This window comes from Convolutriloba macropyga, chromosome 7 (assembly GCF_964194025.1).
Source record: "Convolutriloba macropyga chromosome 7, txConMacr16.3, whole genome shotgun sequence".
In the NCBI taxonomy this organism is placed as follows: Eukaryota; Metazoa; Xenacoelomorpha; order Acoela; family Convolutidae; genus Convolutriloba; species Convolutriloba macropyga.
The window spans coordinates 30,681,892-30,753,980 of NC_134474.1; the positions used below are offsets into that span (position 1 = coordinate 30,681,892).

Consider the following 72,089-nt stretch of genomic DNA (forward strand, 5'->3'; position numbering starts at 1 on the left):
TCAGTTATTTTATCAGTGAAACTGGTTTGCAGACCCTTAGTTATATCCTTATCTATATCCTTATCTATATCCTTATCTTTACCATCGGTTAAACCACTTCGCGGATTAACATTATCCAGATGCATCTTTGTTTTTAAATGTTGATCCACACTGTATTGACTCAGAGTAGTCTTACATATTACACAATCAAACTTACTCCCATTCTTTATTATTTCCCCATTAACTAGTCTTACATTGCTCCTATGTTTTAATGTTGTTACATGTTTATTATAAGCAATATTATTACCAAGATACATATCACAACTATCACAAAACTTTATTCCATCTAGTTCAAGATTAGTGTAACCACTTCGTGTATACTGCTCATTCAACTTTTGTTCTATATCTTCAGTAGTAACTTTTATTCCATCCTCATTAGCACTCTCAATAATTTTATTTCTATTATATAATCGCTCATTCTTTTTATGTTTAAGTGATTGAATGTGTCTGTTATAATTCTTTCGAGTTATCTCTTCATCACTTTCTTCACATTTAATCTTATTTGTTTTAGGCTTTTGGACATAGACAAAATCATCAGATGAAGATGATTCTCTATCTGAGTCTACATCTGAATCTTTAGATTGATCTAAGTCTTTAGATTGATCTAAGTCTTTAGATTGATCAGTGAACGAGCTTTGCTTGTGGTTTACCAAACTGCTTCGCAGATCTAAATCTGGAAAGTATTTTGCTTCTGCCTTTCGCAATGACTCACGCATATCTTCTTCTCTTTGTTTTAATTTTGCATCCTGTTTATCATACCATTCTTTTATTTCTTCATTTACACGATTAAACCTTCTGATTGATTCTAAAGATTTTTCTAATTCTATCTCTTGTCTTTCCTTATCTACTGGTTTGATTTCCTCCCTTAATTTGTTTTTATTTTTTAACATTTGGACCGCCATGCTAGTAGAACTAGATTGAGTTTTCTCACTTCCAGATTGGACTTGTCCACTTCCAAATTGGACTTGTCCATGAGATTGAGCTCGCTCACTTCCAGATTGGACTTGTCGATGAGATTGGACTTGTCCACTTCCAAATTGTACTTGTCCATGAGATTGAACTTGTTCACTCGTGGAATGAATGTAACCGGTATAATCTTGTTGATTCATTTTTATATACCAAAAAAATTCTGAAATAATATTATTTATATAGCTTTTCAATACTATAAAAATGATTAGTACCAAATGTGATAAATGTAAAAATAAGGCTTGGTGTTGGAGTTGTGATGAGTGTCAAAGTAAACCATTCCAATGTTTGTATGTAATAAGATTATAACATATAGAGACAGACATAATCATTTGCAGTTAATCCCAATCAATATTTAGTATACAGAATGTGTAAAGTAAATATACACATCTCTCAGTATAGATTTAAACATTTCTATTGTAGGTTATGCATATATCTCCATAGATATAGTTTTCATCATACAAAAGAAAGATTCTTAGAACATGCAAAGAAATATAATATCCACGAAGTGGTTTCACCAATCAGCGAAGCTGGTTCCCAGATTGAAGTAAAGCTATAAATAATTATAATAAGTTTATTAAAGAATTAACAATTAATGATGATAGAAAGTTTATTGAAGCGGCTGTTAGATTATATAATACATTGTGATAATTATTTTTATAAAATGACTAAACTAGAAACACTTATAGAATTAAATAATCTAGAAAAACAAAACAGAAGAAATAGATTAGAAGATAAATTAAAACAACAGGAATATTATGGTGAAATAGAAGAGTTATTTGATCCTTTAACAAAAACATTTTAAATGCGAACAGTGAACACAATCTAGCATTAAGAGAACAAACATTAAGAGCAATAGATTGGCAAAATCAAGAGTTAGATAAACAAGCTAAGATGATAGAGCAAACTAGAAACAGGGCATTAATGAAGCCACATTTGTCCAATGAAACAGTGGAGGAAACCCAAGATATAGCACCAGTTTATGTTGATACAAAAACAGCCAAACCTCTTCATGACATGGGGGCTCAAACTAATCCTCAATCAAAATTAAATCTTGTAGATTTGCCAACTAGAAGATATAAAAAGAATGATGTTGATATAACCCTAGAACAGGGTGCATTTTTAGTTAAAGATAAAATATATGAATTTTCAGATGAATTTATTAACTTTCTTACTAAATCAAATGTAACATATGATGATAATATTGAGGAAGATGAAAACAAAATTAAAAAGTTTTTAAAGGATATTAGATATGATTTAGGAAAAGGGGATAAGAAAAGCGCTAGATAAAGAACAATAAAACGTATAATAGGGATAAAAGATGATGTATATGGTAGGGAATTAAATACCAACTGAGACCCAAATAGTTTAATAGAAAGACTAGAATTATTAATACTAGAAACAAAAGCTGGTCATGATGGATTATATGATGAAATGCTAGATATATCTAAGCAACTATTATCTATGAATTTTATTAATTAAGAGCAACTAAATAATTTTGTTTTTAACTATAATAAAAAGGTGAAACCATGACAACGTCCATAAAAAATGTGGAAATAAAGAAGTATTCAGTCCTCAAATAACAAAGTTTAGAAGACAAAGAATAATACCATTATATAGAGATGAAACATGGTCAGCTGATTTAATTGATAAGTCATCTCTAAGTAAATACAATAATAATTAAAAGTTTATTTTAACTGTTATAGATATATTCACAAAATATGCATGGGCTATTCCATTGAAGAATAAATGTGGTTTATCTATAACTAATGGGTTTAAAATAGTATTAAGTGAACATCCATAGGGTGGCTCTGAAAGTCCACTAGGTGGCTCTGAACCCAGAAAACCAGAAAAGTTATGGGTAGATAGAGGTAGTTTTACAATAAAACATGTAAATCTTTACTTAAAGAATATGGAACCGGCAAAGCCGCTTCAGGGATAGAGCTATATTCTACTTATAGTGATTTAAAGGCTGTATTCATAGAGAGATTTAATAGAACATTATAACATATAATAAATAAACCTATGTTCATCAATGGCGATGGTAATTGGGTAAATATATTAAATGATGCTGTTGTAACATATAACAATAACATTCACTCAACAATTAATATGACACCAGTTGATGCTTTTAATAATCCTGATAAAGTTAAATACTATGTTAAATCTACCAAAGCAACACTAAAATCAAAAGTTGGTGATTAAGTTAGAAATGCAGATAAACATTATATCTTCTCTAAGGGATACACTTCTAATTGGAATAGAGAATTGTTTAAAGGTAATGAAGTTCTAAAAACACAACCACGAACATATAAAACAGAAGATATTAATGGTGAGATAATAGAAGGTAAATATTACGAACAGGAATTATTTAAATCCGAGTTTGATTTTGAATCTAATAGTAAGGTTTCAGAATCCTTAAATATCAGGGAACCTGCTTCGCAGATTGAGCTGCGGTCCTAAGTCTAATTATAATTCTAAGTCTAAGTCTAATTGTAAGACTAATTATAAGTCTAATTACAAGACTAATTATTATTCTAAATATATGTAAACAAATACAAAGATGACAAGAAATAGATTTAACCAAGCGAAACATCCATCGGGGAACCCACTTCTCGGATCAAAATCAACAAACAACCTAACACTAAGTAAGGCTCGTGGGTTATTCTTAGAAGATAATGATAATATTGATATGAAGGATACCTATCAAATTACAAATGTACATCCTCCGATAGATGAAAAAGATGTTGTTAATAAAGAGTATTGTGACAATAAATTATTATCCTCTTCTAATAAAATAGACATTTTATGTAGAAACATAACTGAAATAAGAAAGGGTGACTTTGATAAAGTTACAACTAAAACATTACAACTAAATGAAACACAAGTTAATGAAGAACTAAATATTGAGTTTATTAAATCAACAAATGAAGTAAGAAATACTGTTAAGTTTTGTAATAAAGTTGCTGCAGATACTATCTCTAAATATAGTCAATTGAAACAAGAATTTGATAATAATAAGTTTAATCAGAATATCACTAACATACAACTAGATGAAATGTTTGCTACTGGGCTAAAAGAATTTAAAGAAATTAATAAAAAGACTAATTCTTTTATAGATGAAGCCCTTTTAAAGATTAAAAGGACAATAGTACAATATATAATTGCTATACTTTTACGAAGTACGTTAGTTGATAATAAAGAGCAAGCAAGACTTGAGATGCATTATGGTTTTAAACAAGAAGATATAACGAAAGAAATGGAAAGAATTTTTACTAATTAAATTAACCGAAACTATGACTAACCCAACAGCACCGAGTGAGAGGTTACTATATCCAGATTTGTCATCAGTAGCAGAAAGATTGATAAACGAAAAGATTCAAGCTAATAATAAATTTAACAACAATATTAACACTATAAAAGATATTAGAAATTATTATGAAACTGAAACCAATAACTATAATAAGAAGTTAAGTAGATATAAAAATTATTTTAACGTAGCTGAGATAACAGAAATAGTATTATCATCTATAGCAACAACTGCAACATCAACATCAGTTGCATTAACAGGTATAGGATTACCTTATTCTATACTAACAGCTTTTGCTACAGCAACTATTTGTGGTTCATTATCAAAAACATTTGATACTAAAATTAGAAAAAAGAATTATAAAGTATTCACAAATGTATATTTTAAGTAAACAGTTTAGCGACAAGTTTAATAGACTATATACTAAATCAATGAATGATAATAAAATAGATAATGATGAGCATAATGAATTTGTTAAGGTATATGAGGATTATAAGAAGAACAAGAAAAACAAGCTGAGTGTTTTTTTAAACTAAAGTTGTTAGTGTTTAGTTATAATAATGTATTTAGTAATAATAATATTAGTATTAATATTTATCGATAATCATAAACATAATATAAATATAATCATAATCATAAACATAAATATAAACATAATCATAATCATAATCATAAACATAAATATAAACATAATCTAATCATAATCATAATCAAATAATTATCTGTTCTTAGTACCTAAGTATAACCCTCTTCCTTTTTGTACTACCTTTATGGCTTCACCAGTAGTTGCAAATTTAATTAAATCAGGTGTAGCCGCTAGAGCTGCTTTAGGGTTTCTACTTGCAGCTGCACTTCCTATTTTACTTGCTATTTCTAATGCTCGTACAGGATTATTAGCAACTCTCTTTCCAAAGTTAACCGTAGCCCTACCAACACTTTTAAAGAAATCTTTCAATCCCTCTGCTTCTATTGTTGCATCAGATACTGTCATTGATTTATTCCTTCTACACTTAACACAATTACCCTTTAACATCTTTAGCTGAGATAAACCCATGAATATTATTAGTACCACTATAATGTCTACCTCCAACACAATATGAATTAGTTTTGAAACTATTTAAAAGACTCATTTCTATATATAAAAAATAATGGAAGTTAAAAAGTATAATCCTTTTGTTGTTATTAAGCCTACGGGTTCCACCCGCGAGCGAACCTCGAAGCCCAAGCCTAAGGTTAGGCCAAAGGCTAAGATTAAGCCTGAAGCTAAGGGTCTATCTCTAGAGAATAAAAAGAAATTAGATATTATTTATGCTAAGGGTTTTGTTAAGACTAGTAAGAAATATTGACAAGGACTATAGTTATAATTGTAACTATGAATCAATTATAAATATGACTTAATTATAACTAAGACTATGTCTATGATATAATATCAACCATCTTATTACCAACACTATTAACACTAATAACCTTTCTAGTTAATACTAATGCGTGACATATAACATCTGCAACTGCAGCACTAAATTTAAAATTAATTTGTATTGGTTGTGGTCCTATATGATCCCTTTAATATCTAGTATCGAATACATATATTCTATAACTGCTTTTGAATGTTCTATGATTCACATATGGTTTTATATTATGTGGTAGCCCATTTTAATCTTTATTAAAGCTAACAATCTCTTTAAAAGCCTCATTATAATTATTGGTACCATAATTAATATTCATTCTATCCTCGGGATAAAACTCACCACCAATCTTACAATAACATTCAGTAACATTCATATATATCAAATGTACTTGCATCATGAGTTTGTTCATTAACATTATTATTTTTAAAACCAACTATTATATATTGTGGTCTTTCAATACCACTTTCCATACCAAGATCAAACAAGAAGTTTGTAGCATTGGGCACATTCATATAAAATGTCTTTCTTTCATAATAACTAAAGTAATAATACATTATTCTTTTTATTTAAACCCTTTTGCACAAAAATTCTTTTATCAGCACTAGGATCAATACTGGGCACACACCATGATATATCTCTAATTTCTATATTTCCATCATTAGCAACAGCACCAGCACCAGCATTAACTCTATATAGAGCTCTATCATTATGGTTTCTTTTTAATATTAGTTTAAATCCTAAACCATATATAATTGTTTCTAAATCATTTACAAAACCAAATAGATCACTCATCTTAATCATCATACACATATGACCTCGTTCTGCAGCAAAATGGTCACCTTTAAGTTGACTATCTCTATTGCCTTGATTTCTAACAAAACCAATCTCATATTCATCATCAGTACTAGTTAATAACTTATACATCAATAGATTAGGATGACAATGATCTACATATTCAATGGTCCTACCACCACTAGTTTCAAGCTTAACTGAACTGAATAATGCAATCACAATCAAACTATAATTAACTAATCTGATATTAGCATCATTAGCAAATACACCGCCAGCATCATCTAATACAACAAACTCTATCTCTAGATAGTAATCAGGCAAATTTAAATGATTTTCTTCTCTATTGAGAATGATATTAATATTGGTATTAACCGTATTCATTGTGGCTAGATTATTTGGTTTATACTTTATAATCTTACTTTTGTGTATGTCATTATTGTAACCATAAGTTGTGTCCAATTTAAAATCCATTTTTATTAGATAAAAAATGACAGACAATTTAATCACCGGAGGTGCAACTTCGTTGATCTTAAGGGAACTACAAAATATACATGAAGCTTTAACTAAAACTAAAGAAGAGCAGAAGAGCATACACTTAACTTTAGAATGATAAAACCAATCGAAAAGTTTAACTTTAGTGAACCCATACTTGACTCATCAAAATTAGGTTTAATTAGATTATCTGTTTATAATTCGGTGTTTAATGTGAATAGAAGGAACAATCAATTCATATATGATATCAAGGGTGAAACATGGTCATATACCCGTTTTTTAGCTATTATATCAGGAGCATATGAATTATTCGAAATAGCAGAATTAATAAAAGACGAAACTAATGGTAATGTTGTAATAGAATCTGACAAGAATACAATGAAAAGTTTAATGGAAGCAAAACATGGTGCAATTAACTTTGACATAAAAAATTCAATAGCCCCATTACTGGGCTTTAGAAAAATAGTATATGAACAAGGTAAATATACATCGCAGAAAATTGTTGATATTATGGGTTTTAGTACTATTATCATTCATTGTAATGTGATATCTGGTGTTAAAGATAATGGGAATAACACAGACATACTATATACTTTTACTCTAACAGAACCACCTGGCTATCTAATAAATATTATACCAACTAATATCTTATATCAAAATATAACTAAAGATAGAATAGAATATATAGAGTTTCATATTTAAGATGAGCATGGAAGACCTATAGACTTTAATGGTGATGTATTAAGTTTTACTTTGCATCTAGTCTAGATATAAACTTAAACTTAAACTACAAAACTCTCCGATCCCAATTAATTCTTAGTTTTAATTAATTTAAAACTAAGAATTAATTGGGTTTAATTAAACATTCCGATCCCATTAATAGTTTTATTTTTAGTTATATCAATGACAATATAATTATAAGCTTATTACATATATTAGCAAAATCATTATAAATAAGTTCAACATTATTAAAGAAATCTTGATATATAGATAAGAGGACTTTACCTCTTTGTTCAAATAAAATAAATAGATTACAATTCTCTCTAACACTCTGCCTATCCAGAGAGAACAGGTTTTGATTAAGATATATCATATTGCAATTATTATGTCTACCTCTACAAAAAAATTCATTAATAACTGGTTCTTTGGCTCTAACATCATCGAATATCATTAGTTTCTTTAGGTCTTTGGGTAGTTTATCAGGAGATGGTAACTCGTTTATATCTTTAATAAATTCTATAATTGCTTTTGGGTTTATTCTTTCTAATCCATTGTATTGACCACCAGTAGGTCCAATGATGTATAGCTTATCAAAATATATACTAGCTAGAATTAGTTTTTTTAATAAGAATGTCTTACCACATTCACTAGGACCAGATATTATACATCTAAAGTTATCTGGGAATGTTGCTTCAATAATTATATCATCATCATTTAGCCATGATTGTAGATCTTCATTTATATTTACAGAGATCGGTGAATTTGCAAACGAGCTTCGCTCGTGGTTAACCAAACAACTCTGTTGAACCGCTTCACGGATAGTGTTAGTAGGACTATCGTTATTAGTCTTACCCTTTTGATAGTATTTCGTCCATCCGGGAACCGGTTCCACCGATGTTTCACTATCAATGTCATTATCATTATCATTATCATTATCATTATCATTATCATTATCATTATCATTATCATTATCATTATCATTAACATTATCATTATCATTATCATAATCATTATCATTATCATTATCATTATCATTATCATTATCATTATCATTATCATTATCATTAACATTAACATTACAACCTAAACAAGAACACTCATTATACATTCCTGGATATTTACATTGATTATCTAGAATATTCAAAGCACTTTTAATTCTAAATCCTCTATCAATAAGATAGATCATATATAAACAATAAGCCCCACAATAAGATTGATCATTTTGTTGTATTCTCTCATTAGAGCCTAGATCAACATATTCTTCTAAATATAATGGTGGGGTTTCTACACCAAAACTATCAAAGTAATACACAGGACCACCTTCTCTTCTTATAACTAAAACCCAATGTGTACCTTCAGTTGGGTGTAGATTGACAATAATGTTGAAGTTAGCTTCACGGATACTATCTGGAGTCTCATCTCTCATTACTATTTCAATTGGTGTTAATTATTACTTTATTATGACTTAATTCTTTTCCTATATCTTTTATTCTAATATCACTCATAGCACTATTATCAATATTAAATTTTTTAATGAATTCCTCAAAAGTTAGGATAAGCATTTTTATATAATAAATTTCATATATAAAAATGGATAAAGGTGGTAAACTTTTTTTTCTTATTGTTATAATTGGAATTTGTTATTTATTATATGATTCAATACCAAGTAAATATACAAAACTAGAAGAAAGCTTTGGTGGAATTATGAATAGGAATCTAGTTAGATTTGAATATGAAAAGTCACCATTACATACTATTGCTTATGGTGGAAGTGGTACAGGGAAAACATATTTTATTAGACAATACTTAAAGTTATACTCAGTCCAAGACCAAGACGAAATCCAAAACCAAAACCAAGACCAAAACCAAAACCAAGACCAAGCTAAAAATGTAGTTATAGTGTGTAAAGATGACAGAGACTGGATAGATCCCGAGTCTAATAAATTTTATACTGGGCTTAATAAATGTGATATAATTATGATCACAAAAAATAATATGCAAAATTTTCAAAATTGTGTAATAGTGCTTGATGATATGGGTGATAGGTTAAATAAGGATATAGCTTATTATTTTACTGAAGGTAGATATTATAATATTCAAAATATTGTAATGTGTCATAAACCAGCTCAAATAATTAATACGGCAAGAATGAGTTGTGATACTATCTATTTAACAACTTATAATGGACCTGATCTATTTAAAAACTTTAATGAGATATAAAAATGTGAACATGACTTTAGTAAAAATAATTAGTGAGTTAAATAGTAACCAATATAATCGTACAAATGGAATGTCAGATGAACTTCGTTATGGTATAATTAAATATAATAAGAAGAGAAATACTTTTATTATTATTAATAGTAATAGAACAATGATATATGATTCAAGAGCTGGTTTCCTTGATTTAAATGCTCTGAGTTTAAAAGATGAATTAGAAAGAGGAGATATAAATAAATTTATAGCATATATGAAACCACTCATGATAAATGCAACAGATAGAAATGTTATTAATCACGATAACTATATATTCTATTTTAATAAACTTCTTAAATTAAATAATATTAAAATTCAGAATGATGTTCTAACTAAAGAAATGATTATGGGAAAGGGTATAAAAACTTTATATTGGTGGAATTATAAGCTCAAGTTTAATTATATTTAGTTATATTTATCCTGATATAATATCAAGAAATGCTGGGAGTGTAGCAATGGGAGCAAGCACAATGTTGAGTGGAGTACATACATTAGTTAACGTTGGATATGGAGAAGATTTGGATAATGATCTGCGAACGGACGAAGTCCGTGGCAAGCCAAGCAGTTTGATAAACCACGAACAAAGTTCGTTGAAGAACCACAAGCAAAGCTCGTTGGAGAACCACGAACAAAGTTCTTTCACTAATCTACGAAATGCAATACAAGAAGAATATATAAACGACGAGGATGGGACTCTAAATAGAAAGGGAGGAAAGTTTTTAACCAGACTATATGAAAAAAATGAAGAATTTAGAGAAGAGATTATAAATTTTGTTAGAGATAAAAAAGAATTAGACCTTGAATTGATTTTAGATAAGAGATGTAAAACTAATACACTCAATACGTTAGGAAATAAATATTTAGCAGAGTGTATCACATCTAAAGATAATAATAAAGATTTAATTGAAACCATGGTTAAATATTACCCCGCGAAGCGGTTCCACTGATGGACAAAGTCCTATGATTAGGTAAATATTAAAGTTTACCCTACTATAAATGCTTTTAAAATGTTTAAAGTGTAACTATAAATACGGAAACATTGCTGTTTTAAAATATCATTACGAATCATGTCATAAAGATAAAACTGATAAATGTATGTGTGGTAATATAATACTAAGTGCTATTTGTGCTAATACTTTTTCTCCATGGGGTTGTTCTTTAAAAAATGAATCTAGTGCTAGTTCTAGTTCTAGCTCTAGCTCTAGCTCTAGTTCTGGTTCTAGTTCCAGCTCTAGTTCTGGTTCTAGTTCTCGCTCTAGTTCTGGTTCTGGTTCTAGTTCTGGTTCTATCTATGGCTCTAACTCTAACTCAGATCCTAACCTTAACCCTAACCTTAACCCTAACCTTAACCCTAACATTAACCCTAACCTTAGCCCAGAAGTCTTAATTAGAAGTTGTATTAAATGTCATTATGTAAAACCACTAACTGATTTTGATGAGAGTAAGTATACATGTAGAAATTTTACTTCAGCTAAAGTTAATTGTCCCTATTGTACTTCTAACCTTAACCCTAACCTTAACCCTAACCTTAACCCTAACATTAACCCTAACCTTAGCCCAGAAGTCTTAATTAGAAGTTGTATTAAATGTCATTATGTAAAACCACTAACTGATTTTGATGAGAGTAAGTATACATGTAGAAATTTTACTTCAGCTAAAGTTAATTGTCCCTATTGTACTTCTGTTGTGAGATATGATGGGATACGGGCTCATGTAAAGAAACAACATCCAGATGTAGAATTAACTAGAGAATTTAGTAATTAGAAGCTTATTAGATAAAAGACAAAGTCCTAGAGCTGTAAGTCCTTTAGTTATTGTCCAAACAGAGGTTCTGCGAAGCAGTTTCACTGATAGTTGTTCATGTAAATACTATAATTTTGTATCATTTCTTATTAATAATGGAATAAATATAGAAAAAGTGACAGAAAATACAAATTTATTGAAGAGTTTAGATAATTTGAAATAAAAAGTATACAAAAAATAAAAACCATATCAAAAAAGAGGCAATCACTCTTTAAGAGCGAAAAAGAGCGATCTTTCTACTGGGGGATCGCTCCGAATAAGAGTGAATCGCTCTTAAAGAGTGATTCGCAAATTATTAGCAAATTTAGTAAATTTAGTAAAAAAAATGACAGATTTTTATTTGTGCGGAAAAATGGAAATATAGTGGAAAAAACAAAGGGAAATAGAGTAATGTGTATATGGTGACTATAGCTCGGCTCTAAGGTGCAGAGGTCACCATATACACATTACTTGTCTTCTGCAAGTAATGTGTAGAATAGTCCCGAAGTCTGATCATTGTTCCGACCCCACTTGTGGGGGGGACAATATAATCAAATGGTTTTTTCGTTCAGACAATTTTGGCCGATCGATATACTCATCGCAGAGAAATGTGGGCGGTATAATTAAAAAACTGGCCCAGCGTAGAATTCAAAATTAAAAAGATTTTTTGTTTTTCGTTTTTTTCGAGGATTTATCGAGGATCGAAGTTTTGCGGATTGAAGAATTCAAAATTAAAAAGATTTTTTGATTTTCATTTTTTCCGAGGAGTTATCGAGGATTGAAGTTTTGTGTGAACCCTGGATATTTGTTCACTTTTAGTGTAATTTTTCTTCAAATTAAGATATTTTCTATAAATATAGTATTTCAAAATTGAATTTCGCGCCAAAGAATGAAGCATTTTTGTGTTCCTAAGAGACTAAAGGCGATAAAAAGAATAGTTCTGGTCTCATAGGGAAATTCACTATCAAAAAAATTGAATTCTATTGGAGAGCTCTTTTTTATAAAACTTTTATACTTTTTTTGCTTTCATAAGTCACCTGGAGACAACTCACATTTCCTATCGAAATTTCGTTAATGACAAACCCCCTTTACAGTCAAATGAAGCATAATGAACAAAAATTGTTTTCAAGGAATTGTTCACTTTTGTTTGGTTTCGACTCTGAGTTTTCGTAATTTTAAATGAAATTTTGAATTTCTTTTTGAGGTTTTACTAAATTTTTGGAATCCTATGGCATGAACTCATTAACTAACAGTATAATATAATACGTAATGAGCATTAAGTGAACGTATCTAGTGCTTTGAGGGGACAGTTAAGGGCTTTTAAGACTTCAAAAAAAATTTTTTTGAATACTAACCAATAATAAACTTATTATCGTGAACTGGAAGTCGGTCTCAGTGATGATAGCATCCTTTTTCTTCCTAATGCGACAAAAATAATTTGGCTAGTGGTTTTATTACCGAACTTTTGGTTATATGACTTCAATGACACAAAATTTTATATTTTTTTTAAAAAAATTCGGAAATTTTCTTACTGTTGGTTACTTTTGAAATCTTATCAGATTCACCAAATATTGATAGCTCCCATTGCCTTAAAGAACACGTTCAGTAGATCATAGATAAACTTTTCAGAGAAAATCTTATGATTTAAATGGCTTCGACATTTTCTTCTCGCACTTTTCTACTGAATTTTTGGTTTTGGACTTTTTTTGTTGTTTTTTTCATAGTCATAAGACTTATCGTGATGTCTTATTGAATAACTATGCATGAAAAACATTTTTGCCTCCCATCGGGTTATCTCTGAGCGTAGTTATTGACCTCCGTTGAAAGCTTTTGAGTTTAATGGCTGTAAAGACGTAAAAAAGATTTTTTTGAAATTTTTTTGGAACATTAACTAGTCCTAAACTATGTTTTCTTAAACTGTTAGAGAAGGTGCAGTACTGACATGATTTTTTTCTTTCTACTGCAGCCAAAGTTAATATGGTTAGCGGTTTTATCTTCTACCGATTAGTTTTTAAACTTTATTGCCACGAGTTTTCTTAATTTTTTTTCATTTTCGGCTTTTGTTCTTATGTTTGGATCCTTTTGAAATCTTTTGACATTAATTCACAAGATTTCAAAATTTTTAAAAAACTGAATGCTTTTGTTATATTGGTGCCTCGAAATCTTATTAAATAATCTTGATGATGATATCTTACATTGGCTTAGAGGTGATGATCACTGGATGACGGATAAAGCTTTCAGATAAAAGCTTATGATTTAATTGGCTTCGACACTTTCTTCGAGTACTTTTCCACTGAATTTTTGGGCTTTGCCTGCATTTGTTGTTGTTTTTTCTATAGTCAAAAGATTTATTGTAATGTTTTTTTGCTAACCTTTGCATGAGAAAAATCGTGTTCCTCCAATCGGGCCAACTGAGCATATTTATTGAATTTCGTTGAAAGCTATTGAATTCAACATTAACAAATCATGAACTTATTTTCATGAACTGTAAGTCAGTCTCAGTATCGACCGGACCCCTTCCTTTCTACTGAAATCAAAATGATTATGGTTAGCTGTTTTATCTTCTAACCTTTGGTCATATGGCTTCAATGTCACAAGATTTTTCAATTTTTTTTTGTATATTTTCGTATTATTGGTTCCTTTTGAAATCATATCAAATTTTCTCAAACTGATAGCTTCCATTGGCTTAGAGAAGACGTTCAATGGATCACAGATTAAAATTTCACAGAAAAACTTGAGTTTTAAATTGCTTCGACACTTTCTTCTGGCACTTTTCTATTGAGTTTTTGGTTTTGGCCTGTCTTTGTTGTTGTTTTCATAGTTAATAACTTGTTGTCAGGTGTAATTGGTAAGATATGAATAGATAACAAACTTGTTGTCCCATCGAGGCATATCTTAAGCGTATTTACTGGCTTGCGTTGAAAGCTAATGAATTTATTAGCGTTGATACTACGAGTTATCTCAAAACTTGTCTGGTCTAATGTATTTGTTCATATTTGTTGATTTTTTGAAGTTATATTGATAAAAAGAGAAACTTAATTGCTGTAAAAATTTAATTGAAAAAAAGTTTTTTGTGAGAAATTTTTTAATGCCTTCGAAACTTTCTCGCTCATTTTTTTCCTTGAATTTGCGGTTTCTGTTCTTTAGGTTGCCGTTAATTGCTGAGAGGTCTCATAAGCTTGTTATTGAGGATTGAATGAATGATGTTACCCAAAGCAGTCAATTTATAGCGAATAGTCTTAATGTTTATGATATACATTTTGAAATATTTTCCATCTTTTCAGTTTGTGTGGTTCTTTTTGTCAAATTGTAACTTATTTTCATCAATGAGAGGACCATCTAATTTCATGTATTTCAAAAAATTAAATATCTATTGACATTAATTGTTTGTTGGACAATATGCGTTATTGAAACGTTTTTTGAGTGGTCAATTTATGTGTTTCTTTTTCTCTTCTTTCAGAACAATCGCGATAACAGATCCCAAAGGTTTTTGAGATAGGGCCCAAGTAAACTAATTTAACCTCTCAGTAAAAATCCTTCAGCTGAATTAGTAGAAATAACAATTCAATGAAAAATACATAATGTTCAGATAATAGCTAATGATTTTAATGGTAGCAGTAGTTTGTGTTTTAGCAAAACGTTTGTAACTTTTTGAGTTTTTCTTTGTTTCGTTTCTATGGCTTAGTCTAATCAAAGAGAGGTCCTTTTGGTTTTGTAAGGATTTTTTAGAGGTAATTTACTAAGGACTATTTGGTTAAAAGCTATTGATTTCTAAGACTTGAAATTTCTTGGTTTAAAAAAGGTTTGTTAATTTTTGAATTTCGCCTCATTGTTCGTTCTCTTTGTCGACTTGCTACCTAGTCTCACTAAGAAAACTTTCCATCCGCTGTATACTTAGGTGAAGACAAAGTTGAGTAGTTTAAGTTTTATCTGGCTGCATTTTGACGTTGTAACTAGTTGCTTTTAAGTTTAGATATTCAGTTTTTGCCATGAAGTTTTTGTTTTTGATATTTTTGTTGTTTGTTTTTTTTGTCTCGTAGTCTCTTTAATGTCAATTCTGGTTGGTGCTGTAATGAGGCATGGCATTATGTAATTCAATTAGTAGATGGGTTTTGTAACGGTGGTTTTAAACTCAAACATCTAGTTTTGTTATTTCTTCATTTGGTTGACAATTAAGTCGAAAATGTAGATGAGCTCGGGTCGGAACAGCATGTGCGAACGCACATTAATGAGCCTCCTTGTTCAATTGGAGAAGCAGTTGCAATTTGAAAAAAGCTGTTTATGTATGATACAAATACAGTCGGTCTTGTGTCAGTTTGTAAAACTTGTGATGTTAATCTATTTGGAGTATACCATGAGTATACCAACATAGCCAAAAAGGTACGCAGTTTTGTTGGTAACTAGTTGTCAATTCAACCAGCTTTCAAACATCGCTGATATAATTTGCTTATCTTCAAAAACCCTCAAGCCTCCGGGACGAATAGCATCTTGTAGTACTGCTAATGGTTCTAAAAATGCTGCAAAATCACATGAAAATCAGGTTCACTCTCGTTTGCAGAAGATTTTAATCACTGAAACCTAATTTCATTCCGACTTGATCTACCTTAAGTTGGTTAAACAGATAATATTTGGTTGAGATGGCGCAAGAATTCTTTTTCATCAAAATTGTTATTTTTTACATTAAAATTCAACTTTTGCAATTTTACTTCACTTGCATTCTTCTTGAAGTACGGTGGGAGCATTCGAGGAGTATAACTATCATTAGCCTGAAATCACCTCTGATAACATTTTTGTGCGTCTAAAAGTTGCCTCAGATCATGCCTCAAGAATTTTCTGCGTTCAAAAATCACTTCAGATCAGATTTTCTTAAGCTCAAAAGCAACATTTCAACATCATGTTTTTGTGCGTATGAAATTCTTGTTTGGTCTTTTGTAATGTCAGAGGGCCCATACAGCATAACATGATCAGAGAGTTGTTTCTGTGAATGAGGGTACAATCAGAGAACAAAGTGCGACCACAGATCAAAGCCTGGTTGAGTGGTCTGATCAAAGAAAATACTCAGCCTACGTACACTGTTTAGTCGGCTCTTGGAAAAAATCCAGTATGTCTCAGTTCGACAATGGAACTACAACTTGACAATACATCAGGTTGTTCTCGGTACGACCATTTTGGACAGCGTTCCCGAATGAAATTATAGCTTTTTGGGGATGTACAACCCGGTTGATCTCTCGTGATGCTTCACAAAATCTTCTATCTTCGCTCCAGGATCGGATCTAACAGCTGATCATTGATTTTGGACATCTTATGCCAATGTAATTCTACTAAGGTTATTATAGAAAAGCTGAAAAAGCTTTTTACTGCCGTACAAACAACAATAAAAGCCAGCGCCCGCAACAAAAGAAAACAAACCACTGTCCATTTTGTTTTTTAAGCTGTTTTTATGGAATTTAAGTCCACTCATTGACCGCCCTGTTATACAAAATTGCTTTTAGACTGCGTGTGGAATGTCATTTTTATGGAATCCGGCGATCAAAGACAAGTCAAGCGACAAAGCATTTTTTTGTCATAATATCCACACTGTAAGTTTCTTTTATGAACCAAAGGGTGCACTTCGATTGTTAAGGACCTTGGCTTGTAAAGCAATTTCTGGCTTCAGATAGAACTACCTTCATGCAAATTAAACATGAAAACAATTTTTTTATCGGCGTTCATCTTCGCTCAAACCCGATTTTTGAAAACTATTTATCAACAAGGAGGCTCGTTAATGTGCGTTCGCACACGATGCTCCGACTCGAACTCATATACATTTTAGACTTCACTGTCAACCAAATGAAGAGATAATCAAAAACAGATCTTTGAGTTTTAAAAAATTGTTCCACAAACGACAAAAAGAATTACATAATGCCATGCCTCAGTACAGAACTCACGAGATCTGCCATTAATAAGACTACGGTAGAAAAAAATAAAAAACAACAAAATAAACAAAAACAAAAAACGATTTTTACTGCAAAAACTCAACATGTAAACTTAAAAGCACCTATTAACAACATCAAAACACAATCAGATAAAATCTTAACTGCGCAAATTTACGTTTTTATTATTAACAAGCAGATGGGACTTTATCTTAATGAGACTAGGCAACAATTCGAAACTAAGAAGTAATGAGGTAGAGAATTCAAAACTCCACCAACATTTTTCAAAACAAATATTTTCAAACGTATTAAAAACCATTATCTTTTAACAAAAAAACTTTTTCAAACTAATAAAAAGTCATTAAGAAACGAATAGGATCTGCCTTCGATAAGGCTCAGCCATGGCAAAAGACTAAAGAAGAAAAAAGAAAAAAACAAACAATTTGAGAAAATACAAAAAATTGAAGCTATTAAATTAAAATCAATCGCTGTTATCTGAATATGGTTTTTTTGAATTATTTTAAAACTAATTAAAATGAAAATATACTGAACGATTAAAAATGTTCGTTTGGGCCTCATTTGAAAAACATTGGCATCTGTTATTACACGAATATGCTTAAAGAAGAGAAAACGAAACACAAATATTGACAACTCACAAATTTTTTTACGAAAACGCAAATTGTACAACAAACAAAACATCAATTACTACTTAATATCAATAGACACGTTAAGTTCTGAGTTACAAGGAAATGGATGGGTGGTTCTTTTATGAACCAAAGGGTGCACTTCGATTGTTAAGGACCTTGGCTTGTAAAGCAATTTCTGGCTTCAGATAGAACTACCTTCATGCAAATTAAACATGAAAACAATTTTTTTATCGGCGTTCATCTTCGCTCAAACCCGATTTTTGAAAACTATTTATCAACAAGGAGGCTCGTTAATGTGCGTTCGCACACGATGCTCCGACTCGAACTCATATACATTTTAGACTTCACTGTCAACCAAATGAAGAGATAATCAAAAACAGATCTTTGAGTTTTAAAAAATTGTTCCACAAACGACAAAAAGAATTACATAATGCCATGCCTCAGTACAGAACTCACGAGATCTGCCATTAATAAGACTACGGTAGAAAAAAATAAAAAACAACAAAATAAACAAAAACAAAAAACGATTTTTACTGCAAAAACTCAACATGTAAACTTAAAAGCACCTATTAACAACATCAAAACACAATCAGATAAAATCTTAACTGCGCAAATTTACGTTTTTATTATTAACAAGCAGATGGGACTTTATCTTAATGAGACTAGGCAACAATTCGAAACTAAGAAGTAATGAGGTAGAGAATTCAAAACTCCACCAACATTTTTCAAAACAAATATTTTCAAACGTATTAAAAACCATTATCTTTTAACAAAAAAACTTTTTCAAACTAATAAAAAGTCATTAAGAAACGAATAGGATCTGCCTTCGATAAGGCTCAGCCATGGCAAAAGACTAAAGAAGAAAAAAGAAAAAAACAAACAATTTGAGAAAATACAAAAAATTGAAGCTATTAAATTAAAATCAATCGCTGTTATCTGAATATGGTTTTTTTGAATTATTTTAAAACTAATTAAAATGAAAATATACTGAACGATTAAAAATGTTCGTTTGGGCCTCATTTGAAAAACATTGGCATCTGTTATTACACGAATATGCTTAAAGAAGAGAAAACGAAACACAAATATTGACAACTCACAAATTTTTTACGAAAACGCAAATTGTACAACAAACAAAACATCAATTACTACTTAATATCAATAGACACGTTAAGTTCTGAGTTACAAGGAAATGGATGGGTGGTTCTTTTATGAACCAAAGGGTGCACTTCGATTGTTAAGGACCTTGGCTTGTAAAGCAATTTCTGGCTTCAGATAGAACTACCTTCATGCAAATTAAACATGAAAACAATTTTTTTATCGGCGTTCATCTTCGCTCAAACCCGATTTTTGAAAACTATTTATCAACAAGGAGGCTCGTTAATGTGCGTTCGCACACGATGCTCCGACTCGAACTCATATACATTTTAGACTTCACTGTCAACCAAATGAAGAGATAATCAAAAACAGATCTTTGAGTTTTAAAAAATTGTTCCACAAACGACAAAAAGAATTACATAATGCCATGCCTCAGTACAGAACTCACGAGATCTGCCATTAATAAGACTACGGTAGAAAAAAATAAAAAACAACAAAATAAACAAAAACAAAAAACGATTTTTACTGCAAAAACTCAACATGTAAACTTAAAAGCACCTATTAACAACATCAAAACACAATCAGATAAAATCTTAACTGCGCAAATTTACGTTTTTATTATTAACAAGCAGATGGGACTTTATCTTAATGAGACTAGGCAACAATTCGAAACTAAGAAGTAATGAGGTAGAGAATTCAAAACTCCACCAACATTTTTCAAAACAAATATTTTCAAACGTATTAAAAACCATTATCTTTTAACAAAAAAACTTTTTCAAACTAATAAAAAGTCATTAAGAAACGAATAGGATCTGCCTTCGATAAGGCTCAGCCATGGAAAAAGACTAAAGAAGAAAAAAGAAAAAAACAAACAATTTGAGAAAATACAAAAAATTGAAGCCATTAAATTAAAATCAATCGCTGTTATCTGAATATGGTTTTTTTGAATTATTTTAAAACTAATTAAAATGAAAATATACTGAACGATTAAAAATGTTCGTTTGGGCCTCATTTGAAAAACATTGGCATCTGTTATTACACGAATATGCTTAAAGAAGAGAAAACGAAACACAAATATTGACAACTCACAAATTTTTTACGAAAACGCAAATTGTACAACAAACAAAACATCAATTACTACTTAATATCAATAGACACGTTAAGTTCTGAGTTACAAGGAAATGGATGGGACTTCTCATTGATGAGAATTAGAAACAAGTTGACAAATAAAACAACAAAAACTAAAAAGCTTAGAAAAACTTTTGAAATCAAATAAAATAACAAACTTTAAAGCTAGTTGAAATAATATTACTGCACTGAAAAATTTCTTTCCTTCAACCTTAAGTTAAAAGCCTATGAGATCTCCCAAATTTTTAAGACCACGAAAAATAAAACAAGCAGGTAAAAAAGCAGCAAATTGAAAGAAATTGAGAGAAAAGTGTCGAAACTGAGAAAATAAACAACTCAGTAAAAACTTTTTCATTTCCATATAATTTTTTAACAATTATGGGGCTCTTTATTGTAGCTCTATGACATCAAAAAAACCAACAATTATGAAGAAATATATGAAACCACAAAAATTTTCAGAAAACCGGCAGTATTAAAGCCAATAAATTCAAAAGCTGCCAACAGAAATCAATTAAAAAAAATGGTATAAAAAGTTATGCCTCGATGAGAAAACTAAAGTTTGTGTCATTCTTAAATTATCTACAAGTCATTGCAATAGGTCCTCAGTACATTACTCTACATGCATAGCAAAAATTTCGACAGAAAAGTGCGAGAACACGGTGTCGAAGCCACTAAAACCATAAGGTTCTCTCTCCAAACTTTATCTACGAACAATTAAGCGTCTTTTCTAAACCAATGTGAACTTTCAATAATTGGAGAATGTGATATGATATCAAATGTAACCAAAATTATTTAAAAAATTCTGAAAATTAAAAAAATATATATGAAAAGTGGTGAATTCGAAGTCATAAAGACAATAATTATAAGATAATTCCGCTAACCAGATTAATTTTGGTTGCAGTAGAAAAGAATGGGATTCTGTCAATAGTGCGACAGGATTACAGTTCACAGAAAAAAGTCTAAGATCGGTCAATTGTCAAAAAAAACATTTTCGAAAAGCCTATTGCAATTTTAGTCATCGAGTCTATGCGATAGAACTACAAAATTTTATTAAAATCGCAAAAAAAATCAAAACTTCAATAAAAATTTCAAAAACTCAGAGTCGGGGCCAAAAAACATGAGATATTCCTTAAAAACAAATTAGTCGTTCTTTGGGCATCATTTGACTGTAAATGAGGTTTGTCATTAAAAGAAATTTGATTTGAATTTCTAAGTGACTTGAAAAGACTCTAAGTGACTAGACTGTGACTAGAATCTAAGTGACTTGAAAAAAAACAGCAAAAGTGAAATGTTTTTTAAAGAAAGCAATGCTCTAATAAAAATCGAATTTTTTGATATTGAACTTGACACGAAAAATAGCCTTTTTATCGCCTTTCATCTGTTATAAGCACAAAATTGTTTCACTTGTAGCATAAATTGAAATTTTGAATTAATATTTTATAGAAAAAGTCTTAATTTGAACAGAAATTACACTAAAGTGAACAAAATCAATCCACATATCACGTGTTCACGCAAAAGTATAAACCTCGATGACTCCTCGAAAAAAAATTAAATTCAAAAAAATCTTTTTAATTCTTAACTCTACGTTGGTCGAGCTTTTTAACGATACCACTCACATTTTTCTACGATGAATATATTGGTTGGCCAAAATTGACTGAAAAAATAAAAACCGTTTGAGTATATAGTTCCTCTCGCCCTCCGCCCACCCCCCACAAGTGGGGTCTGAACAATTCTAAAAAATTAATTAGAGGCTATATGATAAAGGGATGATTGATCGGACTAAAATGATAGATATTAAATTAATGTGGTAGAAAAAGTGGGTCACCCTTCCGCTCATCGGTATCCCTGATCACTGCTAACTTCTGTTATCAGAAGTTTGATTCAACTTGAACTTTGATTAAACTTCGGCTCGTTCTCAATTAGGAAGATGAGAATAAGACTGACTGCTTTCAATACATGACACTTGTTCCCATTAACTTTGGAAGATGATTTCCATATGAGTTTGAGTGCCTCAGCGGATTTGACTTTTGAATATCTTTTGAAAAAGCGGATTTGACCTTTGCGGATTTGACCTTGGACAAATTTGTGGAGGAGAAACATGACTGGACGCAACTTCTATCTATTTTTATCCTTTTTTCAATCGAGTTAAACATGCGGTCTAAAATGATTGAGATAGACTGTGCTGAATTAACACGTAGACAAGGTCACCTGCCCTGGTTGCTTTCATAACAAAGCGCAATCAAGACTCCCAAGCATTGCGTTACTATGCAGACAACAGAAATTACCCAAGCAGAAAACGAGCGTTTGAAGGCTTACAAACCAACCATGAAACACAATTGCTTTGATTGAAAAATGAGTATTTTAATACACAACATCATAAATCTACTCTGTTATATGTATCTGTACAGAAAAAGAAACAGTCTGAAAGTATTAAACAATTAATCAAAAAACAAAAAAAAACAGTTAAATTTTCTCCAGGAGTTACCAGGACTCAGTACCGAATCAGAGCAAAATAAGTGTATCGGTAAAATATACTACAGTACTGGTTATCTGTCTATCTCAAGTATATTTCCTATGCCCAGAGTAGTAATTCCCATAGTGACTTTTTAGACTTCCAGCAATACAATCATAGAAAGAAGACAGAAACTTTTTAGACTTCCTGGAGTAAAATTATAGAAAGATCATAAAAAGTTAGTTGGTGAAAAACAAACTACAATATCAATATCCAAATATTGGGAGACGAACATTTTGGTTACATACATTATGTTTTCAAGCCCTGCTTTTCTTTCTGCATTAGTTTCAGCGCTACCGCAAATCTAACCAAGCATTTAATGAAAAATGGAAACAGTGTTTTGTTTTTCTGTTTAACAGCTTTAAAGCTGAAATTAGGAGCATGCGAGACGCTTTGTCTTCCATTTTTATGAGCATCTGTTTGTAAATCGTGATCATGGGAGTGCTTATTCTTCTTTAATTGCTTAACGTCCTTACCAAATGAGCCAAACATAAATCTTCTAATGATTTGATGGCATTTCGCGCACAAATTCTGCGACTGTTTACTTTGAAAAAAAAAACAATAGATGAACGCACATCGAATTGTTTGTTCATCACGTATTGCATTACTAATATTGGTGAATTAAACCGTGCGGTTAAAATGGTGAAAAATAAGCGTATTTTCTTATCAACAAGAATTCATTTTGTTTCCCAGTTTGAGATTTTTCCTTAAGCTAGGTGTTTTTATAATAGGATCACATAGGCGTGTTTGCGTGTGTATCTAAGGAAAATATTATGGCCACAATTATGGCTCCATTATGGTTACGCGCTGATTCACATTAAGTCTTGCAACATTGCTATTACCAGCAATATAAATTATATACCAATATAAATTAAAGCTGTTTCTTTTGGAAACGGGAAAAATAATAACTAAATTGGCAATTACGGTTGGATAGGAAAACGTTTGTCAATAGAGTGACGAAATGGCCGATCAATAAACAAGTCGCGATTCCTTTCACAGCAGTAGCGCTTGTCAGTTCTATTGATTCTATTGACAGAGTTTAGTAATGCGTCCTGGGAAAATTAATATCCCCACCTGGTTACAAAATTGGATGGAAAAGGCGCTAAAAGAGGGATAACTGTCTGTCTTTTGAAGCCAATGAAACCATCCCTCTTTTAACCAAAAAACTCACCCCAATCTCTCACTGCGAAAGCGAAATCAACCATCTGGATTAATGAAATAAATCGCTCATTCATAAATTGCACCATTGTTCGAATTCTCAATTTTACCAAACTACCAATAATACGAACCATAATAAGAAGACAAAAGACCAAAAATATCAATAAAATTACAATTTCGGGATATTACATTGATTAGCTAACAAACTAGTGCCAAATATTCCAAAGCGTCAGCGCAAACACGAACAGTCAAAATGCGTCTCAAATCGATAAATTTTGTGAAAATTGTTATTCTGTTGGTTCTCTCTGGGCATAAACTATCGACAGCAGTATCAGGTAAATAATTCTTAACTCTTGTCTAATTTTAAAAGGTGTTATGTACGGTATCAGAAAAGCGCGGTTGATATAACTAAAGAAAGTACATCAAAAGTTAAAAATTTATCGGAACAGAAGGCTCAAAATGTATAATTTTAGGAAAAATATCATTTATAAAAAATGATGGAGTGGCTTTGCGTTGAATTACAAAAAATTTGTCACTCGCTAAAACTATCGATATATAATCATTGGCACAAAAACAAATTGCTTCGGGTAAAAAAGGTACCCGGAGTATAGCGTCAGTGGAACTCGGCACTGAATCATGAACATTCAATTCTTGGATTTTCACTATGGCCATCATCTGATCATGTCACTTTTAACGCTGTCAAGAGAAAAAAAGCAGAGAAAAAATGAATGTCTGAATTATTTCTGGCCAATTTCCAACCTAATTCTGGAAATCATATGCCCCGTCAAAAATTTCAGCAAAAAACTCTGGGTAGAGACTTTGAAAAAATTAGGAAAATTCTGTAGAAAGATGTGATAGAAACAATAATGATTTTTTAAAAAACAAATGTCGTGGAAATAGAAAAATGGTTAAATTGATAAATAAATGGATGAATAAAAGCAATGATTAAATGAATGAATGACTTATAATGAATGGATTAATTAAATATTAAATACACAATCATCATCAACCTCATCATTATCAAAAGATCAACTTTATTTGCCTGTTGCCCTTTTTACAATCGCATAGTTTTCGCAATGTTAGTAGGTCACTTGCAACATTTTCAGATCGTAAATCATCGTCATGCTCAAAAAGTGCACCGTACAAATTTTTTTTCAAAATTTTCCTATTTTCAATATTTTTCTATGAACATTATGCGAATCAAAACCAAGGATGCTCAGTGTATTTTCAGAAAAAAAGTTATATATGCGAAAAAACTGCACATAATGAGGTTGGAATATACACTTAGGATACACTGATACAGTACTGGGCTGACGGTTTACAATTGGAATACAATGCTTCAGTACCGATATGCCATGTGACTAGGTTCCGGGTAGTTAAAAAATTCCGGGTTTCGAACTAATGATGAAGCAATTATTGTAGCCACCTATGTTTATATGCGTAATTGACGCCTGATTGACCTGTTAGACTTTTCGAGTGACATTCATCATGTTCATTTTCGTGACTTTTTGCGCGATTTGAATGCACATATCGTTTACAGTTTTCAGTAGCTGAACTAAGTAGGCCCTTCAAAAGTTTCCTTTGAAAGTGTCATTTAAAAGTTCTAAAACACAACTTTTTTGAAACCCTTAGTAAACTCATTGCCATGCTACTGCCTCCCTCAGCCCCGTCCCCTCGGCCATAGCAGGCTACAATAAAAATGAGATATCTCCAGTCGTTTGAGAGCAATTCATCCAGTTGGTCATTTAGGTCAAATGGTTTCAGATTTATACTGGTTCTTCTAATCCTCAAATTCTTTAGAAAAATACAAGCAAAAGCGGAGGAGCTAACATTTGTTCTTTATGATTAGAATAATGCTTGGCGAATAACGTGTTGAGGTTTTTGTTACCAACGAGTATATTTTGTTTAGAAATGATACCCTTGTAAACGGTTTTAACGATCGCGGTAACTTTTTAATATTTTATGTGGGTCAGATTAAAGTGTCAAGAATTGGTCTTGAGGTTTGGTTTTTTGTTTGCAAGAATTGGTTTGATTTTTAAATTAATCTCCTAATTGAAAACATATTTTCAAAAACTTTCACTGTCTTAGCATGATATCAACCAAGTGTGCGTTTTTACATTGTGTTTTATCTTGATTGGACTTGAATTACTGTTACACTTACAATAAATCGGCCTTTTAGATGGAGAGAGTTTTTCTATTTGAAAAACAAACGGTGTTCAAAAAAGAAATCTAGAGACAAATGTCTTTTTCCGGTTTTTTTTTATAAAAACCAAGTAGTTGATTGTAGAAGATGCGACTACAAATTAGAAGTCAAAGAACTCGTGGAAAAAATGATGACCTCATCATTTCAGCTGTTTCAGCTTTTTTGTTAACAAATATCTGCACAAATCCCCAGACTGCGTCAATCAAAACGTTTCCACACTTCCAACTCTTCGATGAAAGACTAATTCAGACTTTTAGCGTTGTGTAAAATAATTTGGTGGTTTGTTGATAATCGATTAGAGGTTCTGATTCAAAAGCCTTTTTTTAAAACAGAATGCGATTAAGTTTGCATTTATTTGCGTCCGTTGCTTCTGAAAAGAAATGTATTTTTTTAAACTGCTGTTACAAGAAAATAGAACATATTAGCAAGTGCTATAGTTGGTTCCCACGTCTTTGATTTCTCGCTCGTGCTTATACATACAATATAAAAAAGATTTCGCCTTTTCAGCTAAAACAATGATGTTACTAATAAACTGCTTGCTGAAAAATTTACGTAAGGCTATCAAAGGAAATCATTATGTCAACAAAGTGTTGATGTCCGTATCTTATGTGAAAACGCAACTGTAAAAAGTCATTCACCAGCGCTTAAAGAGTGTGCAAATAGTGTGTTATAAAAATTAATTAGTATCTATTTCCCTCTCAAATTTGCTTAACATTATTGTTGCGAAGACTGTTTATCATGAGCAAATGACAATAAAAAACAGTCCTTTATGACATGATTGGCAATTTAGACCTTAGATCTTAACAGAATTGTCTGGCAAATGCTCATATACCTTATATAATGTTTAGATTACATATCAGAAAGATTAAGGCTAAAAAATTCTTTTTGAAGGAAAAATGGTCTTATTTTGGAATCCAAACAAAAAACGATTAAGGTCTTGCTCGGCCAAAATTGTCCCTGCAAAAACTTTATTCACTGACCACGTCTAGATGCTCCCAAAATTGTTTCGACAAAGTATGATCTATCAGTGAACAACTCGACCCTTTATTTTTTAAGTATAGAGCAAACTCCTGCAAAGTCGAGCAAACGTCTAATCATGATCCAGTACATTTTCATGGGCTTTCATTTAACGCTTAACGATCAGAAGTCTAAATGTAATTGAAACAAATTAATATTTAGACGCTTTTTAGGGCCGCATGTACATTTTAGAACACGCAGCCACAATTTATGAGTTTTTAAATAACACGTTGCTATGCAAAAAGTACCACGCGTGGGGAGGGGCAGAAGAAAATATGCGCACTAAGATAGGGGTGGGTCCAAAAAAGAACAGATGTCACTGGACAACAAACGTACGCAGCAAAATGAGTAATTATAAAAAAGTGCGAAAACCACGTTGCTTTGGCGATAAAAAGTATAGAACGCAATACATTTCTAGAGATGTGTTGAACGTCAAAAATAAGTTAATTTACAGATTTACATAACTATTATATCCGTTAGTTTGGCTTTACGTGACCTGGTGGTATTCTATAGTTTAGTTGATGAACGTCCGGTAGTTGACAGCTGAATTATTGGACAATGTTTGTCATGTAGGTTTGTGAAGAAAGTTAAATCGGTTGAAGTGCTCATTAAGGATTAGGGCCATCCAGAAAAAAATGGCCATGATCAGACCCATCTAGAAAAATGATCAGCCATGATTATCAGACCCGCAGATAATAATCAGTCATAATAGGACTTTAGTTCGTGACTCCATTTTAGTACTTTGCTTGTTTTTACGTGGATTAAAGTCAGATCCATCCAGAAAAAGAACTATCATGATTGTAACTAAGCTTGTATATAATACTTGCTCTCTTTGCCACAATTTTAGCCAACAAGTTAGAGACAAAAAAAATCAATATAATTATTTTTAGCTCATTTATAGATTTTTTTATTCAGTTTTGAGCCGTTTTTAGGCAGATTTATTCAAGCAATGAATTTCTATGATCGGACATTATTTAAATGTTGAAATTTTGCTTCCATTAAACCCGTTTTTAGACCCTTCAGATATCTGTAGTTCTGCCAAAACTTAGTATCAACGTATGAATTTCATAATCTGAAAAATTTCATAGGAAATAATACACATATTTGTTCAAATAAAAAAATCGCAAAATTGGCAGTTTTAAAGTGACATGGGAATTAGCAGCCCCCATTTACATCGCAATTTTGGTCAGGGGAGTGTGTGTGTGTGTGGGGGGGGGGGGGGGTTAAATTCTCCAAAGTCCTCCCAATGCAGCCGACTCTTACATCGCAATTTTAGTTAGGGCGTAATTCCTCTAAAGTCCTCCTATTCTTACAAGAAAATGGGAGGACTTAAGGGAGGACATTCGATACGGGAATTATTTTTGGCAGTATTTACATAATAAAATACGAGGTTACTGTACAATCGTTTTTCAGTGTTGTAAAGGCCCCTTCGTGAGAGTTGTGAAGCCAAATTTTATACTTTGCTGGCACTTTAACTACCAGGTTGAGGTCCAGATGGAAACAAATATGACCAGACCGAAGACGAACAAAAATAAAATTAACCTAAGAACGAAGAAAAGTCTGGAAACGAACGCACGAAAATCCGCTGAACACAAAATTTTTTGGTTAAAGCACGGAAGTCTGAAAATGAACGCACGAAAGTCAGGACTTGAACGCACTAAGGTCTCTTGAAATCAACAAAATCTGGACATGAACAGACGAAAGTCTTGACATAAACGCACGAAAGTCTGCTGAACGCACGAAAAAACGGACATCAACGCATGAAGTCTTGCGAATGCCTGAAAGTCTACTGAACGCACGAAAGCCTGAACATGATCGCAGGAAAGTCTGGTGAACGCACGAAAATCTGGACAAGAACGCACGAAGTCTGATGAACGCACGAACGTCTGGACATGATCGCATGAAAGTCTGGTGAACGCACAAAGTCTGGACAAGAACGCACGAAGTCTGGTGAACGCACGAAAGTCTGGACATGAACGCACGAAAGTCTGGTGAACGCACAAAAATCTGGACATAAAAGTACGAAAGTCTGATGAACGCACGAAAGTCTGGACATGATCGCAGGAAAGTCTGGTGAACGCACGAAAATCTGGACAAGAACGCACGAAGTCTGATGAACGCACGAACGTCTGGACATGATCGCATGAAAGTCTGGTGAACGCAAAAAGTCTGGACATGAACGCACGAAAGTCTGGTGAACGCACAAAAATCTGGACATAAAAGTACGAAAGTCTGATGAACGCACGAAAGTCTGGACATGATCGCATGAAAGTCTGGTGAACGCACAAAAATCTGGACATAAAAGTACGAAAGTCTGATGAACGCACGAAAGTCTGGACATGAACGCACGAAAGTCTGGTGAACGCACAAAAATCTGGACATAAAAGTAAGAAAGTCTGGTGAACGAACGGAAGTCTGGACACTGGCACTTTCCGTCTGTGACGGTCTGGACATAGGCACTTTTCGTCTGGGACTGTCTGGACATACTTGCTTCGATCTGGCACCTCAACCTGGAATTAGTGCTTACTCGAGCCTCTTGCCTTATCAAGCAGGCCATAACCGTGCCGTGAAAGTATTTGAATAGTTTTTCTTCCGTTTTGAAAAGCTCCTCCATTTCCTCCTTTTGGGCGTTGCGGTTGTTTGATCAATAACGAGCACCTCAATCTGGGTACTCTTTTTGACAGTCTTTATTAATAATTTCACGTGGCCTTCGGCCTGGTTTCAATCCATTAATAACTCAATAAGTCAAAAAATAGTGGTGTAATTTAAATATATGTTTTAACTTTTCTACTCTTATCCATACATATATAAAAATACGCCATCTAACTTTATCAAAAGAAACTCGCTCTTTGACATGATATTATAGACAGGGAAGCTCGCTAATGTGCATTGGCGCATAATGTTTCGACTCCGCATATTCACATTCATGGAGTAACTGCCTATCAAATGAAGCTGAGATATAAAGAAAGTAGATTAATTCGGATATTAACTTTTTAATAGATTCTAAAAAGGGAGAGGCGTGCATACAAAAGGGTTAACATCATTGAAATCCACTTTCTTTATTTTACTAAAGTAAACATTAGTACCAGCAAAACGACACGCATGAAATAAAATCTAATGCAATTTCTAAACAGCAACTTCTCATTCCAATTGAAAAACAGTTTGAAAAATGTCACGCCTTTAGCTACTTTTTGTACCTTCAAGTACTTCAAATATAATACAATCTGACAACAAAAACTCACAAAAAGTGAATCAATCAAAAAATTGAGAGCCCATTAAAATATTTTAAATTCTTCGAAAGCTTTGATAGGCAAAAAATGAATAACGTATAATAAGAAATTAGATAATCGCAAAAAGTATACTGAATATCTGCTGGATCTTCTTGTTGTCGATGTCTTCCTAATAAGTAGAATATCAAAACTTGTATGAATGCAGCGTTCAAATTGCAAATAAGTTTAAATGACAAATGGGGCTCAGAAGATATAAAAATGACATAAATTTGGGAAAACTTAAATTTAAACTGAGAAAATTAACAAAAAAATGCAAATTTGTCAACTTTTTTGATACATGTATGTTCAGCAACACTATCTCCCCATTTCGAATCTACAAAACGACAAACATGCAATCTATCAGAGACCTGGTTGGACATAACAGACAAAGAGTGGCTAAAGCAACAAAAGAATTTTCAATTTTTGGAATAATTAGCCAAAAGTTTCAGAAAAACCGCTATAGCTCTCGAATCTGATTACCTCAAAGTCAATAGGTGCTGTTAAGAACAAACCATTCATCCACAAGGAATTTTAAAAAGCTAGCATGGCAACAATAAGTCAATAAGCTCGGAAAACCACAAAAATTTGGAACAGGGAAATTTTATGAACTTTGAAGAAAATTCAACTCGGCACAATGTTTTTTTGAGCTTTTATCAACGTCAACTAAGACACCTTTAACAGAAAACATAAAAATAAGGAAAAACGTGAAAAACCGCACAGTTTTGGACTCAAATTTTAAAGAAAAGTCTTTATAGCTTTATCGTCAATTTTAGTACATTATGCACATATCAAAGGCTAGTAAAACTAACTCAGTGCTTCAAATGAAACTTAAAACTAACTGCCGCTTACCTGTTTATCCCATTTTTACGGCTAAAAACCAGAAAATTGTGTGGACACCTCTAACAAAAAGAAAAGAGACAGAGCACCAAGACATTCCGAGTTCCTGGATTGTAAAACGAAGAGCGCCTCATTAAAAGTCTTTGAGAGGCTGACAGCTGCTTCCAAAAATCCTAACATAATGTGGGAAAAACAAACAATATAACCAAAAACGATTATAACTGTAATCTAATGAATTGTAAAGTGTTAAAAATTTGAAAAATAAAAACGTTTTGATATTCTATAAGCAACGCTTGACGGGCTTTCTAGCGATACCAATCAAAACTCTGTACAATAAATATAGTGATCAACGAAAACTGACTGAAGAAAAAACCTGTTGAGCATATAGTTTCTCCCTCCCACTAAAAGTGCGGTCGGAGCAATGAACTTGCAAACCTCAAAAACAATTTAAACCATCAATCGTCTACACTAAGTGGTCTACTTAATAGGTCAAAGATCAGAACGTTACTCTAGTTGGTTTCAACTCAGGAACTATGCAAGTTATAATTCGAATTGAGATGACGACCATATGAAACAAAGACTGCTGAAGTCGAGGTGTGGTTTAATTCCTTACGCAAATACATGGTGGAAACTACAAGTAACTTTGTCCCAAAGGTTTTTCAAAAGTCGATCCCTTTTTTTCAAAGATTTTTTTCAAAAGTCCGCTTAAATTGATCCAAAGGACAATTTTCGACTGTCATTATTTAAGTCGCTTATGTGGCGATATAGTATGCGCTGGTGAGGCTGTGTCGGAATCTACAGCATAGGGCTAAAATTCCTCATTTGAAAGAACTATTACAAAGAAAAAGGAACTCTTCTAAATAATGATAATAACAATCTTGACGAAAATTGAACATATGAAGGGACAGATTCTGGACTCGTGTTTAATTGAAGGAATTAGTTAAATGGCTCATGAAAATGCCATTTAATGACCACTGAAATAAATAGGTCTTGACTATTGGTCGGTGCTCGACAGCTCAATCTCGGACAATATTGTCCCCAGTCCCTGCAACGTTTGCTTATTTTCATAGAAAGCAAATCTGGATTATGGTACACAAACCTGAAAATTTTGTTTCTAATCAAATAAAGATACTGATGCAAAGGGCTCAACTTAAGATTGAGCTTGACCGGACATTTTGTCCATACTTATAAAGCATTTTTGACGCACTTGTGTCTATTTGTGTCTATGCACTTCATAGTTTGCGGCCTAGTGCTTATTTATGTTGCTGCAAGCCAATCAGTACCCGACGAAAAATCAAAAACGCAAACAATTTGACAGTTTGGTGGTTGATTGGTGGTTATGCTGACTTGAAAAACCGCAAACCAAGCATTCCTGAATATCGACTCTTTTCCTCGCAATTCTCAATTTGAAAAAAATATGTAATCAGAATCGAAATATCTGAAGTAATGAAATCCAGACTTCAAACTTAGTCTACAACAGCTGAATTTAAAACTGAAAACCTCTTAGCAAATATTAAGTAGTCAGATAAGCACCATTTTAAACACAAAAGGATCACAAAGAATTATGTGAATGAAGAAAAGTTGTTCTCATGTCATCGGGACTTTACAACAGAGAAGAGAAGCAGAACCTTCCTGCATAATGAAAGTCAATGATTTTTGCAATAAAAACAGAAAAAAAAACAATTATATTGATTACTGTACGTTATAGAGGCTACAACTTCAACATATAATACTTCCGCATCAACATCAACAAATACTCCAACTACAAACTCAAGCGCCACTTCAACTAGTTCTCCAACTACAACCCCCTACTCAACTTCAAAAAACACTCCGGCAACGACTTCATCGATCTCATCAACAACCACTTCTAAAACAACTCCGGTTACAAAAAATTCTTCAACATCAACACCGAGTCCGGGTATAATTTTCTCTACGACCGCATCAAGCACTCTGACATCAGCTTCATCTGCTATGTCAACGGGAACGCCAACAACATCAACGAAATCCACTTCAACAACAAATCCGAGTACAACTTCTTCAACGTCAACAAGCACTCCGAATACCACCCTGCCGTCTACGTCAACAATAACTCCAGCCGCAAGTATATCTACCACCTCATCAAATAATCAAACAACCAGCTCCTCTTCAACCTCAACAAGCACTCCGATAACATCTTTGTCGACCACGTCAACAAGCCTTCCAACCACATCAACAACAAATACTCCAGCAACAACTCCAATTAAAGCTTCCTCTTCAAACCCAACAACCACTCCGATAACAACTTCCTCCACGACAAAAGCAAACACTTCGACCATACCAGCGGCAACAACCTCAAGGACAACACCAATTACAACTTCCTCCTCCAGCTCAACAAGCACTCTGACAACATCGTCGACAGCGTCAACTAAATTTCCAACCACAACATCCAGAAACACTTCAACAACCTCACCAATTGAAAGTTCTTTTTCAACGTCAACAAGCACACATACTACAACTCTGCCATTTACCTCAACAAATACTCCAACCACAAGTACAAATACCACCTCATCTACCAGCTACTCTTCAACGACATCAACAACTTCAACAACAACTCCAAATACACCTTCCTTTTCAACCAAACCAGCGGTAACAAACTCAACAACAACTCCGATTACAACCTCGTCCTCAACCTCAACAAGCACTCCTACAAGAACATTGTCGACAACATCAACACCAAATCCAACCACAATATCCGGAACCACATCAACCTCACCTATTACAAGTTCTTCTTCAAGGTCAACAAACACAATTACTACAACTCTGCCATTTACGTCAACAAATACTCCAACCACAAGTACTTCTACCACCTCATCAACTATTCAAGGAACCAGCTCCTCTTCAACGCCATCAGCAACTTCAACAACAACTCCAAATAAAGCTGCCTCTTCAACCTTAACGACCACTCCGATAACAACTTCCTCCACTACGACAGCAAAATCTTCAACCACCCCAGCGGCAACAACCACAACGACAACTCCGATTACAACCTCATCCTCAACCTTTACAAGCACTTTTATAACAACATTGTCGACAACGTCAACACAAAATCCAACCACAACATCTGGAACCACATCAACATCACCGATTATAAGTTCTTCTTCAATGTCAACAAGCACACATACTACAACTCTGCCATTTACGTCAACAAATACTCCAACCACAAGTACATCTACCACCTCATCAACAACTCCTGCTACCAGCTTCTCTTCAACCTCAACGACCACTCCGATAATAATTTCCTCCACTACGACAGCAAAGACTTCCACCACTCCAGCGGCAACAACCTCAACAACTACTCCGATTACAACCTCATCTTCAACATCAACAAGCAGTCTTACAACAACATTGTCGACTACGTCAACACCAATTCCAACCACAACCTCCAGAACCACATCAACATCACCGATTACAAGTTCTTCTTCAGCGTCAACAAGCACACAGGCTACAACTATGCCGTATACGTTAACAAACACTCCAACAACAAGTACATCTAACACCTCATCAACTACTTCTGCTACAAGCTCCTCTTCAATTTCAACAAGCACTCCAATAATATCTTCGTCAACTACGTCAGCAGGACCCTCAACCTCATCAACAACAAGTACTTCAACAACAACCCCAATTACAGCTTCCTCTTCGACCTCAACTACCACTCCAATAAAAACTTCCTCAAGTACGACAGCAAACCCGTCAACATCAGCGGCATCAACCTCAACAACAACTCCGATTACAACCTCATCCTCAACATCAACAAGCACTCTTACAACAACATTGTCGACTACGTCAACACCAAATCCAACCACAACATTCGAAACAACATCAACATCACCGATTACAAGTTCTTCTTCAACGTCAACAAGCACAAAGACCACAACTATGCCGTATACGTTAACAAACACTCCAACAACAAGTACATCTACCACCTCATCAACTACTTCTGCTACAAGCTCCTCTTCAACTTCAACAAGCACACCAATAATATCTTCGTCAACTACGTCAGCAAGACCCTCAACCTCATCAACAACAAGTACTTCAACAACATTCCCAATTACAGCTTCCTCTTCGACCTCAACTACCACTCCAATAAAAACTTCCTCGAGTACGACAGCAAACCCTTCAACAACATCAGCGGCATCAAACTCAACAACAACTCCGATTATAACCTCATCCTCAACATCAACAAGCACTCTTACAACAACATTGTCAACTACGTCAACACCAAATCCAACCACAACATTCAGAACAACATCAACATCACCGATTACAAGTTCTTCTTCAACTCCAACAAGCACAAAGACTACAACTCTGCCGTATACGTTAACAAACACTCCAACAACAAGTACATCTACCACCTCATCAACTACTCAAGGTACCAGCTCCTCTTCAACGACATCAACAACTTCAACAATAACCCCAAATACAGCTTCCTCTTCAACCTCAACGACTACTCCGATAACAACTTCATCAACTACGACAGCAAAACCTTCCACCACCCCAGCGGCAAGAACCTCAACAACGACTCCGATTACAACCTCATCCTCAACATCCACAAGCACTCTTACAACAACATTGTCGACTACGTCAACACCAATTCCAGCCACAACATCCAGAACCACATCAACATCATCGATTACAAGTTCTTCTTTAGCGTCAACAAGCACACAGGCTACAACTATGCCGCCTAAGTCAACAAATACCCAAACAACAAGTACATCTTCCACTTCATCAACTACTCCTGCTACCAGATCCTCTTCAACTTCAGCAAGCCCTCCGATAATATCTTCGTCGACTACGTCAACAAGACCCTCAACCACATCAACAATAAATACTTCAAAAACAACCACAATTAAAGCTTCCTCTTCAACCTCAACTACCACTCCAATAAAAACTTCCTCAAGTACGACAGCAAACCCTTCAACATCAGCGGCATCAACCTCAACAACAACTCCGATTACAACCTCATCCTCAACATCAACAAGCACTCTTACAACAACATTGTCGACTACGTCAACACCAAATCCAACCACAACATTCGAAAAAACATCAACATCACCGATTACAAGTTCTTCTTCAACGTCAACAAGCACAAAGACTACAACTATGCCGTATACGTCTACAAATACTCCAACCACAAGTACATATACAACCTCGTCAACTACTCAAGGTATCAGCTTCTATTCAACTTCAACAAGCATTCCGATAATATCTTCATCGACTACGTCAACAAGACCCTCAACCACATCAACAACAAGTACTTCAACAACAACCCCAATTACAGCTTCCTCTTTGATCTCAACAACCACTCCAATAAAAACTACGTCCAATACGACAGCAAAGCCTTCAACATCAGCGGCATCAACCTCAACAACAACTCCGATTACAACCTCATCCTCAACATCAACAAGCACTCTTACAACAACATTGTCGACTACGTCAACACCAATTCCAGCCACAACCTCCAGAACCACATCAACATCACCGATTACAAGTTCCTCTTCAGCGTCAACAAGCACACAGTCTACAACTATGCCGTCTAAGTCAACAAATACTCCAACCACAAGTACACATACCAACTCATCAACTACTCAAGGTACCAGCTCCTCTTCAACGACATCGACAACTTCAACAACAACTCCAAACACAACTTCCTCTTCAACCTCAACGACTACTCCGATAACAACTTCCTCCACTACGACAGCAAAACCTTCCACCACCCCAGCGGCAACAACCTCAACAGCGACTCCGATTACAACCTCATCCTCAACCTCAACAAGCACTCTTACAACAACATTGTCTACTACGTCAACACCAATTCCAACCACAACATCCAGAACCACATCAGCATCACCGATTACAAGTTCTTCTGCAACGTCAACAAGCACACATACTACAACTCTGTCATTTACGTCAACAGATACTCCAACCACAAGTACATACACCCCTTCATCAACTACTCAAGGTACCAGCTCCTCTTCTACAACATCAACATCTTCAACAACACCTCCAAGCACAGCTTCCTCTTCAACCTCAACGACCACTCCGATAATAATTTCCTCCACTACGACAGCAAAGACTTCCACCACTCCAGCGGCAACAACCTCAACAACTACTCCGATTACAACCTCATCTTCAACATCAACAAGCAGTCTTACAACAACATTGTCGACTACGTCAACACCAATTCCAACCACAACATCCAGAACCACATCAACATCACCGATTACAAGTTCCTCTTCAACGTCAACAAGCAAACTTACTACAACTATGCCGTCTACATCAGCAAATACTCCAATAACAAGTACATTTACCACCTCAACTACTCCTGCTACCAGCTCCTCTTCAACTTCAACAAGCACTCCGATAATATCTTCGTCGTCTACGTCAACAAGACCCTCAACCAGATCAACAACAAGTACTTCAACAACCACCCCAATTACAGCTTCCTCTTCGACCTCAACTACCACTCCAATAAAAAATTCCTCCAGTACAACAGCAAACCCTTCAACCACACCAGCGGCAACAATCTCAACAACAACTCCGATTACAACTTCATCCTCCAGATCAGCAAGTACTTCAACAACAACCCCAATTACAGCTTCCTCTTCGACCTCAACTACCACTCCAATAAAAAGTTCCTCCAGTACGACAGCAAACCCTTCGACCACACCAGCGGCAACAACCTCAACAACAAATCCGACTACAACTTCATCCTTAAGATCAGCAAGTACTTCAACAACAACCCCAATTACAGCTTCCTCTTCGAGCTCAACTACAACTCCATTAAAAACTTCCTTCAGTACAACAGCAAACCCTTCGACCACACCAGCGGCAACAAGCACCCAAACTACATCTACCTTTGACACCAGTATTAGTCAAAGTTCTTCAACTGGCTCATCTAATAGTTCTGTTCCTTCTAGCACGGCTAGTAGTTTTTCAAGCATGTTCACGAGCACTCTATCTTCCTTGCAAAACTCTATGTCAACTTACTTGACCGATACTTCAACAGATCAAGGTACTTCGACAATATCTGTTACCACTACTACGACCATTCCGCTGCCAAAAGTTCAGAGGGCGACAATTGAGGCAAATTGTGATGTTCTTCCAGATGATGAAGAGGAAAGGTTCCGTATAATCGCTGAAGCTCTCAGAGATTACTTTGGCGCATCCATAACTGAAACTGCCATAATAAAAGTTCAGAAAGTAGTATGCGGCTCTATAGTCGCTGACTTCACAATCGTACAGGAAAATGGTGAACCAGTTAATGACTTAGATAGTCCGGATAATAATACTACAATTGTAATTAATGGGCAAGAATTTGACGTGCAAATTTCAGAAGTTGTCCCTGAAACATCAACGACTACATCAGCAAGCACAAAAACTGGCAGCACTTATACAAAAACTACAAGTGCGAGTTCTACTTCTGGACCTACCACTTCAACTGTGAGCACTACTTCCGGACCTACCACTTCAACTGTGAGCACTACTTCCGGACCTACCACTTCAACTGCAAGTACTACTTCTGGACCTACAATTTCAACTCCTAGCACTACTTCTGGGCATATCAGTTCAACAAGCGCACATACTGCAACTCTGCCATTTACGTCAACAAATACTCCAGCCACAAGTACATATACAACCTCGTCAACTACTCAAGGTACCAGCTCCTATTCAACTTCAACAAGCACTCCGATAATATCTTCATCGACTACGTCAACAAGACCCTCAACCACATCAACAACAAGTACTTCAACAACAACCCCAATTACAGCTTCCTCTTCGATCTCAACAACCACTCCAATAAAAACTACGTCCAATACGACAGCAAACCATTCGTCCAACCCAGTGGCAACAACCTCAACAACAGCTTCGATCTCATCCTCAACCTCAACAAACACCCATACAACAACAATGTCGACTACGTCAACACCAATTCCAACGACAACATCCAGAACCACATCAACATCACCGATTATAAGTTCTTCTTCAACGTCAACAAGCACACATACTACAACACTACCATTTACGTCAAAAAATACTCCAACCACAAGCACATATATCACCTCATCAACTACTCAAGGTACCAGCTTTTCTTCAACGACATCAAAAACTTCTACAACAGCTCCAAATACAGCTTCCTCTTCAACTTCAATGACTATTCCGATAACAACATCCTCCACTACGACAGCAAAACCTTCCACCACCCCAGCGGCAAAAACCTCAACAACAACTCCGATTACAACCTCATTCTCAACCTCAGCAACCGCTCTTACAACAACATTGTCGACTACGTCAACGCCAATTCCAACCACAACATCCAGATCGACATCAACATCACTTATTAAAAGTTCTTCTTCAACGTCAACAAGCACACGGGCTAAAAATATGCCGTCTACGTCAACAAATACTCCAACAAAAAACACATCTACCACTTCATCAACCACTGCTGCTACCAGCTCCTCTTCAACTTCAACAAGCACTCCGATAACAGCTTCCTCCACTACGACAGCAAAGCCTTCGAGCACCCCAGCAGCAACATCCTCAATCACAACTCCTATTACAATCTCATCCTCAACCTCAGCAACCGCTCTTACAACAACATTGTCGACTACATCAACACCAATTCCAACCACAACATCCAGATCGACATCAACATCACTTATTACAAGTTCTTCTTCAACGTCAACAAGCACAAAGACTACAACTATGCCGTATACGTCTACAAATACTCCAATCACAAGTACATATACCACCTCGTCAACTACTCAAGGTACCAGCTCCTCTTCTACAACATCAACATCTTCAACAACACCTCCAAACACAGCTTCCTCTTCAACCTCAACGACTACTCCAATAATAACTTCTTCCACTACGACAGCAAAGACTTCCACCACCCCAGCGGCAACAACCTCAACAACTACTCCGATTACAACCTCATCTTCAACACCAACAAGCAGTCTTACTGCAACATTGTCGACTACGTCAACACCAATTCCAACCACAACATCCAGAACCACATCAACATCACCGATTACAAGTTCCTCTTCAACGTCAACAAGCAAACATACTACAACTATGCCGTTTACATCAGCAAATACTCCAATAACAAGTACATTTACCACCTCAACTACTCCTGCTACCAGCTCTTCTTCAACTTCAACAAGCACTCCGATAATATCTTCGTCGTCTACGTCAACAAGACCCTCAACCACATCAACAACAAGTACTTCAACAACAACCCCAATTACAGCTTCCTCTTCGATCTCAACAACCACTCCAATAAAAACTACGTCCAATACGACAGCAAACCCTTCGTCCAACCCAGTGGCAACAACCTCAACAACAGCTTCGATCTCATCCTCAACCTCAACAAACACCCATACAACAACATTGTCGACTACGTCAACACCAATTCCAACCACAACATCCAGAACCACATCAACATCACCGAATACAAGTTCCTCTTCAACGTCAACAAGCAAACATACTACAACTATGCCGTCTACATCAGCAAATACTCCAATAACAAGTACATTTACCACCTCAACTACTCCTGCTACCAGCTCCTCTTCAACTTCAACAAGCACTCCGATAATATCTTCGTCGTCTACGTCAGCAAGACCCTCAACCAGATCAACAACAAGTACTTCAACAACCACCCCAATTACAGCTTCCTCTTCGACTTCAACTACCACTCCAATAAAAAATTCCTCCAGTGCAACAGCAAACCCTTCGACCACACCAGCGGCAACAATCTCAACAACAACTCCGACTACAACTTCATCCTCCAGATCAGCAAGTACTTCAACAACAACCCCAATTACAGCTTCCTCGTCGACCTCAACTACCACTCCAATAAAAGGTTCCTCCAGTACGACAGCAAACCCTTCGATCACACCAGCGGCAACAACCTCAACAACAACTCCGACTACAACTTCATCCTTAAGATCAGCAAGTACTTCAACAACAACCCCAATTACAGCTTCCTCTTCGAGCTCAACTACAACTCCATTAGAAACTTCCTTCAGTACAACAGCAAACCCTTCGACCACACCAGCGGCAACAAGTAGCCAAACTACATCTACCATTGACACCAGTATTAGTCAAAGTTCTTCAACTGGCTCATCTAATAGTTCTATTCCTTCTAGCACGGCTAGTAGTTTTTCAAGCATCTTCACGAGCACTCTATCTTCCTTGCTAAACTCTATGTCAACTTACTTGACCGATACTTCAACAGATCAGGGTACTTCGACAATTTCTGTTACCACTACTACGACCATTCCGCTGCCAAAAGTTCAGAGGGCGACAATTGAGGCAAATTGTGATGTTCTTCCAGATGATGAAGAGGAAAGGTTCCGTATAATGGCTGAAGCTCTCAGAGATTACTTTGGCGCATCCATACCTGAAACTGCCATAATAAAAGTTCAGAAAGTAGTATGCGGCTCTATAGTCGCTGACTTCACAATCGTACAGGAAAATGGTGAACCAGTTAATGACTTAGATAGTCCGGATAATAATACTACAATTGTAATTAATGGGCAAGAATTTGACGTGCAAATTTCAGAAGTTGTCCCTGAAACATCAACGACTACATCAGCAAGCACAAAAACTGGCAGCACTTATACAAAAACTACAAGTGCCAGTTCTACTTCTGGACCTACCACTTCAACTGTGAGCACTACTTCCGGACCTACCATTTCAAATGTGAGCACTACTTCCGGACCTACCACTTCAACCGTGAGCACTACTTCCGGACCTACCACTTCAACTGCAAGTACTACATCTGGAACTACAATTTCAACTCCTAGCACTACTTCTGGGCATATCAGTTCAACAAGCGCACATACTGCAACTCTGCCATTTACGTCAACCAATACTCCAGCCACAAGTACATATACAACCTCGTCAACTACTCAAGGTACCAGCTCCTATTCAACTTCAACAAGCACTCCGATAATATCTTCATCGACTACGTCAACAAGACCCTCAACCACATCAACAACAAGTACTTCAACAACAACCCCAATTACAGCTTCCTCTTCGATCTCAACAACCACTCCAATAAAAACTACGTCCAATACGACAGCAAACCCTTCGTCCAACCCAGTGGCAACAACCTCAACAACAGCTTCGATCTCATCCTCAACCTCAACAAACACCCATACAACAACATTGTCGACTACGTCAACACCAATTCCAACCACAACATCCAGAACCACATCAACATCACCGATTACAAGTTCTTCTTCAACGTCAACAAGCACACAAACTACAACACTACCATTTACGTCAAAAAATATTCCAACCACAAGCACTAATATCACCTCATCAACTACTCAAGGTACCAGCTCTTCTTCAACGACATCAAAAACTTCTACAACAGCTCCAAATACAGCTTCCTCTTCAACTTCAACGACTATTCCGATAACAACATCCTCCACTACGACAGCAGAACCTTCCACCACCCCAGCGTTAAAAACCTCAACAACAACTCCGATTACAACCTCATTCTCAACCTCAACAACTGCTCTTACAACAACATTGTCGACTACGTCAACACCAATTCCAACCACAACATCCAGATCGACATCAACATCACTTATTACAAGTTCTTCTTCAACGTCAACAAGCACACAGGCTAAAAATATGCCGTCTACGTCAAAGAATACTCCAACAAAAAACACATCTACCACTTCATCAACCGCTGCTATTACCAGCTCCTCTTCGACTTCAACAAGCACTCCGATAACAGCTTCCTCCACTTCGACAGCAAAACATTCCACCACTCCAGCGGCAAAAACCTCAACAACAACTCCGATTACAACCTCATCCTCAACCTCAGCAACCGCTCTTACAACAACATTGTCGACTACGTCAACACCAATTCCAACCACAACATCCAGATCGACATCAAAATCACTTATTACAAGTTCTTCTTCAACGTCAACAAGCACACAGACTAAAAATATGCCATCTACGTCAACAAATAATCCAACAAAAAGTACATCTACCACCTCATCAACTACTGCTGCTACCAGCTCCTCTTCGACTTCAACAAGCACTCCGATAACAGCTTCCTCCAGCTCGACAGCAAAACATTCCACCAACCCATCGGCAAAAACCTCAACAACAACTCCGATTACAACCTCATCCTCAACCTCAACGAGCACTCTTACAACAACATTGTCGACTACGTCAACGCCAAATCCAACCACAACATCCGGGACCACATCAAAATTACCGATTACAATTTCTTCTTCAACGTCAACAAGCACACATACTACAACTCCTATTACAATCTCATCCTCAACCTCAGCAAGCACTCTTACAACAACATTGTCGACTACGTCAACACAAATTCCAACCACAACATCCAGAACGACATCAACATCACCGATTACAAGTTCTTCTTCAACGTCAACAAGCACACAGACTAAAAATATACCGTCTACGTCAACAAATACTCCAATAACAAGTACATTTACCACCTCAACTACTGCTACCAGCTCCTCTTCAACTTCAACAATCACTCCGATAATATCTTCATCGACTACGTCAACAAGACCCTCAACCACATTAACAATAAGTACTTCAACAACAACCCCAATTATAGCTTCCTCTTCGACCTCAACTACCACTCCAATAAAAAGTTTCTCCAGTACAACAGCAAACCCTTCGACCACACCAGCGGCAACAACTCCGGTTACAACTTCCTCATCCAGATCAACAAGCACTCTGACCACAACATCGTCGACTACGTCAACTACATTTCCAACCACATCATCCAGAACCACTACAAATACAGCTTCCTCTTCGACCTCGACAACCACTCCGAAAACAACCTCCTCTTCAAGCTTACCAAATACTCCAGCTGTGACAGAGTCAACTACGTCAACAAGCACGCCAACAATAACAACATTTACCACTTCAACATTCACTCCTTTTACGACCACCTCTTCAACTCCAACAGTCACAAAGACTAAAAGTTTGTCAATCACAACGGCAAACACCCCAACAGCAAGCACACAAACAACATCTACCATTGACACCAGTATTAGTCAAAGTTCTTCAACTGGCTCATCTAATAGTTCTATTTCTTCCAGCACGGCTAGTAGTTTTTCAAGCATGTTCACGAGCACTCTATCTTCCTTGCTAAATTCTATGTCAACTTACTTGACCGATACTTCAACAGATCAAGGTACTTCGGCTATTTCTGTTACCACAACTACGACCATTCCGCTGCCAAAACTTCTGAGGGCGACAATTGAGGCAAATTGTGATGTTCTCCCAGATGATGAAGAGGAAAGGTTCAGTATAATGGCTGAAGCTCTCAAAGATTACTTTGGCGCATCCATACCTGAAACTGCCATAATTAAAGTTCAGAAAGTAGTATGCGGCTCTATAGTCGCTGACTTCACAATCGTACAGGAAAATGGTGAACCAGTTAATGACTTAGATAGTCCGGATAATAATACTACAATTGTAATTAATGGGCAAGAATTTGACGTGCAAGTTTCAGAAGTTGTCCCTGAAACATCAACAACTACATCAGCAAGCACAAAAACTGGCAGCACTTATTCAAAAACTACAAGTGCGAGTTCTACTTCTGGAATTACCACTTCAACTGCGAGTACTACTTCTGGACCTACCACTTCAACTGTGAGTGCTACTTCTGGACCTACCGCTTCAACTGCGAGTTCTACTTCTGGACCGACAACTTCAACTCCGAGTACTACTTCTGGACCTAACACTTCAAATGCGAGTACTACTTCTAGACCTACCACTTCAATTGCGAGTATTACTTCTGGACCTAGCAATTCAACTGCGAGTACTACTTCTGAGCCTATCACTTCAACTGTGAGTACTACATCTGGACCAACACCCTCAACTGCGAGTACTACTTCTGGACCTTCCACTTCAACTGCGAGCATTACATCTGAATCTACCACTTCAATTGCGAGTACTACTTCTGGACCTACTACTTCAACTGCGAGTACTACTTCTGTACCTACCACTTCAATTTTGAGTACTACTTCTGGACCTACAACTTCAACTGCTAGTACTACTTCTGGAACTACCACTTCAACTTCGAGTATTACTTCTGGACCTAGCACTTCATCTGTGAGTACTACTTCTGAATCTACCACTTTAACTGCGAGTACTACTTCTGGATCTACCACTTCAACTGCGAGCACTACCTCCGTACCTACCACCTCAACAGCGAGTACTACTTCTGGACCTACAACTTCAACTGCGAGTACTACTTCTGGAACTACCACTTCAACTTCGAGTATTACTTCTGGACCTAGCACTTCATCTGTGAGTACTACTTCTGAACCTACCACTTTAACTGCGAGTACTACTTCTGGATCTACCACTTCAACTGCGAGCACTATCTCCGTACCTACCACCTCAACAGCGAGTACTACTTCTGGACCTACAACTTCAACTGTGAGTGCTACTTCTGGACCTACCGCTTCAACTGCGAGTACTACTTCTGAGCCTATCACTTCAACTGTGAGTACTACTTTTGAACCTACACCCTTAACTGCGAGTTCTACTTCTGGACCGACAACTTCAATTACCAGTACTACTTCTGGACCTAACACTTCAACTGCGAGTACTACTTCTAGACCTACCACTTCAACTGCGAGTACTACTTCTGGACCTACCAGTTCAAATGCCAGTACTACTTCTGAGTCTATCACTTCAATTGCGAGTTCTACTTCTGGACCGAAAACTTCAACTCAGAGTACTACTTCTGGACCTAACACTTCAACTGCGAGTACTACTTCTAGACCTACCACTTCAACTGCGAGTACTACTTCTGGACCTACCAGTTCAACTGCCAGTACTACATCTGAGTCTATCACTTCAACTGCGAGTACTACTTCTGTACCTTCCACTTCAACTGCGAGTATTACTTCTGAATCTACCACTACATTTGCGAGTACTACTTCTGGACCTACTACTTCAACTGCAAGTAATACTTCTGGACCTACCATTTCAACTGCGAGTACTACTTCTGGATCTACCACTACAACTGCGAGTACTACTTCTGGATCTACCACTTCAACTGCGAGTACTACTTCTGGATCTACCACTCCATCTGCGAGTACTACTTCTGGACCTACCACTTCAACTGTGAGCACTACTTCCGGACATACCACTCCATCTGCGAGTACTACTTCTGGACCTACCACTTCAACTGTGAGCACTACTTCCGGACATACCACTTCAACTGCGAGTACTACTTCTGGATCTACCACTCCATCTGCGAGTACCACTTCTGGACCTACCACTTCAACTGTGAGTACTACTTCCGCACCTACCACTTACACTGCGAGTACTACTTCTGGACCCACCACTTCAACTGCAAGTAATACTTCTGGACCTACCACTTCAACTGCGAGTACTACTTCTGGATCTACCACTACAACTGCGAGTACTACTTCTGGATCTACCACTACAACTGCGAGTACTACTTCTGGATCTACCACTTCAACTGAGAGTACTACTTCTGGATCTACCACTCCATCTGCGAGTACTACTTCTGGACCTACCACTTCAACTGTGAGCACTACTTCCGGACATACCACTCCATCTGCGAGTACTACTTCTGGACCTACCACTTCAACTGTGAGCACTACTTCCGGACATACCACTTCAACTGCGAGTACTACTTCTGGATCTACCACTCCATCTGCGAGTACCACTTCTGGACCTACCACTTCAACTGTGAGTACTACTTCCGCACCTACCACTTACACTGCGAGTACTACTTCTGGACCCACCACTTCAACTGCAAGTAATACTTCTGGACCTACCACTTCAACTGCGAGTACTACTTCTGGATCTACCACTACAACTGCGAGTACTACTTCTGGACCTACCACTTCAACTGCGAGTACTACTTCTGGACCTACCACTTCGATTGCGAGTACTACTTCTGGACCTACCCCTTCAATTGCGAGTACTACTTCTACACCTACCACTTCAACTGTTAGTACTACTTCCGGACCTACCACTCACACTGCGAGTACTACTTCTGGACCTACCACCTCAACTTTAAGTAATACTTTTGGACCCACCAATTCAACTGCGAGTACTAATTCTGGATCTACCACTCCAACTGCGAGCACTACTTCCGGACCTACAACTTCAACAACGAGTACTACTTCTGGACCTACCATTTCAACTGTGAGTACTACTTCCGGACCTAACAGTTCAACTGCGAGTGCTACTTCTAGAACTACCACTTCAACTGCGAGTACAACTTCTGGACCTACCACTTCAACTGCGAGTACTACTTTCGGACCTACCACTTCAACTGCGAGTACTACTTCTGGACCTAACACTTCAACTGTGAGTACTACTTCTGGACCTACCACTTCAACTGCGAGTACTACTTCTGGACCTACCACTTCGACTGCGAGTACTACTTCTGGATCTACCACTTCAACTGCGAGTACTACTACTGGACCTACCACTTCAACTGCGAGTAATACTTCCGGTCCTACCACTTCAACTGCGAGTACTACCTCTGGACCTACCATATCGACTGCGGGTACTACTTCTGGAACTACCACTGCGACTGCGAGTACTACTTATGGACCTACCACTTCGACTGCGGGTACTACTTCTGGACATACCACTTCGACTGCGAGTACTACTTCTGGACCTACCACTTCAACTGCGAGTACTACTTCAGGACCTACCACCTCGACTGCGAGTACTGCTTCTGGACCTACCACTTCGACTGCGAGTACTACTTCTGGACCTACCACTTCGACTGCGAGAACTACTTCTGAAATTACCGTTTCGACTGCGAGTACCACTTTTGGACCTACCACTTCAACTGCGAGTACTACTTCAGGACCTACCACTTCAACTGCGAGTACTACTTCTGGACCTACCACTTCAACTGTGAGTACTACTTCTGAACCTACCACTTCGACTGCGAATACTACTTCTGGACCTACCACATCAACTGCGAGTACTACTTCTGGACCTACAACTTCAACTGCGAGTACTACCTCTAGATATACCACTTCAACTGCGAGTACTACTTCTGGAGTTACCATTTCAACTGCGAGTACTACTTCTGGACCTACCACTTCAACTGCGAGTACTACTTCTGGACCTACCACTTCGACTGCGAGTACTACTTCTGGACCTACCACATCAACTGCGAGTACTACTTCTCGACCTACCACTTCGCCTGCGAGTACTACTTCTGGACCTACCACTTCGACTGCGAGTACTACTTCGACTGCGAGTACCACTTCTGGACCTACCATTTCAACTGCGAGTACTACTTCTCGACCTACCACTTCGCCTGCGAGTACTACTTCTGGACATACCACTTCGACTGCGAGTACCACCTCTGGACCTACCACTTCAACAGCGAGTACTACTTCTGGACCTACCACTTCAACTGCGAGTACTACTTCCGGACCTACCACATCGACTGCGAGTACTAATTCTGAAATTACCACTTCGACTGAGAGTACCACTTCTGGACCTACCACTTCAACTGCGAGTACCACCTCTGGACCTACCACTTCAACTGCGAGTACCACCTCTGGACCTAACACTTCAACTGCGAGTACTACTTCTGGACCTACCACTTCAACTGCGAGTACTACTTCCGGACCTACCACTTCGACTGCGAGTACTACTTCTGGACCTACCACTTCAACTGCGAGTACTACTTCCGGACCTACTACATCGACTGCGGGTACTACTTCTGGACATACCACTTCGACTGCGAGTACCACCTCTGGACCTACCACTTCAACTGCGAGTACTACTTCTGGACCTACCACTTCAACTGCGAGTACTACTTCCGGACCTACCACTTCGACTGCGAGTACTACTTCTGGACCTACCACATCGACTGCGAGTACTGCTTCTGAAATTAACACTTCAACTGTGAGTACTACTTCTGAACCTACAACTTCAACTGCGAGTACTACTTCTGGATCTACCACTTCAACTGCGAGTACTACTTCTGGAGCTAACATTTCAACTGCGAGTACTACTTCTGGACCTACCACTTCAACTGCGAGTACTACTTCTGGACCTACCACTGCGACTGCAAGTACTACTTCTGGACCTACCACATCAACTGCGAGTACTACTTCTGGACCTGCCACTTCGACTGCGAGTACTACTTCTGGACCTACCACTTCGACTGCGAGTACTACTTCTGGACCTACTACTTCGACTGCGAGTACCACTTCTGGACCTACCACTTCAATTGCGAGTACTACTTCTGGACCAACCACTTCGACTGCGAGTACTACTTCTGGACCTACCACATCAACTGCGAGTACTACTTCTGGACCTACCACTTCAACTGCGAGTACTACTTCTGGAGCTACCACTTCGACTGCGAGTACTACTTCTGGACCTACCACATCAACTGCGAGTACTACTTCTGGACCTACCACTTCGACTGCGAGTACTACTTCTGGGACTACCACATCAACTGCGAGTACTACTTCTGGACCTACCACTTCAACTGCGAGTACTACTTCTGGATCTACCACTTCAACTGCGAGTACTACTTCTGGAGCTACCACTTCAACTGCGAGTAATACTTCCGGACCTACCACTTCAACTGCGAGTACTACTTCTGGACATACCACTTCGACTGCGAGTACTACTTCTGGACATACCACATCAACTGCGAGTACTACTTCTGGGCCTACCACTTCGACTGCGAGTACTACTTCCGGGCCTACTGCTTCGACTGCGAGTACCACCTCTGGAACTACCACTTCAACTGCGAGTACTACTTCTGGACCTACCACTTCAACTGCGAGTACTACTTCCGGACCAACCACTTCGACTGCGAGTACTACTTCTGGACCTACCACTTCGACTGCGAGTACTACCTCTGGACCTACCACTTCGACTGCGAGTACTACTTCTGGACCTACCACTTCGACTGCGAGTACGACTTTTGGACCTACCACTTCAACTGCGAGTACTACTTCTGGACCTACCACTTCAACTGCGAGTACTACTTCCGGACCCACCACTTCAACTGCGAGTACTACTTCTGGACCTACCACTTCGACTGCTAGTACTAATTCTGAACCTACCACTTCAACTGTGAGTACTACTTCCGGACCTACCACTTCAACTGCGAGTACTACTTCTGGGCCTACTGCTTCAACTGCGAGTACTACTTCTGGACCTACTGCTTCAACTGCGAGTACTACTTCTGGACCTACTGCTTCAACTGCGAGTACTACTTCTGGACCTACTGCTTCAACTGCAAACACTACTTCTGGACCTACTGGAGCTAGTACAGATTCGCGAACTACAAATACTCCAGCAGGTGGAGCGTCGCAGACCACAGACAGTGCGGCAACTGAAAGCTCTGCTTCGACAGTTGCAGTTACTACTCAGGGTGCAACAGTTACTGCTGCTCCCACAACATCTGCAACAACCACAACATCAACTGCACCAACCACTCTATCGTCGGCCGCGACCACTTCTGTCGCCAGCACAACAACCACGACAATTGCATCGTCAAATGGTCTCGATGAAATCGTCTACAGAATTATTTGGGACTTTGACTCAACAATAACAAGTTGCGCCGAGATTTTGCCTCAAACACAGAGTGACTATGACGAGCTGGCTGCAGAAATAAAGACATTTTTAATGAATGGAGGTGTCAGTTTGCCGGTTGATGCTGTTATCGATAGATTGGTAGCTGTTTGTGGCTCTCTTGACGTGCAGTTCACAATCACAGGAGCAGATGCCAATTACCTGGACACTATGGTTTCCCTTATTGGGTCTAGTGCCGCCGCGTTCCGCTGGAGGAACCAAGATTTGACCCTAGTGGGTGTACAGGCAAGCTTCACTAGCGCTGCTGAAGATAGTGCATTGCCGATTGTGCTTGGGTGCGTTTTGGGCTTCATTGTTTTGGTGTTGATTGGAGCCCTGGTAGTCGGGTAAGTTTCAATTTGACAAAAAACAGCATTAACAGGTAAGAATTAGTCTTTCCACATTCTTCTTTTCATCTCTGAAAGGGTTGCATTCACAAAACCTTTTGTTTGATTATTACAGATAGAAATAATTAAGCTATTAATCGGCTCTTCGAATTAGGAGAAAACAAAAGAGAAAAGCGAGCAAAACAAAGAAAAATAGATCATTTTAGTGAGAATCATACATCGAGGACATTTGAAAAGCAAGCAAAAATGGGGTTGAAAAATGTAATAAATGGAAATTAGCAAAGCAATGCTCAAGTGGCCTGTTGTGAATACTACGATCATCATTTCCAAAATTGACCAATCAGAAACAATTAAAATGATTCTTTCTTAAAATTACCGGTCAAAAACGCTCAAAACCGATCAAAAACGGTCACTCCCCACGTCATTTTGACCGTTTTTGATCGGTCTGCTCAACAGGACAGTTGTTATCGCCATCTAGAGTTTATCAAACTCCGAGGCGAAGCCGAGTTGTTGAATACCTTCGAGAGGGCGATAACAACCGTTTGTTGATGTTTTTTAATCAACTCTCGTTGCCGTAGGGGCGAACAAAACGTTGCAGAAAACGATGGTCTAGTCCCAAAGCAGAGTATCGCCCCTGTTGCAGATTTTTGTAGAACTGATCGGGCGCTGACAAGTTATTTATTTCATAGGTAAATTATGCAAATATAGTAATAGCAAACAAGAGCTGGTTAAAGTTCATTTTTCTCTTCCATTTGAGATTATTATTAACTCGAACTTCAACCTTTGAGCTTTGTCGAGCAACTTCGAAATTTTGGCTCTCAGTTCCACTTTATGGCCCCGCTATAAATAAATATAAAAATAACATTAAATGTTTGTTAAGTACTTCATACTTCAAAGGGATACGAGCTAGATATTACGGCATCTTCAAGTCAAAAGATTTTCATGTTGTCCAAAAAAGATAGTAGTCCAGGCTAGAGCGTACAAGCTCTGTTTCTTCGCCCATCGTGAGTTTTTTTTATCTAATTTCAACCTAATAAATCGTTGGCTTTTGTCAGTTTCTAGATAAAACCTATCAAGCCTTATCTTTTTCGTCAATTTGAACAATTTTCAACGCTCTTAAAAGCTAACATAATAATTTACCTACGACTAATTCGCAACAAAGAGTGACGAAGAATTACGCAACTGACAAAACACCAACAAAAATTGAAAAAAAAAGTTGAATACTGATCAAATCCACTCGTTCTTTACGTCAGTTTTGCCCCATTTTGTCAACGAATTGGCTAAAACAAATTGACAATACTATTATACTTTACTTTTCGTTCAAACTTCAAAACTTTATACCAGCCCAACTTATTTTAGGCCTAGCGATATCTTTTGGGGCAAGATACAAAAATGGTATCCTTGAAAAGCTATTGAAAAACTGAAACCAATGCTGAAGAACATTTTTTAAAATTATCGTTTTTTGAAAAAAAATGTAGGCTTGAAATTTCAAAATTTTTCACAATCTTGACATTTTCACCCCAGGCCTAGGCCTCGACTTATGAAAAGACTTTAAAAGTCTAGTAGGGGGGCCAATGTTGATTATAATTACACGGTCGAGCTTCCTAGTTAAAGTCGAGCTAATATCTTTTCATGGGTGGAGCTAAAGTCTTTTTCATACCGAAGAAAGTCCAGCTAAGGTCTTTTCATGGGTCCATCATTAGTCTTTTCATAACTCTGTTTTTTTTCAAAATTCAGAGTTTTAATTTTTTCTGCTTCTGTACATACAGATGCAGAACCGGAGCAAGACTAAATAGCTTTGCACTAGAGCAGTTCAACTTAAGAATCAGTTGGAAAACTGCCAAAAGCCTTACGACTTTTGTCAAATCTAAGATAAAGAGTTATTGCAGCTTGAGTATATAACTGCATTACTTGATTCAATGAAACCAGCTAGCTTAAATGTGTTGGTCATAGTCTCATTAGGCATGACAAAATTTCGGCATTATTCATTTTGTTTTCCCTTCCAAAATTATGAGTTATCTTTTTAAAAAATTCATCAAAAAAGGTGAAGGTGCATACATGCTCACTGCATTATATGTAATATTCCACGTAAAATGTTAATGGCAAAAAACAAACTTTTAAAAAGACTAATGATTGACCCATGAAAATACTTTAACTCGACTTCGTTTGCAAGCATTGGGTCGAGCTTAAGTCCAGCCCAAATTTTGGGTCGAGCCAAAGTATTTTGTGAAATTTTCGGTCCAGCTAAAGTCTTGCTAAAAATCTGAGTCGAGCTAAAGTCCAGAATGTCTTAAAGTCCAGCTTATATTTTTTCATAGCATTAAATGAGTCAAGTATGGTCTTTTCATAGTACATTTTGGCCGAGCATTGTCTTTTCATAAGCCTGTACCTAGACCTGGGACGCCTCCTTCAAAACACTCAAAAACATTTTTTGACAAATTTGTTTGGCAACTGTTTATATTGGCTGCGATAGCAGTAACTGAATGGAGCAAACATAGGCGTTCTCTTGGTTTTCAGTTTGCAATGATCTTGAAATATATTACGGCTCCATCTTTTTTTCGAAAACCTTTCGCTCTATTTTTTGGTTTATCAGATAAATTAAAACGGAGTGATAATCTTCATCGCGCTGATGTACTAAAAGCAGCAAAAACGAGGAGTTTTATGTTATGGATTTTTTTTCTATAGAAAACTATGTGGATTGGGTCAAGAATTTTTTGACGAATTTTTAGTTTTTAAGAAATTTTTGTCTCTTGCGGCAATTTAACTACTGGCTCCTGTTTTCAATTCTTAACTTGATTTTGCAAATGCTTTGAAGAAGTGATCCACGTGTTCTAGTGGCAGTGACAGAAATTTTGAAGTCCTCAAAGAGCAATTAACGGTATATAGGTATTACTGAAGTTATTTAAAAGTTTCATTGCGCATCTACATATTTGAATCTACTTGTTTCCAAAAAATCAGTAAATTTAAATTTTTTGTGTTTTTGTGTATTTTCTGGCGATTTAGTACTGTCATTTAGCTTTAGAGATTAATGTCTTATTGAGTGTCTGATGAGGCAGAACTAGATCACGTTGATGGTATCCATTCATTTTAACTTTTTTTTATTTATCTAGTTTTTTTTATGACTTTGACAGTAATTTTTCTCAAGAAACATCAATAATGTTTTGTGTTCTGTCTGTTTTTGTCGTTTTGTTATCTTGTCTCCTCTTCTTATTAGTTGCTCTTCTCAATTCGTCCCTGCTGACACATAATTGAACAAGGAGGCTCAGTAATGTGCGTTTGCACATAAGGTTCCGACCCCGCATATCCACAAGTTTGGCTTAATTGTTGACCAAATGAAGGTAGAAAACTTTCAAAAATTCTCCCATATTGAACAAAAATAATTAGTGTATGAATAAAAAATGTCTCTAGCTCAAATCACATATTAAAGTAAACAATGCCGAGCTAGTCGACCAATGATACTTTTCATTATTAAGACTACGAGACAAGACAAACAAGAAATCAAATAACATCAACAAGCATATACATCCAAAACTCAATGTCAATTTTTTTGAAGAAAAAACTAAATAATTGCGAAGTCAAAAAAGAGTTTCAAATAAAACCTAAATTGAACAAACTAGCTTGTTTTTCGCCAGAAAAAACATGGGACCACTCTTTGATGAGAGGTAACAAGCAGAGAAAAAAGCACAAAGAGGACGATTTTACAAAAAAAAAACGTTTGTCTTCTCGAAAACATATAATTCAATGAAATCCATTAGATATAAATTGAAATTTTGAATAGATTTATTGTCATTCGTACTTTAAAACAAAGACATTTAGACCTGTCAATTTTTGGAATATGTCGAACGTCTACAAATATAAACGTCAAATACAGACGAAAAACAAAAATTTCCGTTAAGTTTTTCAATAAAATGGCGACGAAGCCGTTGAAACCATTTTCTAATCAGTAAAAATTAAGATATAGTCAATTGCGTCTTCTTCAAAACCCAATAGGGGGATAACTGACAGCCGAAAATTGAGACTGGGTAACGCGATTTAAAAAAGAACAAAAGGGAGAAGTTTAAAAATACATTTATCTTAAAATTTTTTTCGAGAAATATTGATTTCAAAGGTATCAAAAAATTAGAAAGCAACTGAAACCACTGAATAGGGTTTCTATTTCCCCAAAAAGGCATTGGGAGTTGGCATTAACCAGTATGTGTCATACATCTACAAAAACAACGATAAATAGCCAGACAAAAATAAAAACAATTATTTCGCAAAGAAACTGGTATTGAAGGCGTAAAACAATAAGCATTGCACTAAAAACCTTATATTTGTTCAATTGTGCAATTTGTTAACACTAACAATTCGCTATTCAATTTGCAGGTAAGGAGACAAGATAACATGTAAAAAAACAGCCAAGTTCAATTTTGAAAATTATGTTTATATCTTCTAAAACATTTGAGTCCAAAGTCATGAAGAACTTTAGCGGTCAAATAAAATCAGCAACAAGTTTTTCCAGAGCAAGCCGCTGTAACCTGCAATTATGCAGTTCGTCTCATTCGACTTCACAAAGAATGGCAAACAAAGACGAAAATCAAACAACAATGTATTCTTTTGCAAAAACCGGTATCGAGGCCGTTAAAACAATTAGCGATCCACCAAAAAAACCATATGTTGAATTTTGCCTTACTTCGTCAAAAATAAGTTCATAAACAGCCTGCATTTATTGAGAATAGGTCCCATGTCGGCGAAAAAAAAATAAGCAGAGATATGTGAAACTAAAAAAAAAAACATCTGTATAATTTTTTTAAAACATGATTTCCAAGTCACAAAAAACATTAGCTATCAACCGTAATCAGTAGATAGGTTCCTTTTGTTATCCTTAGAAAGAATCTACGACCTGTAATTATCCACAATTTGTCAAATGACCACAAAAAGAACGATGAATAACGACGAAAAACAAAATAAAATGTTAAATTCTTCTAGAAGACAGACTCTAAGCAGTTAAAACAATATCCTATTCACCTACAGACCAATGTGTTAAAATGTGCCTTCCCTTAAAATGCCCAGAATACGATACTTGAACTGTCAATAAAGTGACAAGAGCGTAAAAAGAAACTGAATGACGGAAAATGTCAAAGAATTATAAATTTTGTACGAAAACTTGTAGTATCAAAGCAGAAAAACGATTACTTAAAAGGTAAGGTTGCATTAAGTGTAAATTTTTCATTGATTAGAAACAGGATGTGACCTGTGTTTGAGGACCTTTAGCTAGAAAATGACCAAGAAAAGAGACGAAAGTCGCAAAGCTCAATAAATCATTGTTCATTTTAAAAAAAAAATGATTTTCTAAAGTCAAAACAAGCATAAGATTTCGACTAAAAAGCGAAATAGGTTTCCTAAAAATTCCCTAGGGATGAAATCAGTTGGACCTGTTATTACTACCTTTTGATGTTAATTGTTTTTTTTTCAGTAATTAAAGTAAGAAATGGGGAAACGCGAACAATTTTTAAAAAGACATCGACTGATTACAATCATTTTTTTGGACTTTAAGAAACAACGATTAGACCATAACTATCTTAGCTATTGCCGCTTGTCTATTAGGAACAATTGCTTATCCAAAATATTATGGAAATGGATTATTTGACAAAAAGTCAATATATCAAGTATAAATCATGCATTTTGCCTAATTAAAGAGTTAAATTAGCGAATAACCGACAAACGTTTAATTCAAGTACACTCTGAAAGGATCCACAATTAAAACTAGCCTGTCTTTGAGTCACAAAAATTTGCGTCAGCAATTATTAGGTGTATTAATGCTTTAAATTTGAACGAATTGATTACAAAAGCATATTTCGAGACATTTTTGATGGATAAAAGGCCGAAATTTTATGTATTTGGCCAAAAATTTAGCCAAAAAATTGAACCAACCAGTTGAAAAACATTCGTGTGCTTAGAGGTAAGACAAACAACACTATCGTTACCAATTTTAACATATTTTTGAGCAAAATTGGCAAAAAGATTGCATAAAAATACGGAAAATGTGAACAGAAACAACGAAAATCAGTCAAATGTTCACATAACTTTAAACCTCAATAACTCTGTTGAAAAAACGACATTCAGTAAACTTTTTAGTTATATTTTTTACTAAATTCAGTGATATTGTTGTTATCAGTATTAACTAATTTTAGCAAAATTGAGGAAAATATTAGGCAAAATGTGAACAAAACAACGGATTTCTGTCTACTATTCACAAAACTTTAAACCTTTATAACTCTCTCCAAAAAGCGAAAATAAAAAAAATCTTTTTAATTCCACATTCTACGTTGGACAGGCTTTCTAATGATACCACTCACAACCCTCTACGATGAATATATCGATCGGCGAAAATTGACTGAACAAAAAAAACCCGTTTGAGTATATAGTTCCTCCCCCACTAGTGGGTCGGAACAATAAAGTTAATGCTGTCAAATCATATTTTTAACCAATTTTACAAAGCTTGACAGAACACCATTGGAGGAAGCGGAACACAAAGTAAAGGGCTTAATATACCTCTTCGCGCTCGTTCTCAAAAAATGTCATTTTTTTTAAAAATTTTGTGGCCTTTTGGTTGTCCTATTAATTAATCTCAGAACTGATAGTTTTCATATACTCTCTCATTAAACAAAATTGAAGCTATTCCGTGATTTAATTTTGTTGCTGTTCGTTTTCTTTATTATGAGACTCGTTTACTATATATAGTAACTAGTCAAAAACTCAATGAAGTAGGTTTCGATTTTTTTTAGAATTAACTGAAATTGACATAGATTTAGATCAAGGGCAAGTTTTAAAATAGCTAATTATAATTCATTAAACTATATACAGTTATCGTCATTTGATGAGCTGGGAAATTATGTGCAAACGCACATTACCGATTCTCATTGTTTACTTTTAAAAACAGGTACATTTTCCTGAGCCACGAACCCAGTTCATCTGTGGGTGATGACTCAAACACTTCTCCTGAACAACAGAACTCAGACGTGGAGAACAGCGGAGGCAGGCAGAGCAGAGGTGAGGACCTCACAGGAGTTCAAACTGAATCCCAAGCCTCTTTGGAAGCACTTCAAACTGAATCCCAAGCCCCCTTGGAAGCACTTCAAACTGTATCTCAAGCCCCCTTGCGAGGAGTTGCACAAATTGAGCCCAGTTCACACGAAGACTACGGACCGAATGCTATCCGTGTGAACGACGGTAACCAATCACGCACCAACATGGGCTACGTTCGAGAATCGGATGGAATGTCGCCGACGACGTCTCGGCAAATGAACGCCCCGACCGAGCGAGCTATTACGCCGCTCGAATGACTATACGAAAGATAAGGAGCCAGCACCCTAATAACAATAAGACTGCCAAAAGACGCTCAACTTCACGACTAATCGACACTGCGGAATCAGCCAGACGCGGCGGAATCATCGGAATTACTTACTGAACAAAAATGCACTAGATTAGCTTTGATAAGACCACTTGAACTTCATTACGGCCATGTGGTTCATAAGTTAGATAATCATGAATCTGGTTGCTCAATTTGAAGAGACTGCGACATAAATCGCAACAATCTACATATTAAGCCAGTTGGTCTGAACGTCAAGTGGCACCACTAATTGTACATTCAGACATGAGACTGAATTAAATTTATTTTTGTTCTCTTTACTCCAAACCCCTCCTCTTCTCTTTTGGCTAAGAAATCAGGCATTTAAACTTATGACGCTGCTGAATTTCTGCATTTGAAAAGTTGCATGCGCCCTGTTTCAACAGAACAAGAGGCAATTGAAGTGCTTATGTATTTTAGCCTTAGGAGATAAGCCAGGTTTTTGAGGTGAAACTATTTTTTCTCAAATCTGAACACGTTTTGGACATACATAGGCACCTCTGAGGCACGATGGGCGTCAACAAACTTTTAACGCGTATTCGAACAGATTACTTCTTTTGAAACTAGTGCCAAAAAGAAAAAAAATTCCAAGGCGCCAGGAAGTACAAAAAAGTTCTCTTTCATTTCAAAATCTATCAGTTCAAGTTAAATTTGGATATTTTCCGTAATTTTCCCACATAACATTATGCACCCCCTGCCCTGCCCTCATAACTGAAAACACTTAGAGCTAAAAATTTGACTCGTGCTCCGGGAGTTGTCAAATACGCATCAAATAAGATGGTGGGCAGAACGAGAAAAGATCCAAAAATTCTATTGAGTTTGTTTCTAAAAAATTTGAAACTAGTGCCAAAAAGAAAAAATTCCAAGGCGCCAGGAAATACAAAAAAGTTCTCTTTCAGTTCAAAATCTATCAGTTCAAGTTAAATTTGGATATTTTCCGTAATTTTCCCACATAACATTATGCAACCCCTGCCCTGCCTTCATAACTGAAAACACTTAGAGCTAAAAGTTTGACTCGTGCTCCGGGAGTTGTCAAATACGCCTCAAATAAGATGGTAGGCATTAGGAGAAAAGATCCAAAAATTCTATTGAGTTTGTTTCTAAAAAATTTGAAACTAGTGCCAAAAAGAAAAAATTCCAAGGCGCCAGGAAGTACAAAAAAGTTCTCTTTCAGTTCAAAATCTATCAGTTCAAGTTAAATTTGGATATTTTCCGTAATTTTCCCACATAACATTATGCAACCCCTGCCCTGCCTTCATAACTGAAAACACTTAGAGCTAAAAATTTGACTCGTGCTCCGGAAGTTGTCAAATACGCATCAAATAAGATGGTGGGCAGAACGAGAAAAGATCCAAAAATTCTATTGAGTTTGTTTCTAAAAACTAACTGCTTAGATCCCCCCAGCTTTGCAATTGAAAAACAAAGCAGAACAAGTTCTGAACCCACAATCCTATGCATTGAATGAGAAACTTAAAAAACCCTCTATCTGAACAGGAGAACAATGAAACATTACAAGCCAAACCAAAAAATAGTTCCACAAATTCAGTGATTAATGAAAAAAAACCAAAATAAGAGACTTTTTTGGTATCAGGGTTTTGAATATGAAAGTTTCCCATCAAAGTGTAAAAAAAGAACAGTATTATTGGCATCCAAAATTAATCTTGCTTTACATATAGGAGACAAGCAAACAGGCAAGAATGGTTAAACTGAAAATAGCAACTTGCTATTTTCAGGTTAACCATTCTTGCTTGTTTGTTTGTCTCCTATATGTAAAGCAAGATTAACTTTGGATGCCAAAAATACTGTTCTTTTTTTGAAACAGAAATACTAAAAATTTGCTGCAGATTTTTGTGTTCCGGTAATCAGAACCATAATCATAAGTCTCATATCTACGCAAGAGTCTACATGCAAGTTTATTGGCCTAACCAAAAAAGAGAAAAAAAGACTAAATACAAAAATTGCGAAAAATCATTGCTGAAAATTAAATCTTTTTTAATAATAAAGTCTTAAGAAATAGTTATAAATACAGAACAACAATTGATATAAAATTAGAGAAAATTGCTCTAAAAATGCTCGAGCTCAAAACACTTTGCTTTGCTAAAATCTACCTATTACCCAGAGCCTTGGATGAATTTCATTGATTTCAGGCAAAATATGACACATTTTATTTTTTTTTTAAAAAAAAATGCCAAATTGAATGCTATTTTATGTTGGCTTTATCAGAAAAGTTACCTTAAGCAACAGGCGCGAAGAGAAATTTACTTTATTCAAAACAACAGTGACCAACGCTAATTTGGACTGTCACCAAAGATAAATTAAGACCCGTGCAAAAAAGACCTTAACAAACTGCCAAAAACTTGAAAAAATGCAAATTTATTGCCAAAATCTTGAAAAAAGAACACTTCACCTTGAATTCAGATCCTCCCAGCAACTTCAGAACACCCAGTGCTTAGACGACTAGTTAGGCCAGCTCATACCCTCTGTTGTAACTAAACGCGCTCCAGGATTTTTCTCTTGCGTCGAGTTTTGCACTCGAACTAATCGGATCTAATCTTAAAAGACACAGCACCATCACAATAAATATTTTAGGGATTGTAATAAGGCGACAGGTCAGACGCCTTCTACAGTAATAGACGAAGACTTGAAGTAACCTAGAATTGAGGATCAGAATTTATATAATAATTCTCTGCCACTCAACAAAAAGCAAAAAAAGAGGCAGCTTCAAATACAAATAACCGAACTGAACTGATATCAGGTACACACAACTGTGAAACTGTCGAAATTAAGCAAGTGTGTAAAACATGGCCACATCTTGACTGTCAGGTTGAACATTTTTTAGCCGAATCATCAACACTTTTAGTAACGCCGTTTCTGCGAAGCTAGATTAAGAACTAAAATCTAACGTCCACTGGTGACTCGCTAGACTCAAACAAGAATTGACAACTGAACTGAACAAATAAATTCGGGTTGTAAAAATGAGATTGATTATTTGAGGCAACATAAATATGGTAAAAAATTATTAAACAATTATTAATTAAGCAGGAAAAGTATAATGGCTAATTAGAGTAATTTCCGAGGCAACAAAAGTTGAACAAGATGCAGATAAAAGTCAAAAAATCAAAAAGGAACAAAAACTTGTTTAAGATGATAGAGAATAACCAATAAAAAATATTGTACACATGATATTAGTAATAGAGACAAATTTCATAATTAAAAAGACGGCTCTCGCGAGTCTGTGCGTAGCACAGACTGTTCTAACATACATCTCAAGGTCGCAAAAACAAATTTTAATTTCCGTTAAAACGTTGGGAGTATCAGAAATTAACTTATATGCATTGGAGAAATTTACTTCTACTGTTTGAAACAAAATTATGCCATCCCTTTTCAAAAGAACGAACTCTAGAAGGATAAGTGTAGTACAACTTGAAAGACAACAAAAAAATCATAAAAAACCCACACACATACACACACAGTAAACATTACACAAACAAACACCAACAGACAAAAACAAAGTCCAACACCAATGAAACAAAAATTAATATTCTGTTTTCATTTTGTCATACTCAAGGTTTGTCAGTGGATAGTGTCAGAATTGCAGTAAGCGATACAATTGCCTCGAAAAGTCCACATCTGATTCGTTTAGAAATACACAAAAAGAATTTTTGTATATTTATAAACAAATTTCGTCTTTTTGTATATTTATGAACAAATTAGTTTAGCACTTTTCGAGGCAATTGTATCGCTGACTGTAATTCTGACAATATCCTTTGAAAAGAAACATTTTGAATGTTTTAGAATTTTTTCAATTTTGATGTTTAATGAGCACATTGGGACAAATAATTTTTCACGTTATCTCACGCGTGTTATCATAGATATTAAAACATTTTGGTATTGGATAAACCAAGAGACCCAATTTGTAGCACATATTCATTTTTTAATCAAATTTTATGTTTTCCGACAGTTTTTGCACACTGCTTCTACTTATGTCCAATATAAACAGGAACTGAATCTCTCAAACTAACTAACTAACTCTCCCTCTCTCTCTCTCTCTCTCTCTCTCTCTCTCTCTCTCTCTTTCTCTCCCTCTCTCTCTCTCTCTCTCTCTCTCTCTCTTGTTTATTTACACACAAAAAGCAACACAAAACAACCACCAAGACATTTTAAAACACAAGCACAAGAACACAAACAAACAAAATTCAAACCCGGACACCGAAAGAAAAAACCTTCTTTTTTCAATATTTGATCTTTACTCAAAGTTCACACCGTTCATTCAAGTCTTGATTGTCTTTTCTGAGAAACCTGGTGTGGACTTCTTGATATAATTTCATTGGTAAAAGTAAAATTGACACTAAAAACTGAATTGAAAATGTTTAAGTTTTCTGGAATACTTTGTAATTGTTGGTGTTTCATGGGCATGATGAGACAAATCACTTTTCATAATCTCCCAAACGTATTATCAACAAGATTTAAAAGCAAAGTTGTGGCATTGAACACTATTGAAGCCCCAATTTGTAGCAAAAAAAGTAGTTTTTCTAACTTTTTTCTGGCAGTTCTTACACTCTGCCTGTTTTTGTGTCTAACAATTGAGGGAACAATATCACACCGCACACAAACACAAGAAAACACACACCCATAAATACACGACCAAAAGCACGCACCCACAAACGCAAATACAAAATTCACCACCAAGAAAATTACTTTGAGCAATCATTAGACGGCAAAAAAAAGTTTAAAGTTTAAAACTTTTTTTTGCCGTCTAACGATTACTCAAAGTATATGACCGTTTAAACGGCTTGACTGTTTTTGGGAAAACTATGTGTGGACTTTTTTACGCAAATGTATTGGTATTCGTGAAATTGATACTAGAGTCGGGAATGAACTTTTTTCACTCGTTTAGAAAAAATTTTTACTTATTTTATGTTTCGTAAGCATCATCTTCCCACTCGTTTTTTAAATACGCAGATGTGTTAAAAGCTAGGTTTAATAAGCACAGTTTTGGTTTTGAGTATAGTTAAAACCACGGTTCTTGGTAAATTTTTTAGCTCAAGTAGTTTTCCAACTTTAATATCTAATTAGTTTTCTAATTTTTCTGATAGTTTTTGCACTCTGTGTTTTGTTTTTAACATGTATAGGAACGTTGAAGTCTGTTCTTCAGGTCTTTTTGTTGTACCTGTGAGGAACGTTGTTTTTTGTATTTTTTGTTGTATCTGTGATGTTCAGTTTCAGATTCGCAGGCAGATGTGATATTTGAGACTACCACTTCTTGAATTATAAGTGGAAAGCTCATGCAATTCCACTTGCAATTATTATCTTGGAAACGCGGTGCGTTACCACTCAATCTACTAAATGACTTCAAAGAAAGAGCGAGATACAGAACAATTGAATTTGAATGAGTTAATCAAAAGAGTGAATAAATAGTCAAAAGTGGACGGCGTGAACACTGACTTCTTTTTCAGACGAAGACAAGATAGCATTATGTGATCAATTCAACAAATCATAATTACATCATGCCTAGTGAAATAGAATCGTAATTTAGTACAAATTTCCCATCGGTACCACATATCCGTCGCTTTAGCAAAATTTTTGAGTGTATCAAAAAAATAAAACAAAATTTTGCAATACCTACCAAACGAAATGCTAATTTAACAGAAAGAAGTTCATTAGTAATTAAAAAACATGCAAATTTATTAAAAACAATATTTGTTGGTTACCATATCTAAAAATTTATACTTGCTGGTTATCATAGCTAGTGATAGTAATAAGTGTAAACGTACTGCATTTAGATGCGAAATTTAGTGAACGTTGATATGAACAAGAGAGCACATTAGAAAAAAGGTAATGGAAGTGTGATACATTTCCACTTTTTACGAAAGGATTTTAATAAAAACTCAACTCATTAAATCAGCTTGCGAGCAAATATAATTAGAATTTGAAAGCGTTGCGAAAAACGAAAATTTAAACCTAAACGGAAAGCAACAACAAATGAAGTTAAATTTAGGACAACTAAAACGAAAAAAAAAAGAGTAATAACAAGGAAATTCAAATTAAAGCAATTGCATGAGCTTGAAACTAATGTTTTTTAGATTTAATTTTCAGCGACGAAAGACAAGCTTATTTCTTTTTCGTTACCAGAGTACTCATAGTCTGGAGGATTCGTGGCCGGCTGTATTCGTGGGTCAGGGGAGCTGACAACAAAAAGCTCGAAATTAATCTCTTCTATTGGCGATCGAGTTCTCTTCTTGTATTACCGTTGCAAAGACCGAGTTTAGCGTAAGTTTCGTGTTTGGTGCAAGAATAGATTCGAATTCACTAGCGGGAAAAACTGATCCCGGACTTCCAAATCCATAATATGATGGGGCTCATCGATTACGTTTACCGGTTGAGGTAGATGGTGTAGAAGTAGAAGATGCAGCGGAAGTATTGGGAGTTGGACTGGGTCTTCGACGTGTTCTCATTGATATGATGTCCAATTTTCTCCTCAGTTGTCTTTTCATACGACATGGGCCGTTTTTGGACTTATTTTTGCACACCCTGTCCTCTGGTACTCCAGGTTTCCGAATGACTGTCGTTGTTCGAGATGTACGGTATAATACAATGCCAGGTGCAAGAGTTTCCCACAAACGACGAAGATCTTTCTTTAAACGTTTCGTTTCCTTGCGCGTCAGTTTCAATTGCAAAGATTTTTTCGTGGGCGACATCGGGTTTGTGAGCTTAGGATGAAGAATAAATCGGGAGAAGGAATTGTTCTGTTCTCCATTGAGGCAACGTCTAGCATCCACCTGTGTACGTTTGTACACCGACCGTTGTCATCAATAAAGTCTTCAACGGAAACTGTATCTGCGTCTAAATAATGGTGTAACATCTGTTCGTGTGTTATTTTGCGGAATTAGGCGTTGTACTTAAGTTGACAAGGGTTGTAATTGGTTTTCTGCCAATATGTGCTTTGAAAACTGATACGTTTGTAGTTTTCTGTTTAAAATTACGTATTTGATATACAATTGACTTTATTGACTCTTTAGCTGTGAACGCGTGAGAATTACATGCACTTTTCATGCAACTTAATCCTCTTTTAAGGGTTTACATCAAACGTTCTCCTAATCCATTGGCTTTGAGGTCATTCGCAGGAGCTGTGATTATGTCAATATCAATTTTTACAAGTTTCTTAACTTCGTTTCCTACAAAACATCGTGTTTGATCTAAGCAGATATTTCGTGGTACTCCGTGGATGTGAATGTACTCAAGTAAAACTTTTACTTTATTAGGATCCTAGCCTTTTCGAATATTACTGCTTTGGGTAGTTTGAAAAATGATCAATAAATGCATAATGTATATTTTGATCTTATTCGTCCGTCATTGGTCCTCCGAAATCTATTTGCATTTTTTCATTTGGTTCAGAACAATTTTTGTGAGGTTTCCACTTTGACGCACGAATTACAGGTTTAAGATTCTTACCTATATAGGTAGAAGCTTTGAATGTAGCAGCTTTCTGGAGGAATTTTCTATGCAGATGGGGCCAGAATGGATATTGGTCGACGGATACCAACCCCCAGCTAACCTGTCGAGTTAGATGGAGGACTCCTATACTGCCTCTGGAATAGATTTCGGTATGGCAACCCGTGTTCCTTTACACACACAATGACCGAACATGTATATCACGCCAGTACGAATGCACGTACGGGTTGACATTTTTACAACTTTGTTCCTCATTCTGCAGAACGCAGTCACGAAAATCCTTCGAGACGGCATCTTTTGTAGTTAAAACTGCAAGCAAATCTTTTGTGAAAATTTAGGTAAGATTGTTCTCAAACGCTTCCTCTCGTGACAATCCCAGGTTTGGGTTACATGGTCCTCCATTAGAGGACCGTATCACAATCACATCCAAAATAGCTGCCGATTGAAATTTCACTCGCCCTGGAGCTGCTGGCGGGGTTTGTGGCGATGCAATAGTGTTGCTCATGTTGCTTTAATGTTTAGAAAAGAAAAAAGCTGCGTTTTTGGGGAAAGAATTTAGCAAATATTCTGTAGAATGATTTAAGTCAAAAATCAATTGAGAAAGGTTTACTTGTTGAGCATTAGTGGCACGAATGTATTTTACTTACCCTGTTAATATGTTGCACTTGACAATTTGATGGAGCGGAATTTATACAAATTGCAGCAATAGCTTCACGAATGCAGTTAATTGTTGCAACCGTGAATTCCTAGTAGTATTTGTTTGTGGCTTTTGTTTTTTTATTTGGTTGGCGAGAAATGTAATTTACCAGACCCATTAAAGCACCTGGTCTGTGATCGATATTAAAATCAAAAGGTAATAATTCGTCCACCCAACGCGTTAAACAACTATTATAAAATTTATTAGATCGGTGTTCTTTAATGTTTGATAAGAAAACTCTATGATCAGTGATGGCGGTGAATGATTTTCCAAAAAGATCTAATTCATCGAAAACATATCTTTCTTTTCTAAAGAGAACATGATGCTAATGCTGTTGTTTTCCAGCCTGTTGGTGAACGTTGCTCCAATGGAGCACATAAACCATTACGAGATGAATTGCATTTGACGCGGGTTTCCATCTTTGGATTATGTTGTATTCTCAGTTGTATTTACCACCTGATTTTTACTGTGCTGAAATGTGTTAAAAAGTCTTTGTTCCTTTCAAACATTGTGTTCTTTTTTCAGAGAGTTTGTATAGGATGACATAATTGTGACAAATTTGGAATGAATTTTCCTAAATAAAGCACTGAACCTAAAAATGATCGTATTTATTTGATTTTAAGGTGTTGAAAGATTGAGGATTGCTGATTTTTTTCTTCTAACGGAGAGATATCTGATTGTCTAAATCTAAATGACCTTATAATTTGATTTTAGTCTCGAAAAAGAAGCATTTTGAGAGGTTAGTTCGGAGATTCTTTTCATTAGGTTTTTCAAGACATTGATAAACTAATTTTAGATGTTCATCTTTAGATCCTCTGATAACAACAATAATGTTATCTAGGAAGCAGTGTGAATTTTTTAACCCAATTAATGTGTGATCCATTACCTTTGGAATGCTGCTGAAATGCGACCACAGAAACCTGTAAAAAAAGCGGTAAGTACCAGTGCATCCTGCGCTTATTATTTTAAAATTGCAATGGCGGGACGTTTCCGGCTCTAAGTAAAATTGACTCTAAGCGTACTTTAAATACTGTGTTGAGAAACATGCTGTTTCTTATAATGCTTGTGAGTTAAAAATTTCTTGAATAGTGTATATTAAAGTGTCATTATTCTGCAATTAATAATTATTTTTATGAATGGATCTTTTCAAATTTTTGAGTCTAGAGGAAGTTTGACAGTTTTATGTCTTTTAACAGTAATGACAATAAGATGAATAAAAAGTTTTATATGAACAACTATTTAATTTTATAATATTTTTCGCCAACTAAATTTCTAAATCGAGTGTTTATCAAAGTTTGAAAATTTCTTGCTACTCGTTGTCTTTTATAGCGTATTTGTATATGAATTTTTCATGTAAAAATTGATTTGAAGATGTGTTTGTGAGTCATACCAATTCAAGAGATGAGATCAGGGAAATCAAATGGTGGATTCAAGGAGAGGACAAGTTGAGAAAAAAGGTCTGGTCCGATTATTGGTCAGAGGCCGTCTTCCACTGCTGTGACTTTAGAGTTTTCAGCAGTCCAGTCTTTGCATTTCACAGTTGTGATGATGAAATCAACTATCTTGATTATATCTTTTGAGAAAGGTGTCAAATCGTGCATTGTTGAAGACTTGACCCAATAGCTGCTTTTGTCGTTCATGACCAAGGCGTTTGCTGAGCTTTTGTGTATTATCGTGCAAGCGCTGCCGGAACCCACTAACGCTTTTGTCTCAACATTTCCGGAATATAATTTAATGTTGACTGGTTCCACCATTCGGAGATCTTGGTGGCTTGAAATAACTACCAAGCAGTTATCCTCTGTCTCATCGTAATCGAAGTCGTAATATGCCTCATAAATGCATTGCCGTTCTAACATATCTATTTGATTGACCTGATCATCAACCGACGGTGATGTACCCACTGTTGCATTCTCAGGTTGCGCATTTTCAACATTATCGACTCGTAGTTTCGGCTTCAAATTTTCTCTCGGTATTCGACAGTCTTTGGCAAAATGGGTGCGATTGCCATAGTTTTGCAAATCTTGCCGCAAGCTGTACAATTTTGGACAAGGACAAGAAAACCAGGCATTCCCACAATTAACGCAGACAGTAGTTTTGAAGTTCCCTTGAGGTGAGCGTGGATTGTTCCAACTCTTTTGAACAATTTTGACATATGTTGTGCAACCAGAAGCATTAACCGTATAAGCTGTAGTTCCCGATTTTTTTTACGTTGATGGCTAACTCAAGTGCCTTTTTTAGTCGTTTTCTTTGAAAAATCACGTTGAACTTCCCGTCCTGCGTATTAGCAATGAAAACATCTCAAATTATTGACCCTCCGTGGCTAACGATATCGCAATTGAGGGGAAGTTCAGTCAAAAACATCCGTAGAAGTTTTCATCTTGTTCTTCTTTAAGTTCTTTTCTCGTAAGGAAGGCATAACGATCGAAGGTTGTGTTCCTCTGTTACATGAAAATGCAAGTCAAATACGAGTTAGTCATAAGAGTGAATAATTAGTCAAAAGCGGGCGGCGTGAACACAATGACTTCCTTTATAGACGGAGGTAAAATGACGGCATATGATCAAACCAACAAATCATAAATACATCATGCCTAGTGAAATAGGATTATATTTTGTACAGATTTCCCATCTGTACCACGTCATCTTTTAACTAAGTGTATTTTTTCAAGATATAAGAAAATTTAATAGTTTTTATGAGAACTGAAAAAGAAAAGAAAAATTTTCTTCTTCTTTCAAAAAAATTTGTTTTTGTATGTCGATTTTTGCAATCAATGAAGGATTTGGTTTTTCAATTCTCAGAAACGCTCAAAGACTGGAAAAGATTAGTTCGAAGAGCAATTTCAAAAAAACAGAAAAGTGAAAAAAAATTCTGTCTAAAATAATATGAACCTGCATTAAATTTAAACGTGGCAATCCATAAACTTTTAATTTCATCTGTATTTCACTATACGAGAGAAATTAGGATGAACCATTTGCTCTGAAAATATAGAGAATACAAATAAAAACGAATAGAAAAGGTTTCCTTCTTTTTTTCAATAAAATTTGGTTGATGTGATGTTAGCTTCCAGAAAATGTTTTTTTTAACATTTCCAAGGTTTTGAAATTATTCAAATATTTAGTTCTAATTAACAGGAATGATTTTTTTTGCAAAAACATCTCTAGAATTTAGAAGATACAATTTTCTGCTTTTATTTTTACATTTTCAAAGGTGATCTTTGCTATTTTGAGAGCCCTAAATCGCCTGAAATCTTCAATTTCCCAAATAGCTTCTTGATACAGAGAAGAAATTTGTTCATCATTTTCTAACCACCAGAAAACAAAGAGCCGGATAGAAATGTTTTTAAACAGTTTTTTGGGAAAACAAAATTTTTGGGTCTCTCCTCCCCTTGCCTTCCCCCTCGCCCTCCCCTCCCCAGATTTAAGAAGCCCCCATTTACATATTATGTTCTTTTTGTAGCATGTTATTATGTATAAAAAATGAATCTTTTCCAGGATCTATTCTGTTTCGGCCCCCAGTGTTTTTGTGACCCCCAGTTACAAATTATATGTTATATAGCACGTTACTATGTAGGCAAATAGCACGTGCGCCTGGGCGTGATAAAAAATTGGGTCTTTCCCATTATAGCCCCCCAGCTTAGTGGTCAAATAATCTATACCACCCAATCATGGTAATTATATCACAATGGGGGCTATAATTACATGGGGGGCTATAATGGGAGACCCATTTTTTTTCGAAAATTTCCAGTTATATGGTTTAATATGTTCACTTTTAGGCTTGAAACTGTAAAGAATAACTTAAAAACCCCCATTTAACCTAACTAATTTGACTACAATATTTTTTGTTTGTTGCTATCTTAAATGTCATCCAGTAAAAAGCCAGCCTTGCATATATATCCCTCTTTTTTGAAAAAGTACTGGAAGAATATTTAAAATGTACATTACATTTCCAACGCAACGGTGAATCTGCTTGGCCAATCGCTCTCCAATAGTTTTATGTAAGAGAATTTTGCAAAGGAGGGTCACTGCTTACAAGTGAACCTTCAATTGAGCTTTATTAAGTTTTTAATGCGGAAAAAACTTTGATAACCCTCTAAAAAATACGGAAAGAGACAATTACAGAGCATGCATATAATATTTAACCGCTTTTACAAGCAAGAAAAAACAATCCAACCAAAATTAGGCGCCAACGCAAAATTTATCAAAATAAACTCTGTATATTATCATTCCCACATATATACCAGTCTCTTAAGTCCCAAAGCACATATTTTACTTTGTTTTCTTTACAGTTGATAATCTTTCTGATAATGCCACGATCCAATCGATGAATATTTTCTTTCTGCTGATCAATTTTCGCGACGGTCATTTAGTTTGAAATTGACCTCATTTTGAATTGCATCAACTGAACGCCAATAGAATCAATTTCTCCTTTCTACAGAAGGCTTAGTTTTTGAAGACATAGGTCAATATGTAACTCACATGCGTACGAGAGCTATCACTTTCTCTGCTATCACTAAACTTGTTTTTTTCATGTTAGAGCAGATTCGAATGAACATTTATGCTGTTCTTCTAAAATTTAAAATTAGCAAACAACTTCTGTTTGTTGTTCCATTAATTAAGATGCCGTATTGAAGGCAAGACTGGATGCAAGAAAAATAAATTTTGAAAAGATAAGATGCATTGAAAAAACTCCATGTGAAAAATTATCAAAATAGTCTTTGAAATTGTAATGTTTTGTCAATGTCTTTAAAAGTATTTTTTCATCCGCTAAGCCCATAGTTAAACTTAGCAAGGTCCGAAAATGGTGCCAATAAAACATTAAATATGAGATCGTTGAAGCCAGATATCAACACCGACTCGCCGCCAAGACCTGAATTTCGAAAAATTGGTACGTTTTGCTCCAAGACTTTGGAACCGTACCAATGCCTGACAAAAAGCACATTGTTACACAAAAGTAGGCTCCATTCATTTTTAAAAAAATTGTGAACAGGAGGCAACACAACTGCTTT

General features: G+C 35.9%; 1 protein-coding gene across 1 annotated transcript; it reads left to right on the plus strand.

Moving 5' to 3' along the window:
• The first annotated feature begins 23,771 nt into the window (after positions 1-23,771).
• On the plus strand, positions 23,772-59,218 carry LOC142342771 (uncharacterized). The gene is made up of 3 exons (XM_075394325.1): positions 23,772-24,550; positions 33,250-51,547; positions 58,470-59,218. The coding sequence occupies exons 1-3, from the start codon at positions 24,469-24,471 to the stop codon at positions 58,870-58,872; spliced, it is 18,783 nt and encodes a 6,260-aa protein (XP_075250440.1). The 5' UTR covers positions 23,772-24,468; the 3' UTR covers positions 58,873-59,218.
• Positions 59,219-72,089: the final 12,871 nt, after the last annotated feature.

Coding starts and splice junctions, on each gene's coding strand:
- LOC142342771 (XM_075394325.1), top strand. CDS start 24,469: ATGCGTCTCAAATCGATAAATTTTGTGAAAATTGTTATTCTGTTGGTT. Junction 24,551..33,249: donor ACTATCGACAGCAGTATCAG/GTAAATAATTCT, acceptor TGTACGTTATAG/AGGCTACAACTTCAACATAT. Junction 51,548..58,469: donor ATTGGAGCCCTGGTAGTCGG/GTAAGTTTCAAT, acceptor TTTTAAAAACAG/GTACATTTTCCTGAGCCACG.